The sequence below is a fragment of the Vipera ursinii genome, assembly GCF_947247035.1.
Source record: "Vipera ursinii genome assembly, chromosome: W".
Taxonomy (NCBI): Eukaryota; Metazoa; Chordata; class Lepidosauria; order Squamata; family Viperidae; genus Vipera; species Vipera ursinii.
Window position 1 is genome coordinate 4,130,377 of NC_139522.1, and position 72,089 is coordinate 4,202,465.

Genomic DNA, 72,089 nt, shown 5'->3' on the forward strand with positions numbered 1-72,089 from the left:
TGGAAAAAATTACAATTATTTTTGTTGGGGGAAATCGCAGCTGTTAAAATGAATGTTTTACCAAAGTTTCTCTTTTTGTTTCAAATGATACCTATTTTGAAAAAGGACGCTAATTTGGATGATTGGCAGAAGGGTATTAATAAATTTATTTGGGCGGGGAAAAAACCGAGAGTTAAACTTAAGATTTTACAAGACGCACAGGAAAGAGGAGGACTTAAGGTGCCTAATTTGAAATTATATTATGATGCAGTGTTTTTGACATTGGTTAGTGATTGGCTTAATTTCACAAATAAAAGAATACTCTATCTTGAGGGATGGGACTTATTACATGGGTGGCATGCATATTTGATTTATGATAAAAAAAGTTGACAAGGCTTTTAAATCTCATATTTTAAGAAGTGCTTTATTGCGTGTTTGGAAAAAGTATTATTATAAGTTGAATTATAAAATACCAATTTGGGGGATTCCTGGACACGTAATAGAAGGTGTATCTATGGGTATTAATTTGGATATGATTTCTTATAAGGAATTACTTAGATTGGTAGGGAATGATTGGCAATTAAGGTCGTTAGCTGAGTTAAAACAAGAAAATATTGTACAGTCCTGGTTCCAGTATACTCAACTGCAAGCTAGGTGGAAGTTAGATCAGAAGGTTGGTTTGACACTGATGGATGAAAATTTGGTAAAACAGATTAAAGATCAAACTCGGGTGCTTATAAAGAGAATTTATAATGCTTTAATAGAATTGGATTCGGAAATGGAATTAGTGAAAGATTGCATGGTAAAGTGGGCTCAAAATATTCAAGAACCGATCCCATTGGATGTATGGGAGGTAATTTGGGTTAGAAATGTAAAATTTACTCAAGCCCAAAATTTAAGAGAAAATTTCTATAAAATGTTTTATAGATGGCATTTGGATCCTAAAAAGCTGTCTTGTATGTATTCTATTTTCAGCCCAAATGTTGGAGATGTGGTAGTTTGGACGCTACATATTTTCATATTTGGTGGACTTGTAAAAATATAAAAGCTTTTTGGATTAAAATTTGGTGGAACATTCAAAAGATTTTTAAGAAAAAGATAAAGTTTACCCCACAATTATTTTTATTGGGTGTTATCACAGATTGTGATACTAAAGAAATTAACTTGATGTTGAATTTGATAACAGCTGCAAGGTTATTGGTAGGGCAATATTGGAAGAAGGATTGCCTGCCTACTATAGAGGAATGGACGCTTAAAGTGTCAAATTTAGCAGAAATGGCTAAGATTTCTGCTTATTTGAAGGATCATTCACAAGAAAGATACATTTGGGTTTGGAGAAGATGGATAGATTATATTCAGAAAAAATATGGGACTAAAAAGTTCCATTTAGCTTATGAGTAAATTTTAGATTGTTATAATTTATTATAATAGAAATTTTTCCTTTTTTCTTTTTTTATTAGTTTTAATTATATGGTATTATTATTGTATTAGTATAATTTGGATACTTTTAGATTGTTTGTAATTATGTTATAGGTGGGTTAAAGTGCATTAGGTAGCAGAGTGAGCGCCTGTTACTCGTCCCAGCTTCTGCCCACCTAGCAGTTCTAAAGCACGTAAAAATGCAAGTAGAAAAATAGGGACCACTACGGTGGGAAGGTAACAGCGTTCCGTGCTAGTCATGCCGGCCACATGACCACGGAGACGTCCTCGGACAAGCGCTGGCTCTTCGGCTTTGAAACGGAGATGAGCACCGGCCCCTAGAGTCGGAAATGACTAGCATGCATGTGTGGGGGAACCTTTACCTTTACCTTTATAGTTGGTTAATGTTAGTTGGATTATGATTATTATATATTTGTAACCCTGTAATCAGCTTTGGGAAGTGGGGAAGGGGGAGGGGGGGTTAGGGGTGGGTTGGGGATGGGATAATACTGTAACTTTTGTAAAACTTTTCAATAAAAAAAATCTTAAAAGACCATGCAGTAAAAGTGCTACACTCAATTTGCCAGCAAATTTGGAAAACTCAACAGTGGCCACAGGATTGGAAAAGATCAGTTTACATTCCAATTCCAAACAAAGGCAGTGCCAAAGAATGTTCAAACTATCGCACCATTCCACTCATTTCACATGTTAGTAAAGTTATGCTTAAAATCCTACAAGCTAGACTCCAGCAGTATGTGGATCAAGAACTACCAGAAGTACAGGCAGGATTTTGAAGAGGGAGAGGAACTAGAGATCGAATTGCCAACATACGCTGGATCATGGAGAAAGCTAGGGAGTTCCAGAAAATCACCAGGACCAGATGGATTACACCCCAAAGTTCTCAAGGAACTGGCAGACGTGATCTCACAACCACTGAACTATATTTTTCAAAGATCCTGGAGCACTGCGGAACTACCAGAGGACTGGAAGAGAGCTGATGTAGTTCCCATCTTCAAAAAAGAGGAAAAAAAATAGATCCTGGAAACTGCAGACCTATCAGCCTGACCTCAATACCTGGGAGGATTCTGGAAAAGATAATCAAACAACAAGTCAGTGAACACCTAGATGCAAACAAAGTCATCACTAAAAGTCAACATGGGTTTGTCAAAAACAGATCATGCCAGACAAATCTTATTGCATTCTTTGACCAAGTGACAAAATTAGTGGATCAGAGGAATGCTGTGGATATAATTTACTTGGACTTCAGTAAGAGATTTGATAAAGTAGATCACAACCTTCTACTTGATAAGATAGAAAAATGTGGATTAGACAGCATCACCACCAGATGGATTCATAGCTGGCTGACAGGCCATACTCAGCATGTGGTCCTCAATGGAACTGCATCTACATGGAAGGAAGTGTGTAGTGAGGTGCTCCAGGGCTCTGTTCTGGGCCCAGTGCTCTTCAATATCTTCATCAACGATTTGGATGAGGGGATAGATGGGGAACTCATTAAATTTGCAGACGACACCAAGCTGGCAGGAATAGCCAATACTCCAGAAGATAGGCTTAAAATACAGGAGGATCTGGACAGACTTGAACACTGGGTGCTATCTAACAAAATGAAATTCAATGGTGAAAAAAGTAAGGTTCTACATTTAGGCAGGAAAAATCAAATGCACAGGTATAGTATAGGTGCTACCTTGCTCAATAGTAGTAATTGTGAGAGGGATCTCGGAGTCCTAGTAGACCAGGGGTGTCAAACTCAATTTCATTGAGGGCCACATCAGCATTGCAGTTGCCCTTGGGGGACCGGGTGGGTGTGGCCAGGCTGGGCACGGCCTACTGGGTGGGCATGGCTGGAGTGGGTGTGGCCTACTGGGTGGGCATGGCCAGCTCTACATCGTTCATTTCAAGGGTGCCTGTGGGGGCCTGGGCAGGAGTGGGACAGATCTGAGGGTCTCTGGCAGATGGAGATAGGACCGGGGCAAGTGCCAAGGCATGGTCCACTGGAGGAGCCTCACTGTTCCTCTCAGGCCATGGTGGTGGTGGTGGGGGCTAGATGGTGGCACAGAGGTCAAATGCCAAGCCCAGCCCTCAACCACCAGTGGCACTAAGCCCAGCCCCACTTTCCCAAAGGGGGTGCCCAGCTGCACTTACCTCCTCCTCAAGGCTGCTGCTGCTGTGCTTGCTCTCCTTAGCCAGGTTGCTCATGATGGGTATGAGGGCAAAATTAAAAGGGAAGCCCATTCCCTCTCCATGTGAGGAGACCTGGCTTTGTATCCAAAGCTTCCTTAGCAATAGGATGGGAGACCCCCCAAGATAGGCCAGGAGGAGGGGGCAAGGTGATGGTGAAAGGGGAGCAGGGAAGGTCTAAGGCAGGACTTCCCTCAGACCCTCCCTCTCCTTCCTTCCTTCCTTCCTTCCTTCCTTCCTTCCTTCCTTCCTTCCTTCCTTCCTTCCTTCCTTCCTTCCTTCCAAGAGTGGTGGGAAAATATTTGAGATGAGGGAGGGAGAAAAACAGGCAAGAAACGCAGCTGGGGAAGTGTCATCCTTCGTGAGGAATGAAGAAATGCACCATCGCCTGGAAGTGGCCAGCATATGGCCCTCGCCTACTTCACATATCCGGCTTGGTGGGCTCTTGGGGAGGGGATGCCATGAACAGCATTAGAGTCGATGTTACCTGCGTAATGCTGCCCAGCCCCCAGCCTGCCCAATTTTGGCAGGCAGCGGGGTGCTCACAGTGCCGAGAGGCTGAGCCAGGTGGCATGATTCTGAAGAGAAGCGCAACGCTGCCCAGGCCCTAGCCTGCCCAAAGTAGGCAGGGCCATGTGCTGGCTACTTCCAGGCAATGGTGCATTTCTTTTTTTTTATTGAAAAGTTTTAAAATACATTTTATCTTTAAGAATCCCCCCTTCCGCCCCTCCCCCCCTTTCCCCCCTCCCCCCCGACTTCCCAGAGCTAAGTACAGGGTATAAAAACAAAGAACAATCATAAACATCCATATGCTACCAACAATAAATTCTTAAATCTATCACTCTCTAGCTCATATAAGGTAACTACAAACAATACTAATATTTCATATAGAAAAAAAAAAGAAAATAGAAAGGAAGACTTATTCAAATGCTAAATGAAACTTTTTAGTCCCATATTTGTTCTGGATATATTCAATCCATTTTTTCCACTCCATAATATAGCGTTCTTGCGAATGATCTTTCAAATAAGCCGAGATCTTTGCCATTTCTGCCAGGTCAGAAACCTTTAAAGTCCATTCTTCTATAGTCGGCAGTTCCTCCTTCTTCCAATACTGACCTATTAAAAGTCTTGCTGCTGTAATTAAATTCAACATCAACTTAGTGTCCACAAAAGTAGCATCTGTAATTATACCCAACAAAAAGAATTGCGGACAAAACTTTATCTTTTGCTTGAAGATCTTCTGCATATTCCACCAAATTTTTATCCAAAAAGCCTTGACCTTTTTACAAGTCCACCATGTGTGAAAATATGTTGCATCTTCACCACCACACCTCCAGCATTTTGGCTGATAGCTCGGATACATACTTGCAAGCTTTTTAGGATCTAAATGCCATCTATAAAACATTTTATAAAAGTTCTCTCTTAGGTTTTGAGCTTGTGTAAATTTTACGTTCCTCACCCAGATCTTTTCCCACATGTCCATTGTAATAACTTCTTGGATGTTCTGGGCCCATTTTATCATACAATCTTTAACAAGTTCTGTTTCTGAATCAATTTCTATCAATGCAAGATATATCCGTTTGATATGTGCTGGACCCTGATTTCTAATTTGCTTTATCAAATTTTCATCGGTCATTGCAAAACCAGTTTTCTGATCTTCTTTCCACCTGGCCCGTAACTGAGTATATTGAAACCAGGTTTGAACAATCTTCTCATCTCGCAAGTGGTTATACGATTTTAAACTCCATACACTTCTTTCCAAGCTTAAAATCTCCTTATACGTAGTCACATCATGTTTGAAACCAACATTTATGTTTTCTATTGCGTGTTTTGGAATTGCCCACAATGGTATCTTACAGTCTAACTTATGTCTATACTTCTTCCAGACTCGCAACAATGCCTGTCTTAAAATATGCACTTTAAACACATTATCTACCTTCTTATCATACAACAAATATGCATGCCAGCCAAATAACAAGTCATGGCCCTCAAGATTTAATAATCTCTCTTGTGTCAAATTAATCCAATCGCTTATTCCTGCTAACGCAGCAGCTTCATAATATAATTTAAGATTGGGCATTTTAAGACCACCTCTTTCACGAGTATCCTGCATAATCTTAAATTTAACTCGTGGCCTTTTCCCTGCCCAAACAAATTTATTGATACCCCGTTGCCATTCTTCCAAATTAGAATCTTTCTTAAGAACCGGTATCATTTGAAATAAGAATAAGAATTTAGGCAGGACATTCATTTTCAGTGCTGCGATTCTTCCCAGCAAAGACAATTGCAATTTTTCCCAACTCTCCATTTCTTTTTGAATTTTTCCCCATAATTTTTCATAGTTATTTTTATATAACTTTGTATTAGAGGGTGACAAAAACACCCCCAAATATTTGACCCTTTTAGCATTCTCAAATCCAGTTAATCCTTCTAAAAGAGCCTTTTGCGATACTGTCATATTTTTGGCCAGAATTTTAGTTTTTTGTGTATTAACTTTAAATCCAGAAACCTTCCCATATTGCATTATTATCTCCATCAGGTCCACAACAGAGTTCTCCGGCTGGGTCACCGTAACAACCAGATCGTCTGCGAACGCTCTCAATCTATAATCCTGATCTCTAATTTGTATACCCTTAATTCTTTCCGAATTCCGTATTTTTACCAGTAATATCTCCAATGTTAACACAAATAATAAAGGCGATAACGGACACCCTTGCCTTGTGCCCTTCTCAATATTACATGCTTCAGTCAAACTATTGTTAACTATTATTCGGGCAGTTTGTTTTTGATATAATGCCCTAATTGGTTGCAAAAATTTATCCCCAAAATTCATTTTATCTAAAACTTTCATCAAAAATTGCCAATTCAATTGATCAAAAGCTTTTTCAGCATCTAAAAAAATTAGCGCCGCAGGGATCTGGTTGTTCCTTTCCAAAAACTCTAACACATCAACTATATGCCTCACATTATTTTTCATTTGCCTACCACTAATAAACCCAGTTTGATCCCCATGAATCACCTGTTGCAGAACCCTCATCAATCTGTTGGCCAACACCTGAGCAAATATCTTGTAATCTGTATTTAAAAGTGATATCGGTCTATAATTTTTTACTTGGGTAGCATCTTGATCTTCCTTCGGAATCAAAGAGATAAAAGCAGTTCTCCAAGACGGAGGCACCTTTCCCCCTCTCTGAATTGTCTGAAACAGTTCCTTTAACGGCTTTATCAACTCCAATTGTAAGTTTTTGTAATAAACCGCAGTCAAACCATCTGTACCTGGCGCTTTATCCACCTTCAGTTCCTTAATTGCTATAAGAATTTTTTCTTCTGTTATCAATTGGTTAATCCCCTCTTTTTGTGCCTGCGTAAGAACCGGGATGCTAGCATTCTCCAAATATACATCAATGTCTTTTTCATTAATCTTCTCCTTAGCATATAATTTAGAATAAAAATCCACAAAGGCTTCCTTAATAAGATCCTGTTGAAACACAACCTTTCCCTTATGTTCAATTTTGTCTATATTAGAAGCCCTTTGCTTTTTCCTTAGTCTGTAAGCTAGCCATCTACCTGGCTTATTAGCATTGCAAAAAGTATTATGCCTGGCAAACCGCAAATTGGTTGCCACTTGATCAGCCATCAATTTGTCAAATTGTCCTCTTAATAGCTTAATAACCTCCTTAGTCTTCACATCCAATGGGTTCAAAATTAAGGCCTTTTCTTTTTCCCTAATTTCATTCTCCAATTCTTTCCTTCTGGCTTCCAAAGTACGTCTGTATTTATTATTCATATATATCAACACCCCTCTGATGTAGGCCTTGCTAGCATCCCAAACCATGTCCATAGAGGTATCCTTATTCATATTAATTTCAAAAAAATCCTTCATTCTTCCACATTTCTCTGATTTCTAAACAAATTCTCATTTACGTGCCACGAGCGCCTATCCCTATTGTCCTTATTGATCTCTAACCAAACTGGACTATGATCCGAAATGGTTCTTGCACAGATCTTTACCTTCTTAATCCTAGAAAAAAAATCATTAGTCAGCAAAATAAAATCAATCCTGGAAAAAGATTGATGTCTGTCAGAAAAAAAAGTATAATCCTTTTCATGTAGGTGTGTGTCACGCCAGATATCTCGCAGTTCCAAATCGTCCTTCATTTCAAAAAAAGATTTAGGCAATCTGGCATGACTCGGAACACGCTTAAAAGAACCAGCCTTATCCATCTGTACGTCCAAAACACCATTCCAGTCCCCCATAAAAATAAACGATTTGTAATCCAATTGAGTAAGCTTTGTATGAAGTAAACTAAAAAAATCAGCTTGTTGTTGATTAGGAGCATACAGTCCAACTAGAAGCGTTTTTTTACCTTCTAACAGCAAATCTATCATAACATATCTTCCTTGCTTATCTGCTTCAATTAATTCCGCTGTTAAAGTACTTTTAACGTAGACAACCACTCCATTTTTCTTATTCATCGCAGAAGCAACAAATTGCGTGCCCAACCTTGAGTTCGATAAATACTTTTGGTCCATAACCCTAATATGCGTTTCTTGCAAACATATAACATCAATCTTAAATTGTTTTAAATATTGAAAAACTTTCTTTCTCTTCTGTGGTGAGTTTAATCCATTAACATTCCAAGTTAAAAATTTAGTCACCATGCGTGGCGCCCCGAAGCTTTTGGAGCACATCTTCAATAGCCCCTATATTTTCTTTGGGCCGCGCTCCTCCCACAGCTTCACTGTAAGTACGCTTTGAGAGTTCCATAAACTTCTGCTGGTCTTGCTCTTGTACTTGTCTTGCTCGTTTTAAAGCAGCACGCGTCAGCCTCTGCTCTCCAGCAGCAGCCGATGAAGCTATGATTTGATCCCCTCCAGCACCATTCTCTTCTGCCTGTCCACCATCAGCTTCTTGAGATTTTCCCTCTCCAAATCCCTTTGCAGCTTCCAGGAGTGATAGAGGGGTTGCTTTTAAAACATTGTTGTAGAAATCACGCGCCTGAGTCACAGTGACCAATCGATATCTTTTACCTTCGTGCATCACCACCAATCCAACTGGAATCTCCCATCTGAACTTAATATCACATTGCTTAAGTTCCTGTACAAGAAATGCAAAATCTTTCCTTCTCCTTAAAATCTTTGGAGGAATCTCTTTTAGAACCAGGACTTCTTGCTCAGCAACCACAACTTTAGTATCATAAGCAGCTTGAATAACTTCATCTCTAGTTGCTCTCTTTGTAAAATAGACCACCACATCTCTAGGTAACTTCCTCTGCCTTGCAATCCATGAATTTACACGAAAAATTTTATCCATGCATCCCTCTATTTCAGATGCTGGCTGGCCCAATACTGCTTCCAAAGCCTCAGAAATCAGCTGCTTTAAGTCTTCTTTAGGATTCTCTTTTAAGCCCCTGATTCTAATAGCATACTGCATCTGATGATACTGGACAAGGCTCAATTCTCCGTCCATTTTATCCCTTAAATTTTCATTCTCCAGTACCTTGACTTCTAATATAGAGTTCTTTTGACTAAGATCCTCCACTTTTTCATCCAAACGTTGCACACATTCAGCCACGCTTTCAACTGTAGACAAAATGTCTACCCTCATTGCACTAAACTTCTCTTCCATCTTCTCCTCCATTACATTAAACTTCTCTTCCATACTCTCCTCCAATTTCTCCAGTTTCTCCTCCAGCTTTGCCATCTTATCACCCATCATTTCTGACATTACCTGGGATTGCTTTGCAAAGGCATCTTGTAAGTCCTTAAGCGTCAATGCCACCGGAGGTGCAGGAGGAAGCAAAGCTTGCAACGATGTCTGTTGCACCGGAGAAGTTCCCGCACTCCGAAGAACTTTAGAGGAAGATTTAGCCGCCATCTTTCCCCACTTTCACTTGTTGCGTACTTTCACTTTAAAGCTATAAAGTCCATTGAGCTAGGGAGTAAAAATAAAAATCCTCTTCACCTTGACCTCCTGTACCGCTCTGCCTGCTCCTTGTTACTCCAAAGTCATTCCTTCTGGCAGGGGTGGTCGCAAACGCCTGGCTCTGCTCCAAAAAATCCCGGAGCAGAGACGCTCAGCAGCTCGGAGCAACCCAGGCTGCGGGGGGGGCTCAATCCTTCAGCCGCCCAAGCTTTCAGCTCAGGCGGCCCCGGAGAGCTCAACCCCTACCTGGGGCCTCACCCCCTCCTCTTCTCCCGAGGAGGGGGCTTCAAATCCACCGAAACAGCTGATCGGCGCTGTTTTCGGTGGAAAAACTCAGCTGTGAAGCGGATAGCCCGAAACGGCTATCTTCGGCGCCGCGCCGCCACCGGAAGTCGCGATGGTGCATTTCTTCATTCCTCAAAAAGGGTGGTACCTCCCCAGCATGCGCCCAGGGGAAAGTGCCGATGCGGCAGGGGCTGGTCCCTTGCTGTTTCCAGACGGCCTTGTGGAGCTAAGACTGAATGTATTTCAGCATAGATGGCCACCACGAAATTGTACATTGGGCCCCGGCCGGCCTGGGCCGGGGTCAAGGCAGCAGGGGCCGTTCCCTCACTGTTTCCAGGATGGGTTTGTGGGCCACATGAAACCTCTTTGCTGGCCGGATCCGGCCCCTGGGCCTTGTGTTTGACATGTCTGTAGTAGACAATCACTTCAATGTGAGCCAGCAGTGTGCTGCAGCTGCCAAAAAAGCCAACACAGTGCTAGGCTGCATTAACAGAGGGATAGAATCAAGATCATGTGAAGTACTAATACCACTTTACAATGCCTTGGTAAGGCCACACCTGGAATACTGCATCCAGTTTTGGTCACCACAATGTAAAAAAGATGTTGAGACTCTAGAAAGAGTACAGAGAAGAGCAACAAAGATGATTGGGGGACTGGAGGCTAAAACATATAGGGAACGGTTGCTGGAATTGGGTATTTGTAGTTTAACGAAGAGAAGGGTGACGGGTGACATGAGAGCAGTGTTCCAATATCTCAGGGGCTGCCACAAAGAAGAGGGAGTCAAGCTATTCTCCAAAGCACCTGAAAGCAGGACAAGAAGCAATGGATGGAAACTAGTCAAGGAGAGAAGCAACCTAGAACTAAAGAGAAACTTCCTGACAGTTAGAACAATTAACCAGTGGAACAACCTGCCTCCAGAGGTGGTGAATGCTCCAACACTGGAAGTTTTTAAGAAGAGACTGGACAGCCATTTGCCTGAAATGGTATAGGGTTTCCTGCCTGAGCAGGGGGTTGGACTAGATGACCTCCAAGGTCCCTTCCAACTTCTTCTTCTTCTTCTTCTTCTTCTTCTTCTTCTTCTTCTTCTTCTTCTTCTTCTTCTTATTATTATTATTATTATTATTATTATTATTATTATTATTATTATTATTATCATCATCATCATCATCATCATCATCATCATCATCATCATCTACTTCTGCTTCATTGACTATTCTAAAGCATTTGATTGTGTGGATCACAACAAACTGTGGCAAGTTCTTAAAGAGATGGGAGTACCAGAACATCTTATTTGTCTCTTGAGAAACCTATATGCGGGTCAAGAAGCAACAGTGAGAACTGGACACAGAACCACTGATTGGTTCAAAATTGGGAAAGGAGTCTGCAAAGGCTTTATACTGTCGCCCTGCCTATTTAACTTATATGCAGAGCACATCATGAGAAAGGCAGGGCTAGATGAATCAAAAGTTGGAATTAAGATTGCCGGGAGAAATACCAACAACCTAAGATATGCAGATGATACCACTCTTGTTAGATGTTTTTGTGCCAGCCATGGCAGTTCCCCAAAAGGTCATCAGATGGGAGCAAAGAGGCACCTTTGCTCCCACTGGTGGGTCAGGGGTCTCCAGCCCCTGCAGCCCCATTGGAGAGAGTTAATGGCCCTCTGGCCCCCTCACTCTCATTGGTAAGTGAGGGGCTGGGGACCCCCATAAAAACCTCTGCACAGGGGCTGCTCTTTAGCTCTTGTTCTAGCTCCCTTTGGGACTGATCCATGGGCTCAATCCAGGCATGGGTGCCTCCATGCCAGGGAACTCTTTCTCTCTGCTTTATATATAAATAAAGCTTCACCTGATTGCATCCCTGCATGCTGCCTTTTTCTTGGAAGCACCTCAACGAGCCATTGGTCTCGTGAGGGCTCACACAAATTGGTAGCAGAGGATCGTTTGAGGCAACGCTTCCAAGCCAGCAGCAGAAGCAAGATGCCTGGAGGTTCCAGCAAGAACCCTTTTGAGATGGATGGCAGGAGATCCTCGATTGTGACCAGGAGTCTTCAGTCAAGGATGGCAGCCCTGCATCCAGCCCCTGACGCAAGCTTTGATCCAGGTGAGGGCACAGATGACCTCTATTCCCCCAGAGGACCCAGCGAAGCGCCAGGGACCCCTTCGCATGCCTCCCTACAACTGCAAGCCACAGAGGGAAGCATGGAAGGCCTGCAGTCCAGCCAAGACTGCCCAGAAACTGGAGAAGCAGCCTGGGACCAGGCCAACCCCAGCATGGACCAGCTGACTGAACGGGAATGCAGGGAACAGCTCCGAACGCTCCTTGCAGCATGAAGGACGCCACAAGCCTCTCCACAAGGGATACCAGCGCAGGGGGCCTCTGGACACCGGGTAAGTCCTTCCCAAGCACCCAGGAGGCCCCCTAACATGGCACCAGCCACCCTGGGGGACTCCGGAGCTTTTGGTGGGAAATTTCCTGCCAAACTGTGACCTGCAGCTTCCGGGCCAACCGGAAGCAACATAGCGGTCCCCAGGCCACCAGCGTGGCTTGGTAGGCCTCAGCTAGGCCTCGAGGCCCAGCAACCGGTGGCAGCCAGCCGAAGCGGCACGCAAACCGCCTGGCCTTCCTCACCGGAAAGCCTCGAGGCGTATGATGGCCTCGAAGCCTGCCCAGCCGCGCCTGCTACAGCAGGGTTTAAAACAGCCATCCAGGTCCTGGTTGTGGCCCTGGAGGCCACAACGGCCATGGCCTCGACATCAGGGGTAGCCAGCCTCCCTCGCTACCCCCAGGAGCCTGACTATGGGGGGGCCTCCAGTCCGGAGCCCCCCAGCTGTGCCCCGCATCTCCAGAGGGCCTCCAAAGGAGCTCCGGGGCCTCCAACCCTCTCCCCGGGGCCTAACTGCCAGGAGGCATCCAGCCTGGAGCCTCCCAGCTACGTCTTGCAATACCAGAGGGCCTCTGGGGAACCCCCGGGCCCTCTGGCCTACCCTAGGCCGCTGCCCAGATGCCCTGCTTACCAGATGGTCTTCGGGGGGTCTCCGGACGAGGCCCCCTCCTCCAGCGCTGTCTTCAGCCGCCTCCAGGGTCTTCAGGACCAGTGATGGGCTCCTCCGGGCGATCCTTGGCATCTCTGGGCCATCCCGGCCCCATCCTGCAGTCTTCACTGAGTGTTCCAGTGCTGGGGGGGCTTCCGGAGGAATCTTCGGGGCTTCTGCAGCCTTCAGCCTTTCTTCGGGCCCAGATCCTGGCCTGCAGGCCTATGCCTGGGCCTGGCCCAGAGGCAGAGAGAGAGACATCCGCTTCCTCCGCCTCGTGGGCTCAAATGAGTTCTGAGCATGCTCAGTCGGGACCATCTAAAAAAGAGAGAAAAATACCAACACTTGCCAGCAGAGGGATCCCTCTTCCATTCACCTCAATGGAAAGCTCACAGATGTATAGAAATGGACAAAGAGCTGGGGAAAATTTCCTTTATTCCCAGAACCCTACATCTGCTTCTGCCCTCTCAAATAATTTTGAAAAATTGCATCTTGGGGGGGAAAATTTTAGCAGCTGGAATAAAGAAGTGCAGGTGTGTCTATTAAAGGAAGGGACTCTAGAGATGGTTCTGGACCCCCCCACCTCTTCCTTGGGGACCCCAAGAAGAGTGGTATCATAGAAAAGCATATACCACTCTACTGAGCTCACTGGATGCTAACTTGTACCCCAGCATTCCAGATGGGCTCACAGCTGGCGATGTTTGGGGGCTGTTATATGATTTATTCAACAGCGACAGCCTGGGTTCGACCACCAGGCTCACATCTGAGTTTTATAACACCAAGCTGAGGTTTGGGGCTACCATGGATGAGCACCTGGGAAAATTGAAGGCGCTCAGGGCAGAGCTGATGCTCAGGGACTACCCTGTAACTGAGGCGAACATGATCGCTGTCATTCTGGCTTCCCTGGACAAAAATTGGAGCAATTTCATTGTTTCGCTGGAGGGGACCAGGAAGGAAGCCATGACTCTGTCCTACCTCACAGGGAGGCTCAATGAGGAGGACAGGAGGCGTAGAGATGCAGGAGAATACACCAGAGCCACCACTCAGCGCGCCAGCAGGAGGCACCACAACTCAGAGCAGGTCAATGCTCTACTCAGGTGTTTCATCTGTGGCTCTGAAGAGCATCTGAAGAAGGACTGCCCCCATCACCAGCAAGGCCCCAAGCATGGTTCCAATCAAGGAAGGGGCAAGGGGCAGAGAAGGGGGTGTGGCGGGGGCAAAGGTGGTGCCAAGGGCAATTTTGTATGTACTTGTGCTCTCACCCCCACCACAAAGGCTGGTAGCCCCACTGGCCTATGGTTACTGGACTCTGGAGCTTCATCTCATATTACCAACATGAAACAAGGTTTTAAAAGGTTGAGGAGGATTAATTCCTCTGTCAAGGTTGCCAATGGTGATAAGGCTTTGGTTCTTGGGGAGGGCACTGTCTCTGTACCAGGGCTGGGAAATGTTGAAGGGGTATTGCATGCTCCCTCCATTTCCCAACAATCTGTTGAGCATTATCAAGTTATGTGATGATGACAGGGTGGAGGTTTTATTTCGTAAGGGAGTGTCGCGACCCATGGGCGTGACATTCAGCGGGGCCCCTCTTTTCAGCACGGCGCACGGGCCGCACCCATCACACCGCGGACGCGCCTCCCTCGCTACGGGAGCCACCCTCACCCTCCGTGCTCGTTACAGGCACGGACCCATCCCGACGAGTCACGAGCACACCTTCCGCGCATCGGCTGCCACCTTCAACTGGAGCGGCCACGAAGCTTCCCCGTCAGCTGGCCGGCGCTCGCATATGCGGGATGACTCTGCCAGGCCCCGCCTGGTGCCAGCCGGCCCCATAGCGTCTTCGTTTGGTGCCGGGCCCATCCGTGCCGCAACGAGCCTGGACGTGGTGTGGACTGGGGAACACGGCAGTGACAGACTGGCTGGGAGGTGGTTTCGGAGCGCGTTGCTGGGGGCTACGTCCAACGGCCCCGCCAGCATGGCTGGAGACGTGGTGGTGCCAGGGTCCATGGGCGATGAAGAGGGGGCCAAGGACTGGGGCTGGGTGGGGGCCATGCACGGGTGGGAGATGGGCATGGTGAAGGGAGGTGACGAGCCGCGAGGTGGTGGTCCCAGGGTCCAATGGAAGCTTACCTGGCGGGCGGAAAGTGTCGGGAGGCAGGGGCCGAGGCAGAAGACATTGTCAGGGAAGGGTGGGGTGAAATCAGGGAGTGGCCGGGTGTAGGGTGGAGTGAAATCAGGGAGTGGCTGGGTGTAGGGTGGGGTTGGGCGTTGGCGTTGGGAGGGTATTTAGCAGCGTTGGTTGTGGGTAGCAGCCAACGCTGACTTCGTTTTCTTTGGGATCATTTTTTGGCTGTTTGCTTCGCAATAAACACGTTCCTGTGGACTCAGCTCTCGTTCCGGCTGTGTTTTTTTCGTCACACTTCCGGACGGGCTGAGAGGGAGGAGGTCATGTCACTCAGGACCAGAAGGTCATTGGGAGTGTTACCATCATAAATGGTTTACCATACTGCTCCCCTGAGGGCCCAGCCACAGAGGACAGTCCACCGGGTGCCTCGTCAGAAGGGGCCTGTGCACGGAAAGAGAGAAAGGCCCCACAGCCAGCCCCAAGGCTGTCTAAGGAGCGCAAGGCCGAAGTGATTGCACCCAAGCCATCTCAGCCAGCCCCACGGCTTTCCAAGGGCAGTGTGGGCAAGAAACCCGAGCCTCAGCAGGCACCTAAAGCAGGTAAGCCCAAAAAGGAGCCTAAGGTGCCGTCACCACTCAAGGCAACCAGAGCCAAGAGGGTGTCAGTGGGGAAGCCGCTCCATGATAAGTGTGCCCATCTCTTACACCGAAGATTAGGTCATGCGAGCTTCCCTGTGGTTAAAAAGATGGGAGAGTTTGCTGAGGGGGTCCACCTCAAGGATTGTGAGGTGTTCCTGGACTGTGCCATCTGTAAGAGGGCAAAGAGGAAGGCTGCCCCCATCCCTAAGGTGTCACTGTGTAAGACTCAATACCTGTACCAACTAGTACATATTGATTTGGTTGGGCCATTCACACCGTCCCTAGGGAAAAGGCAGTATTTCCTCACTGCCATTGATGATTTCTCACGGTACGGCCATTTGTATACCCTCACAGAAAAATCCGAAGCCTTTGACACCATAAGATCACTATACAACTTTGTAGAGACTCAGCACAAGACCAAGATCGCACAGCTGCAGAGCGACCGCGGGGCTGAGTTCATGTCCCAAAAATTCCAGGACTGGGTAAGGCGTAAGGGCATCCGCCATTTTCTTACAGCGCCCTTCACTCCTGCTCAGAACGGCATGGCAGAGAAAAGAAATGGAATCCTGCAGACTATGGTGCGTAGTCTGATTGCAGATGCTGGGGTCACGGAATCATACTGGGCGGAGGCGCTACATTACGCCAAGTACACCTTAAACCACATCTGGAGCAGTGTTGTGGACCAGACCCCATATTTCCTGGTCCACGGTAGGAAGCCAAGTCTGGGACACTTGCGTGTGTTTGGCTCCTACGCTTGGGTGCACATCCCCAAGCAGCTGCGGAAGAAGGGGAGATCTGTCTCCCAGAGACTAAGGTTCTTGGGCTATGCTCCTGGCTCCAAGGCCTACCGGTTCCTGGGAGAGGGGGGCAGGACTGTAACTTCCCAATCTGCCTCCTTTGAAGAGGACTCCAATTGGACCCAGATCCATTCAAATGATCTGGGCCCATATGTCAACCGACCCAGCAAGGATGCACCGACCACGACACCACCTGAGACGACCACATACCCTACCACCGACAAGAGCGAGGAGCAAGACAAAGAGGTCATCCTACCTGGTCCAGATGGGGAGGATGAGCCGTACTCGCCTGACTCTTCACCTCCAGCGAGGCCTCAGAGGCCCGCGATACCCAGCACCTGGGACCGAGGGCCTTCACATCCCAGTTGTGAATGGCCGGCTGATGAGGAACCCACAGAAGAAAAGGGCAGTGAGTGGCAGGAGGTCAGGAGGTCAAAGCGGTCCAACAAAGGGGTCCTGCCAAAGAGAATCGACATTGGGCACATCGCGTCCGTCAACAGCATCATGGTCACCCCAAAATCCTTCTCTGACATCCAGGAGCTGCCCATCGAAGAACAGGAGAAATGGCAACTCGCGATGGAGCAGGAGATGGCGAGCCTGAAAAAGCTCAAGGTCTTCACCCCCCAGCAACCACCGAAGGAGAGGAAAGTCATTGGCACAAGGTGGGTTTTCAAGGCCAAACCACTTGCCAATGGCCGCTACCTGTATAAGGCCCGCTTGGTAGCACAGGGGTTCGCCCAGCGCTACATGGAAGACTACGGGGAGACCTACTCTCCAACCATCCGGGCAGAGAGCGTCAAGGCCACCCTCGTAACTGCAGCTGCTCTGGGGGAGGAAGTCTACCAATTCGACATCCAGACGGCTTACCTCCATGCCAACTTGGACCGTCAGATCTACGTGAGGGCCCCTCCTGGCTACCAGCAGGAGGGGGGAAACACATGGCTGCTCCGAAAAGGGTTATATGGCCTCAAACAGTCGGGGAAACTATGGTACGACTGCCTTAGAAAAAGTTTAGAACGAGTTGGTTTCAGGGCATCCCATGCAGATGAGTGCGTTTTCACATGCAACTCCAAGGGTATCACAGAACGGGTGTTAGTTTATGTGGACGACCTCCTATATGTAGGGCCTAGCAAGGAAAGGTGTGATGAATTTGCCAAGGCCCTGGGGGAACTATTTACCCTGAAGTCCTTGTGGCGGGTTGACAGATACTTGGGTGTGCACATCTTGGCCACTAAGAAGGGGTTCGCCCTATCTCAGAAAGAAAAGATTGAGGAGTTGTTGGCCAAATGCAAAATGGCAGAATCTAACCCAATGCGTAGCCCGATACAAAGTGACTATTACAGTCACACTCACGAGGACAGTCCTGAGTTCACAGATAATAAGCTTTAAAGATCTGTGATTGGCTCCTTGCTATATATCAGGAATTGGAGCAGGCCTGACATAGCTTTAGCTGTGAATCTATTGTCCAGGCATGTGGAACACCCAAAGGAATTCCACTGGACTGCTGTTAAGAGGGTACTTAGGTACCTCAGGGGCACAGCTGATGCTCTCCTTGTGCTGGAGCCAGAGAAGGGGAAGCCGGCCCAGCTCTCTGCTTACTCAGACACAGACTGGGCTGGTGACACCAAGAGTAGACGGAGCACCTCTGGTTTCCACATATTCCTGAATGGCTGTCCTATCCATTGGCATGTTAGGCAGCAAAAATTTGTTTCTTGCTCCACGGCCGAGGCGGAATATGCCAGTCTGTCGGACACGGCCAATGATTTGATTTGGTTCAATGCTCTGGTAATGAGCATCTGGGCACCTCCTCCTCTGCCCATCCAGATTCAAGAAGACAATACAGCCGCAATTGGGATCTCGGGGGCATACGTGGTGGGCTCTAGGTCCCGCCACATAGACATCCGCTATAAAAATGTCAGGCAGCTTGCCAGAATGGGGTTTATACATGTCAGACATTGTAATACAACTGACCAGATAGCTGACCTGTTCACCAAACCTGTACCCATTGACCGGCACAACCTTCTGTGTAAGCGTTTGTGTTTGGTCTTCTGAACGTGTATCTGTATGTCTATGACACCTGCTCGCCCCCTCACATACACTCACTGGTCCCTGTCATTGGCTGGCAAGAAGGGGAATTGTTAGATGTTTTTGTGCCAGCCATGGCAGTTCCCCAAAAGGTCATCAGATGGGAGCAAAGAGGCACCTTTGCTCCCACTGGTGGGTCAGGGGTCTCCGGCCCCTGCAGCCCCATTGGAGAGAGTTAATGGCCCTCCGGCCCCCTCACTCTCATTGGTAAGGGAGGGGCTGGGGACCCCCATAAAAACCTCTGCACAGGGGCTGCTCTTTAGCTCTTGTTCTAGCTCCCTTTGGGACTGATCCATGGGCTCAATCCAGGCATGGGTGCCTCCATGCCAGGGAACTCTTTCTCTCTGCTTTATATCTAAATAAAGCTTCACCTGATTGCATCCCTGCGTGCTGCCTTTTTCTTGGAAGCACCTCAACGAGCCATCGGTCTCATGAGGCCTCTCACAACTCTAATGGCAGAAAGTGAAGAGGAACTAAAGAGCCTCTTGTTGTGGGTGAAGAAGGAGAGTGCAAAACTTGGGTTGAAACTTAACATTAAGAAAACCAAGATCATGGCATCCGGCCCTCTCAATTCCTGGCAAATAGATGGGGAAGAAATGGAGGTAGTGACAGATTTTATTTTCCTGGGCTCCAAGATCACCGCAGATGGAGACTGCAGCCAAGAAATTAAAAGACGCTTGCTCCTGGGGAGGAAAGCCATGGCAAATCTAGACAGCACACTAAAAAGCAGAGACATCACCCTGTCAACAAATTTGCATATAGTCAAGGCTATGGTCTTCCCAGTTGCAATGTATGGCTGTGAAAGTTGGACCATAAGAAAGGCTGAGCAGGAAAGAATTGAGGCCTTTGAACTATGGTGCTGGGGAAGACTCCTGCGAGTCCCTTGGACTGCAAGGCGATCAAACCGGTCAGTCCTAGAGGAGATCAACCCTGACTGCTCTTTAGAAGGCCAGATCCTGAAGTTGAAACTCAAATACTTTGGCCACCTAATGAGAAAGGACTCACTGGAGAAGAGCCTAATGCTGGGAAAGATTGTGGGCAAGAGAAGAAGGGGACAACAGAGAATAAGGTGGCTGGATGGAGTCACTGAAGCAGTAGGCATCAGCTTAAATGAACTCCAGAAGATGGTAGAGGACAGGAAGGCCTGGAGGAACGTTGTCCATGCGGTCGCGATGGATCGGACATGACTTTGCAACTAACAACAACATGTGTGGGGTGGGTGGGACTTAATGAGGTCATGTGACCTGTTTTTGACCAATCAGAGCTTGTGTGCAGAATGGGTAAAAAGAGGGGGGGGGGTCAACTGAACCAGACCCTCTTCCCCATACTACTTGTGCCAATCCAGTCATTGTAGTTTGTAAATTGTGGTTGATGGCTTAATGCATCAAGTGAACCCACAAATAAGCCATTGAGACAGCTGATTTCAACAAAAGTAGAGCTTGAGAAGGATTCCATGAATGAAAAAGTTAAAGGGGAAAACAACTCAAGAAGCTTGGGAAACTCTGAAAAATGAGATTATAAGCCCACCACAATACCACTAAAAAAGAAAATTAAGAGATCCAAGAAGAAAGCAGCATGGTTGCATAAAGAACTCTGTGTTAAACTGAAAGACAAAAAAAACAAGTATAAAAAAATGGACACATAACTAAGGCAGAATACCAGCATATAGCCTGACTCTGCAAAGATGACGTCAAGAGAGCTAAGGCTCTGAATGAAAGAAGACTTGCAACAAAAGTCAAAAATAATAAAGAAAATAATAATAAATAAAAATTCTTTCAACATGTAAAAAACAAGAAAAAAGTCAAAAAGTCAAGGAAACAATGGGTCCATTAAAAGGAGAAGATGGCAAGGAAGTGAAGGGCAGCAGGGAGAAAGTTGAACTGCTTAATTCATTCTTTGCATCTGTCTTCACACAAAAGGAAAAAATAGCCCAACCTACTAAAAGCAGAACCATAAAAGACAGACAAGAAATACAAGTTAAAATAGGCACAAAAATGGTAAAACAACACCTGTCCACCCTAAAAAAGTATAAATAACCAGGACCAGATGGATTACATCCAAGAGTTCTGAAGGAGCTAGTAGACATGATCTCAGAACCACTGAACTATATCTTTCAAAGTTCCTGGATCACTGGGGAACCACCAGAGGACTGAAAAAGAGCTGATGTGGTTCCTACAGGTGAAACTCGAAAAATTAGAATATCGTGCAAAAGTTCATTTATTTCAGTAATGCAACTTAAAAGGGGAAACTAATATATGAGATAGACTCATTACATGCAAAGCAAGATAGTTCAAGCCATGATTTGTCATAATTGTGATGATTATGGCGTACAGCTCATGAAAACCCCAAATCCACAATCTCAGAAAATTAGAATATTGCATGCAATCAATAAAACAAGGAGTGTACAAGGAACAATATCGGACCTCTGAAAAGTATAAGCATGCATATGTACTCAGTACTTGGTCTGGGCCCCTTTTGCAGCAATTACTGCCTCAATGAAGTGTGGCATGGAAGCTATCAGCCTGTGGCACTGCTGAGGTGTTATGGAAGACCAGGATGCTTCAATAGCGGCCTTCAGCTCTTCTGCATTGTTCAGTTTCATGTCTCTCATCTTTCTCTTGGCAATGCCCCATAGATTCTCTATGGGGTTCAGGTCAGGCGAGTTTGCTGGCCAATCAAGCACAGTAATCCCACGGTCATTGAACCAGGTTTTGGTGCTTTTGGCAGTGTGGGCAGGTGCCAAGTCCTGCTGGAAAATGAAGTCAGCATCCCCATAAAGCTCATCTGCGGAAGGAAGCATGAAGTGCTCCAAAATCTCCTGGTTGACAGCTGTGTTGACCCTGGACTTAATGAAGCACAGTGGACCAACACCAGCAGATGATATGGCTCCCCAAATCAACACAGACTGTGGAAACTTCACACTGGACTTCAAGCATCTTGCAGTGTGTGCCTCTCCATTCTTCCTCCAGACTCTGGGTCCTTGGTTTCCAAATGAGATGCAAAAGTTGCTCTCATCAGAAAAGAGGACTTTGGACCACTGAGCAACAGACCAGGTCTTTTTTTCTTTAGCCCAGGTAAGACGCTTCTGACGTTGTTTGTTGTTCAGGAGCGGCTTGACAAGAGGAATATGACATTTGAAGCCCATGTCCAGGATCCGTCTGTGTGTGGTGGCTCTTGATGCACTGACTCCAGCCTCAGTCCACTCCTTGTGAAAGTCCTCAACACTTTTTAATGGCCTTTTCCTGACAATCCTCTCCAGGCTGCGGTCATCCCTGCTGCTTGTGCACCTTTTTCTTCCACACTTTTCCCTTCCACATAACTTTCTATTAATGTGCTTTGATACAGCACTTTGGGAACATCCAACTTCTTTTGCAATTACCTTTTGAGGCTTTCCCTCCTTATGGAGGGTGTCAATTATGGTTTTCTGCACAACTGTCAGGTCAGCAGTCTTCCCCATGATTGTGATTCCTACTGAACCAGACTGAGAGACCATTTAAAGGATCAGCAACCCTTTGCAGGTGTTATGGCTTAATTAGCTGATTAGAGTGGGACACTTTAGCCTAGAATATTGCACCTTTTCACAATATTCTAATTTTCTGAGATTGTGGATTTGGGGTTTTCATGAGCTGTAAGCCATAATCGTCACAATTATGACAAATCACAGCTTGAACTACCTTGCTTTGCATGTAATGAGTCTATCTCATATATTAGTTTCCCCTTTTAAGTTGCATTACTGAAATAAATGAACTGTTGCACGCTATTCTAATTTTTTGAGTTTCACCTGTATGCGCACATCCCTAAAAGAGCATTCATCAATAGTTTCTTTAAAAAAGAGGTACAACCCAGCATTCCTGCAATAGGAAGAAAAGTATCCCAGACTTCACTCAGAAAAAAAAGACAAATATTGGTGATAGGAGATTCAATTCTTAGGGGAACAGAAATTATAGTCTGCAGACCAGGCAGTCAATCTAGGGAGGTATATTGTCTCCCTGGAGCAAAAATCAAAGATGTAACTGAGTACCTTACTAAAATAACCAACCCCACGGATTACTACCCCTTTCTTTTCCTACCCTTGGGGACCAATGACACAACAATGAATCTGAAGACGATAACAAGAGATTACAAACAGCTAGTGAAGAAAGTTAAAGAATTAGGATCACAAGTGCTGTTTTCATCTATACTTCAAACAAAATGCCAACATCCAATGAGGGAGCAAAGGATTTTAGAAATGAACCACTAGCTTAAAAATTGGTGTTGTCAACAGAACTTCGGCTTCCTAGACCATGGTCTGCATTACCCACATGAAGGGCTACTGGCAAGGGATGGTTTGCACCTCACCAGAACTGGAAAGAATATATTCGAAAAACAACTGGCTCACCTTATAAAAATGGCTTTAAACTAAAATTGAGGGGGGGAGGAGGGGGAATCTTCACAACCTTTAGAACTAAATTCCAAGCAAAACACAGTAGATAACCAATCACATAAGGAGGTAGGAAGTAAAGATAAAGAAGAAAAAAAGAAAAACATAATGAAGTAGAGAGTGATGGAAAGAATAGAAATCCCAGTTACAAAGTAGGAGACATAGGAAACATACCCAAGTATCATAAAGGACTCAAATGCCTATACACTAACACTCAAAGTTTAGGGAACAAACAGGGTGAACTTGAAGTATTAGTACATGAAGTCACATAAAATTTAGCTGCCATTACTGAAACATGGTGGGATGAAACTCATGACTGGAATATACTGTACTGATGGAAGGATACAAACTATTTGAAAGAAACAGACCCAACAAAAGAGGTGGAGTTGCATTATATATAAAAGATCACTACAGCTCTACAGAAATACACAAAACCAAGGATGAAAACCACCTAGAATACATATGGGTCAATATAAAAGGGAAAATATGTTAGATGTTTTGTGCCAGCCATGGCAGTTCCCCAAAAAGGTCATCAGATGGGAGCAAAGAGGCTTCTTTGCTTCCACTGATGAGCCAAGGGTCTCAGACCCCATTGGCAGAGTGTTTTATGGTCAGGGAGGGACCAAGACCCCCCATAAATACCTCTGCACGAGGGGCTGCTCTTTGTTCTAGTTCTAGTCTCTCTTAAGATTTTCTCCTAGCTTAGTTCTTGTTCTGTTCCAGTTATGCTACGCTAGCTTGCTTTCTTTTATTTTGTTTCTCTCTCACATGCAGGCATGAATGCTTTCATGCCAAGTATTTCTTTCTCTTTGATCTATCATTGAATAAAGCTAATATGATTGCATCTCTGTGTGATGCTTTTTACTTGGAAGCACCTTAACGATCCATTGTCCTCGTGAGATCATCTCACAAGTTGGTAGCAAGAGCATGGTTTAAAGGAACGCTTCCAAGCCAGCCAACAAGATCCAGCACAAATCCATTTATAACAGATGGCAGGACCTCTCCCATCGTGACCAGGAGTCATCGATCAAAGACGGCATCCCTGCCTTCAGCCAAGCCTTCAGCCCCTGAAGCAATCTCCGCTGCAGGTGAGAGCACAGATGACCTCCATCCCATCAGAGGATCCAGCAGAGCATCTAGGACCCCTTCGCATGCCTCTCTACCCCTGAACGCCACAGAGGAAAGCATAGAAGGCTTGCAGACTGCCCAAGACTGCTCAGATGCTGCAGAGACGGACCTGGCTGAAGCCAAACATCATGTGAGCAAGATGACTGAACAAGAACGTGAAGAGCTGCTTGTAAAGCTATTTGCAACGAAAAAGAGGAGGACACAAGCGCAGAAAGCCTCTGAACCCCTGGTGAGTCTTTCCCTAGCGACCACGAGGCCTCCAAATATGGCGCCCGCCACCCTTAGTGACCCCGGGACCCCAGGGCTTTTGGCGCGAACCCCCCCGCCCAGCTGTGAGCTACAGCTTCCTGGGGCAAGCGGAAACAAGATGGCTCCGCCCACAGCGCCCACATGGTCTGGCACAGGAAACAAGATGGCGGCCCCTAGTAACCCCACACGGTCTAACAAAGACAAGCCTCAATTAAGCCTGGAAAGCCAGCAATCCCTGGCATCCAGCCAAAATAGCATGCAATCCCTGGCATCCAGCCGAAATAGCATGCAGTCCCTGGCATCCAGCCAAAGTAGCATGCAAATTCCTGGGTCCTCCCCACCACAAAGCCTAAAGTCCTATGATGGCAATGAGGTCTGTCCAGCCGAAACTGTTACAATAGCACTTGAGACAGCCATACAAGCCCTGACTACAGCCCTAGAGGCCAGCAGGACAGCGGCCCTAGCATCGGGAGTGACCAGCCTCCCTCCAAGGGCTCCTACCCTCTCCCCAATGCCCAACTGCCAGGGGGAGTCCAGCCTGGAGCCTCCCAACAATCAACCCCCGTGGCCTCCCACCTTCTCTTCAGGTCTTCAGGACCAGCGATGGGCTTCTCAAGGGAAATCAGGCAATCCTGGAAATCCAGTGCCCAGGGGATCTCAGGAGGAATCATTGCAGCATACAACAAAGAACCAAATGCAAGCCGGCAAATCTGGGCTCCGCCCCCCCCAATGCCTCATGGGAAGAAGGGAAAAATCCTGAACAACGCCCTCCCCCGGATCACATGGTTTCCGGGCACGCCCATTTAGATTTAACAAATAATCAAGAAAAAATTCCCTCCTCTACCACTAGAGGGATCCCTTTCCCTTTACCTTTTATGTCGATGGACACTTCTGAGATGTATGCTAATGGAGCTGAGAGGGATTTTTTCCCAACAACCAATCTTCCGAGTGACTTTAAAAAGCTGCAACTTGGGGGAGGAGAATTACAACAGTTGGAGTAGGGATATACAGGTATATCTCTTAAAGAATGGGACTCTAGAAATGGTTCAGAAACCTCCTTCTCTCCCATGGGGACCTCGAGAAGAGTGGCGACACCTGCAGGCTTACTCGACTCTGCTCAGTTCACTGGATAATAACTTGTTCTCCAGCATTCCAGCAGGACTCAAAGCTGGTGAAGTTTGGCAGTTATTATACAATTTATTCAACAGCGATACCATTGGTTCCATCACCAGACATACAACTGAGTTTTATACAACCAGACTGAGGTTTGGTGCCAGCATGCCTGAACATCTTGCAAAATTAAAGGCACTCAGGGCAGAATTGATGTCCAGAAATTACCCAGTAACTGATGCGAACATGGTCGCGGTCATTTTTGCTTCCCTGGACAGGAGTTGGAGCAATTTCATTGTTTCACTCGAAGCGGCCAGGAGGGACGACATAAATCTGTCCTACCTCACAGGGAGACTCATCGAGGAAGATAGAAGGAGACGAGATGCAGGAGAATACACCAGAGTCACCACTCAGCAAGCCAGAAGGGGGCGCCACAACTCAGAGCAAATTAATGCTCTACTTAAGTGTTTCATCTGTGGCTCTGAGGAGCACCTCAAGAAAGACTGCCCCCATCAACAACAAGCCCCTAAACGTGGTCCCAATCAAGTAAGGGGCAAGGGGCAAGGAAGGGGGCGTGGCAGGGGCAAAGGAAATTTTCTGCATACTTGTTCCCTCATCCCCACAACAAAGGCTGATAGCTCCACTGACTTATGGTTACTGGACTCTGGAGCTTCTTCTCACATTACTAATATGAGTCAAGGTTTTAAAAGGTTAAAGAAAATTAACTCATCTGTCAAAGTGGCAAATGGTGATAATGCTCTAGTTGTTGGGGAGGGGATTGTTTCTGTACCTGGACTTGGAAAAGTTGAAGGTGTTTTACACGCCCCCTCCATCTCCCACAACCTATTAAGCATTATCAAATTATGTGACGATGACAAGGTGGAAGTTTTATTTCGCAAGGGGGGAGGTCATGTCACCCGGAACCAGAGGGTCATTGGAAATATAGCCATCATAAATGGCCTACCATATTTTTCTCCTGAGAGCCCACCCACCTCAGAAGGGGCCCCAAGGCTTTCCAAGGGCAATGTGGGCAAGGAACCTGAATCTCAGCAGGCACCTACAGCACCACTCAAAGCAACTAGAGCCAAGAGGGTGTCAGTGGGGAAGCCGCTCCACGATAAGTGTGCCCACCTATTACACAGAAGATTAGGTCATGCGAGCTTCCCTGTAGTTAAAAAGATGGGAGAATTTGCTGAGGGAGTCCAGCTCAAGGATTGTGACGTGTTTCTGGACTGTGCCATTTGCAAGAAGACAAAGAGGAAGGCTGCCCCTACCCCAAAGGTGTCATTGCGTAAAGCTCAGAACCCGTACCAACTAGTACATGTTGATCTGGTTGGGCCTTTCACACCATCCCTAGGAAAGAAAAAGTATTTTCTCACTGCCGTTGATGATTTTTCACGATACGGCCACGTGTATACCCTCACAGAAAAATCTGAAGCCTTTGACGCCATAAAGTCACTGTACAACTTTATAGAGACCCAGTATAAGACCAAGATCGCACAATTGCAGAGCGATCGCGGGGCTGAGTTCATGTCCCGAAAGTTCCAGGACTGGGTAAGGCGTAAGGGCATCCGCCATTTTCTTACTGCACCATTCACCCCCTCGCAAAATGGTGTAGCTGAGAAAAGAAATGGAATTCTGCAAACCATGATGCGTAGTCTGATTGCAGACGCTGGTGTCGCAGAATCATACTGGGGGGAAGCAGTCCACTACGCCAATTACACTTTAAACCGCACCTGGAGCAGTGTTGTGAACCAGACCCCATATTTCCTGGTTCACGGTAGGAAACCAAATCTCGGACATTTGTGTGTGTTTGGTTCCTACGCATGGGTGCACATCCCCAAGCAGCTGCGGAAGAAGGGGAGATCTGTTTCCCAGAGACTAAGGTTCTTGGACTATGCTCCTGGCTCCAAGGCCTATCGTTTCCTGGGAGAAGGGGGCAGGCCTGTGACCTCCCAATCTGCCTCTTTCGAAGAGGACTCCAATTGGACCCAGATCCACTCGAATGATCTGAATCCATATGCCAACCGACCAAGCAAGGACACACCGACCTCGACATCACCTGAGACGACCACATACCCTGCCACCGACGAAAGTGAGGAACAAGACGAAGATGCGTCCAGTCCCACGGAGGAAGACACGCCGTTTTCACCCCCAGTGACGCCTCAGAGACCCACGGAAGAAAAGGGCGGTGAGTGGTAGAAGGTAAGGAGGTCAAAGTGGTCCAACAAAGGGGTCCCGCCAAAGAGAATTGACATTGTCCACATCGCGTCTGTCAACAGCGTTGTGGTCACCCCAAAATCCTTCTCTGACATCCAGGAGCTGCCCATCGAAGAGCAGGAGAAATGGCAGCTCGCGATGGAGAAGGAGATGCAGAGCTTAAAGAAACTCAAAGTCTTCACCCCCCAGCAACCACCAAAGGAGAGGAAAGTCATTGGCACAAGGTGGGTTTACAAAGCCAAACCACTTGCCAATGGCCTCTACCTATATAAGGCCCGTTTGGTAGCCCAGGGCTTCGCTCAGCGCTATATGGAGGACTACGCCGAGACGTACTCTCCAACCGTCCGGGCAGAGAGCGTCAAGGCCGCCCTCGTGAGTGCAGCCGCTCTGGGAGAAGAAGTCTTCCAATTCGACATCCAGACGGCTTATCTCCACGCCAACTTGGACCGGCAGATCTACGTGAGGGCTCCTCCTGGCTACCAGCAAGAAGGGGGAAATACATGGTTGCTCCACAAAGGGTTATATGGTCTCAAGCATTCAGGGAAATTATGGTATGACTGTCTTAGAAAGAGTTTAGAACGAGTTGGTTTCACTGCGTCCCATGCAGATGAATGTGTCTTCACATGCAACTCCAAGGGTACCACAGAACGGGTGTTAGTTTATGTGGACGACATGTTATATGTGGGGCCTGACAAGGAAGGGTGTGATGAATTTGCCAAGGCCCTGGAAGAAAAGTTTACTCTGAAGTCTTTGGGGCGGGTTGACAAGTACTTGGGTGTGCATATTTTGGCCACTAAGGGGGGGTTCGCTCTATCTCAAAAAGAAAAGATAGAGGAATTACTGGCCAAATGCAAAATGACAGAATCTAATCCTACGCATAGCCCAATGCAAAGCGACTTTTACAACCACACTCATGAGGACGGTCCTGAGTTCACAGATAACACGCTTTACAGATCTGTGATTGGCTCCTTGCTATACATCAGCAATTGGAGCAGACCTGACATAGCTTTAGCTGTGAATCTATTGTCCAGGCACGTGGAACACCCAAAGGAATTCCACTGGACTGCTGTTAAAAGGGTACTTAGATACCTTAAGGGCACAGCTGATGCCCTCCTTATGCTAGAACCAGAGAAGGGGAAGACGGCCCAGCTCTCCGCTTACTCAGACGCAGACTGGGCTGGCGACACCAAAAGTAGACGGAGCACCTCTGGTTTCCTCATATTGCTAAATGGCTGTCCAATACATTGGCATGTTAGGCAGCAAAAATTTATTTCTTGCTCCACGGCCGAGGCTGAATATGCCAGCCTGTCAGACACGGCCAATGATTTGACTTGGTTCAATGAGCTGATAACAAGCATCTGGGCATCTCCTCCTCTGCCCATCCAAATTCTAGAGGACAACACGGCCGCAATTGCAATCTCGGGCGCTTATGCAGTATGATCTAGGTCTCGCCACATAGACATACACTATAAAAATGTCAGGCAGCTTACCAAAAAGGGTTTCATTCATGTTGAACACTGTCACACAACTGACCAGATAGCTGATCTGTTCACCAAACCTGTTCCCATTGACCGGCACAACCTTCTGTGTAAGCGTTTGTGTTTGGCCTTCTGAATGTTTTTATGCATGTCCATGACACCTGCTCGCCCCTCACACACATTCACTGGTCCCTGTCATTGGCTGGCAAGAAGGGGAATTGTTAGATGTTTTGTGCCAGCCATGGCAGTTCCCCAAAAAGGTCATCAGATGGGAGCAAAGAGGCTTCTTTGCTTCCACTGATGAGCCAAGGGTCTCAGACCCGACAGCCCCATTGGCGAGAGAGTTTTATGGTCAGGGAGGGACCAAGACCCCCCATAAATACCTCTGCACGAGGGGCTGCTCTTTGTTCTAGTTCTAGTCTCTCTTAAGATTTTCTCCTAGCTTAGTTCTTGTTCTGTTCCAGTTATGCTATGCTAGCTTGCTTTCTTTTATTTTGTTTCTCTCTCACATGCAGGCATGAATGCTTTCATGCCAAGTATTTCTTTCTCTTTGATCTATCATTGAATAAAGCTAATATGATTGCATCTCTGCGTGATGCTTTTTACTTGGAAGCACCTTAACGATCCATTGTCCTCGTGAGATCATCTCACAAAATATGACATTGCTATAGGAGTATACTATAGGCCACCCAACCAAGCAGAAGAAATACATGTAGGAAACATACCACTGTAGTAATGGGAGACTTTAACTACCCTGATATCAACTGGGAGACAAACTTTGCAGCAAGTGGGAGATCGAACACATTCCTAACCAACTTAGCTGACAATGTTGTCATTCAAAAGGTAGAGGAGGGAACTAGAGCAAAATCTATACTGGACCTAATTCTTACTAATAGAGAAGAAGTGATAGAGGAAGTTGAAGTTGCTGAAACCTGGGGCGAGAGTGACCACATCATATTGGAATTCAATATAATGCAAACACAACCAATAGAACATAATCTAACCAGCATCTTAAACTTTAAAAGAGCTGATTTTAAGAAACTCAGAGAGAGCCTAGGAATGATTCCATAGATGAAAATCCTAAAGGGGAAAACAACTCAAGAAGCACGGGAAACTGAAAAATACAATCATAAAAGCCCAGTCAATCACAATACCACTGAAAAAGAAAAATAAAAAAATCCAAGAAGAAACCAGCATGGTTGCACAAAGATCTCTCTGATAAACTGAAAGACAAAAAGGATAAGTACAAAAAATGGAAACAGGGACACATAACTAAGGCAGAATATCAGCAGATAGTCAGAATCTGCAAAGATGAAGTCAGGAAAGCAAAGGCTCAACATGAACAAAGACTTGCAACAAAAGTCAAAGATAATTTTAAAAGTTTCTTTCAACATATAAATAACAAGAAAAAAGTCAAGGAAATGGTCCACTTAAGAGAGAAGGTGGCAAGGAAGTAACAGGCAGTAGAGAGAAAGCAGAGCTGCTTAACTCATTCTTTGCATCAGTCTCCACACAAAAAGAAACTATAGCCGACCCTACCAAAACATAACTGTAAAAGACAGACTAGAAATAAAAATTAAAATAAGCAAGAAAATGATAAGAGAACACCTGTCTGATCTTGACAAATATAAATCACTGGGACCTGACAGATTACATCCCAGAGTTCTGAAGGATCTGGGAGATATTATCTCAGAACCATTGTATCATATCTTTAAAAAATCTTGGAGCACTGGGGAACTAGCAGACGATTGGAAAAGAGCTGATTGTGGTTCCCATCTTCAAAAAAGTAAAAAAAACAGACCCAGGAAATTACAGACCAATCAGCTTAACATCAATACCTGGGACAATCCTGGAAAAGATAATAAAAAAATAGATCTGTGAACATCTAGAAACAAATAAAGTTATAACTAGAAGTCAGCATGGGTTTGTTAAAAACAGATCCTGCCAAACCACTCTTATTATATTCTTTGACAGTGAGGTACCACAAGGTTCCGTCTTAGGCTCAGTACTCATCAATATCTTCATAAATGACTTAGATGAGGGAATAGAAGGAGAACTCATCAAATTTGCAGATGGCACTAAGCTGGCAGTAATAGCCAACACCCCAGAAGACAAGCTCAGTATCCAAAAAGATCTTGACAGACTTGAACAATGGGCCCTATCCAACAACATGAAATTTAATGTGGTGAAAAGTAAGGTTTTACATCTAGGCAGGAAAAACCAAAGGCACAAGTACAGAGTAGACGAAACCTGGCTCAAAAACAGTAACTGTGAGAGGGACCTTGGAGTACTAGTGGACGATCACTTAAAAATGAGTCAGCAGTGTGCAGCAGCAGCCAGAAACGCTATTACAAACCTTGGTTGTATAAACAGAGTCACAGAATCAAAATCATGTGAAGTATTAGTATTAGCTTTATAAAGCCTTAGTAAGGCCACACCTAGAATAGTGCATCGAATTTTGGTCACCACATTACAAAAAAGATGTTGAGACTTTGGAAAAAGTGCAATGAAGAGCAACTAAAATGACTAAAAGTCTGGAGACAAATAAGAAGATTAAATGCCTGGAGACTAAAACATATGAAGAACAGTTGCAGGAATAGGGTATGGCCAGTCTTAGAGAAAAGAAGGACTAGTGGGTGACATGATAGCAGTATTCCAGTATTTGAAGGGCTGCTACAAAGAAGAGGGGGTCAACTTATTTTCCAAAGTACCAGATGGCAAAACAAGAAATAATGGATTGAGACACTTCCTGTTTTGGCAGCGTCGGGACAAGTTGGGAAAGTCAGTGCTCGGCTTTCCAGCTTGGTTTTTCTTCGTCTAGCAATCCTTAAAGGGTCTGAAAGTTGCCCTGGAGGGGCAATGAAGGAGGAGGGATGCTTCAGGAGCTCAGATCAGGGGGCACCTGATCAGAGTGAACTGTAGGAACCTCTGGAAAATGAAACGAAGGGAAATATCTTCGGCCATAGAAGTCTCCGGCAGGGAGCAAAGGATTTTTTTTAAAAAACAGCGGAATTTCAACTGTGTATTGAAGCTGGGTGAGCAAGATGTTTACTTTTCTTCTCTTAGAGGACTATAAATGTTGAGCCCCTGATTGGAAAGAGCTGGAATATAAAGAACCCCCAGAAGATTTACGAGCAGCGAGTAATTACATAGGGGAAGAGACTCTTTGTTAAAAATACTGGACATTGATAAATAAGCCAAGGAGGACATCTAGTGGTGAAAAAAAGAACGAAATTTTTGCAATATTCTTTGTTGACTGAAATTTAACCTTGAGAAAACAGCTGCAGGTGATAAGGCTACTTTGTTATGAGACTGGAACTTAAACTTACTTTTATTGAATTTGACCAAATTTAAACAGACGTTGTTTTGGCTATAAGACTGTAAACTTCAAAATGACTTCATCGAATATTACCAGATTTATGAAAAAAACTGCTTCTGCACCCTCAGTAGGACAATCCAGTCCTACAACACAGGGATCTATTGAAGCTATGTTGCAAAGGGAAAAGATAAATACAGCTCAAAGTGAAACACAGACTTCTTTAAAATTTCTTCAGGATCTTATGTTAAAGAACCAAGAGACTTTGGAACGGAAACATTTAGAAATGCAAGAAAACCATAGGAGCACACAAGCAACATTGGAGAAGTTAAATGAAGAAATTGTGGATATAAAGGGAAAATTTGAAACTCAAAATCAAGTGATAATAAAAAATCAACAGAAGATACACAAGATTGAAGAAAAAACAGATGATAATGACAAAAAGATAGAAATGTTATTACGAGAAAATGAAAAATTAGATAACGAAATTAAGATTTTAGAGATGGCAAATGCAGAACACTATTTAAGGTTCCAAAATATCCCTGAAGATAGAGAGGAAAATATAGAAGAGGTGATTATTGACATCCTGGAGGAGGCTCTGAAAGCGGATCGAGGGAAAATCCAACTCGAATTAGATGGGATATTCCGCTTCAATTCAAGCTATGCAAGAAGAAATAAGTTACCAAGAGAAGTACTGTACATGTAAGGTTTACAAGGAAGTCAACAAGAGACTACCAAGTTGATGGCTAATGGCATAAACTTTAGATGGCTGATGCCAGAAGGCATTTTAATAAACTGGAACAATACAAGATATAGACTTGATTCAATTTGGAAGACTTTGAAGAGAAGAATAGGTTAATCTTGGATGAAGGAGCAAAAAGAGGTCAAGGGGAGTGTAAAGAGCAGAAACCAACAGAAGAGAAGACTCAAGGAGCAACTGCACAAACAAAAGAACAGAAAGAGGAAGACCCCCAAAAGGGGGAGGATGAAAGACTTGTTAGAGAACAAAGGACTACTAGATCTGTTAGACTGAAATATAGACTGAAATGGATAAAGAAAGTGGAATTTTCTCGGTAAACATAAATGGACTGAACTCTCTAATAAAAAGAAATAAGATTTTTAGGAAATTACAGAAATTGAATTTGGATATAATTTGTTTGCAAGAAACACATATAAAAGTACAGCATTATAAATTATTGGAATATCCAATAATTGGAAAACTTTATTATGCATCAGCACAACAACAAAAAAAGAGGAGTAGCTCTATATATTAAAGAGACAATAAATTTGAAAATGGTATATTCAGATGAAGAAGGAAAGATCTTAATGGTAGAAATCTATCTGCATCAAAAGCAAATATTATTAGTGGCAATCTATGCACCAAATAACAATCAAGAAAAAATTTATAAAAACTTACATAGAAAAATAATAGAAATGGAGTATCAAAATATTTGTTTATTAGGAGATTTCAACGCAATAACAGATGGAAAAATTGATTATAAAAGTAATAAAACAAGGAAAAACAGTAGAGGAAGATTACCTAAGACATTTTTTGATATGGCGGAGGAAATTGGAATCCAACATATTTGGAGGGAAGTGAATCCACAAAAATGACAATATACAGGTGAAACTCAAAAAATTAGAATATTGTGCAAAAGTTCATTTATTTCAGTAATGCAACTTAAAAGGGGAAACTAATATATGAGATAGACTCATTACATGCAAAGCAAGATAGTGCAAGCCATGATTTGTCATAATTGTGATAATTATGCCATACAGCTCATGAAAACCCCAAATCCACAATCTCAGAAAATTAGAATATTGTGAAAAGGTGCAATATTCTAGGCTAAAGTGTCCCATTCTAATCAGCTAATTAAGCCATAACACCTGCAAAGGGTTCCTGAGCCTTTAAATGGTCTCTCAGTCTGGTTCAGTAGGAATCACAATCATGGGGAAGACTGCTGACCTGACAGTTGTGCAGAAAACCATCATTGACACCCTCCATAAGGAGGGAAAGCCTCAAAAGGTAATTGCAAAAGAGGTTGGATGTTCCTAAAGTGCTGTATCAAAGCACATTAATAGAAAGGTATGTAGAAGGGAAAAGTGTGGAAGAAAGAGGTGCACAAGCAGCAGGGATGACCACAGCCTGGAGAGGATTATCAGGAAAAGGCGTTGAGGACTTTCACAAGGAGTGGACTGAGGCTGGAGTCAGTGCATCAAGAGCCACCACACACAGACGGATCCTGGACATGGGCTTCAAATGTCGTATTCCTCTTGTCAAGCCGCTCCTGAACGACAAACAACGTCAGAAGCACTTCCGGGTGGCAAGGCGTCGCCGCAGGCAGCCATTCTGGCTGTCAACCCCGCCGGCTCCGTAGAGCCGCCGAAAACAGCACTGATCAGCTGTTTTGGTGGCTCGGAAGCCCCCTCCTTGGGAGAAGAGGAGGGGGTGAGCGCTCAGGTAGGGGTAGAGCTCTCCGGGGCCGCCAGAGCTAAAAGTTTTGGCGGCTGAAGGATTGAGCCCCCCCGAAGCCTGAGATTGCTCCAGACTGCGGGGCGCCTTTGCTCCGGGTTATTTGGAGCAGAGCAGGGCGTCAGCAACCATCCCTGCCAGCAAGAGAGAACCTTTGAGAACCTGGATGCAGGCAGAGCGATACAGGAGATCCAGGTGAAAGTGAATTTATGATCTTTAACTCAATGGACTTTGTGGAGTTTGAAAGTAAAAGTGCGTAGCAGGCAATAGTGGGTGAAAATGGCTGCCAAATCCTCTAAAGTTCCTAGAAGCGCGGGGGCTTCTCCGGTGCAGCAGTCTTTGTTACAAGCTTTAATGCCCCCTCCCTCTGCACCTGCACCTGCACCTGTACCAACTCTTACAGTTAAAGACTTGCAGGATGTGTTGCAAGAGGCTATGAAAAAACAATCGCAACAGTTAGCTGAGCTTATGGATGAAAAGCGTACAGAGCTTCTGGATGAGAAGTTAACAGAAATAAGGGCAGACATCTTACTTGCATTTCAAGGCATGGCTATATGCATAGAGCGCTTGGACGAGAGAGTGGAAGATCTCAGCCAAAATAATATTAGATTAGATGCAAAAATGACAGAGACTGAAAATGTGGTGGAGAAAATTGATAGTGATTTGACCTTGGTACAGTACCATGAGATGGAGTTTGCTGTGAGAATCAGAGGCTTAAAAGAGGATCCTAAAGAAAATTTGAAGAAAATAGTTTCTGAGGCTTTGGAAGGTGTGCTGGGGCGACCAGCAGATGCTATTATGGAAGATATAAACAAAATTTTCCGTGTTAATTCATGGATTGCAAGACAAAGGAAATTACCCAGAGATGTGGTGGCTTATTTTACAAAGAGAGCAATTAGAAATGAGGTTATTCAAGCCTCAAGCCAATACTAAATTTGCAATTGCTGAGCAAGAAGTTTTGATTTTAAAAGAGATCCCTCCAAGAATCCTAAGGAGAAGGAAGGAATTTGCCTTTTTGGCACAAGAATTAAGACGATGTGATATTAAGTTCAGATGGGAGATACCAGTGGGTATGGTGGTGATGCATGAAGGCATGAGACATCGTCTTACTACAGTGTTGCAGGCACGTGATTTTTATAGTAATGTTTTAAAAGCAGTCCCCATACCACTTTTGGAATCTACAAAGAATGGTGAGGGAGAGCCTCAACTACGCAGTGAGAATTTACAAGGTGGTGAAGGAACAACGCAGATAGATGAGAAAGCTTCAGGAGTGGATCAAATTTCAGTATCATCGGAGGAGGCCAGACACCAGAGGATGACGCGTGCTGCTTCGAGATGAATGAGACGAGAGCAAGAACAAGAACAGCAGAAAGTCATGATGGCACCTCCAAAACTTACTTATAGTGAAGCTGTGGGAGGAGCGTGACCTAAGAGAGTGCAGGTGATTTTGGAAGAAGCGCTCCAAAAGCTTCGGGTCGCGAAGGATGGCGACAAAGTTTCTAACCTGGAATGTTAATGGCTTAAATTCACCACAGAAGAGAAAGAAAGTTTTTCAATATTTAAAACAATTTAAGAATGATGTTATTTGTTTACAAGAAACACATATTAGAGTTACGGATCAAAAGTACTTATTAAATTCAAGACTGGGTACACAATTTATTGCCTCTGCAACGGATAAGAAAAATGGAGTGGTTGTTTATGTTAAGAATACCTTGACAGCGGAGTTAATTGAAGCAGATAAACAAGGAAGATATGTTATAATTGAACTGTTAATAGAAGGCAAGAAAACACTTCTGGTTGGATTATATGCTCCTAATCAACAACAAGCAGACTTTTATAGTTTACTACACAGCAAGATTACTCAGTGGGATTATAAATCTTTTATTTTTATGGGAGACTGGAACTGTGTTTTGGATGTACAAATGGACAAGAGTGGTTTTTTAAAAAGTATTCCAAGTCATGCTAAACTGCCTAAATCTTTTTTTGAAATGAAGGACAATTTGGAACTGCGAGATATTTGGAGAGAAAGAAATTTGCAAGAGAAGGACAATACTTTTTTTTCTGATAGACATCAATCTTTTTCTAGGATTGACTTTATACTAATTACTAATGATTTCTTTTCCAGGATTAAGAAGATTAAGATTTGTCCAAGAACTATGTCTGATCATAGTCCAGTCTTGTTAGAGATAGAAAAAGATAATAGAGATAGGCGCTCCTGGCGTCTAAATGAGAATTTGTTTAGAAATCAGGAAAATGTGGAAGAATGTAAAAAACAGATGAAGGATTTTTTTAAAATTAATATGCATAAAGGTACTTCTATTGAAATGGTCTGGGATGCTAGTAAAGCTTATATGAGAGGTGTATTAATATATTTGAATAACAAATATAGACGCAATCTGGAATTCAGGAGGAAGGAATTAGAGAATGAAATTAGGGAAAAAGAAAAGGCTTTAATTTTGAATCCATCGGATGTGAAGATTAAAGAGGTAATTAATTTATTAAGGGGACAGTTCGACAAGTTGATGGCTGATCAAGTGGCAACTAACTTACGGTATGTTAGACATAATACTTTTTGCAATGCCAATAAACCAGGTAGATGGTTAGCTTATTTGTTAAGGAAGAAGCAAAGGGCTTCTAATATAGATAGAATAGAACATAAGGGTAAGGTAGTGTATCAGCAGAGTCTTATTAAGAAGACTTTTGTTGATTTTTACTCTAAGTTACATGCTAGAGATAAGATTAGTGAGGCAGATATTGATGTATATTTGATGAATGCTAATATTCCTGTTCTTATACAAGAACAAAAGGAAGAGATGAATCAATTGATAACTGAGGAAGAAATTTTTTCAGCAATTAAACATTTCAGGCCCCGTCCGACGAGTCACCAAAAAGAATGAATCCGGAACGGGAACTGGTTCTCCTAAGCCACGTTTATTAGCCTCATAAACAGTTGCTCGAAGACAGACGAAGTCAGCGTTGATTCTACAGCATCATCAACGCTGTTAAATAGCCAGCCAAGCCGACACCCTCCACCACACCCCTATTCGTTCCACCACGCCCACACCCTACTTAACCACCGCCCCCCATAGTTCCCGCCCTTTGGCACCCGCCCCACCACCATTGCAGCCGGTAAGCCACCCCCCAGCCCAAACCACCCTCTCTTCCCCCAGAGCTCCGCACGCTTCCATCTTCCCCCTCAGCTCCCCAGTCCGCCGCGAGCCGCGCCCTGAGCCCCTCCCCAACCCGCCAGCAGTCCCCACCACCCCCTGAGTCACTCTGGCGCCCATCCATGTTCTGCCTCCAGTCTCTGAAAGCCGGTAGGTTGCTCCCCGGCCGAATACGGCAGCCGCGCTCCCCCCCGGCTCGTTGGCCGCTTCCGGGAGCCGCCGGGCTGGTCCGCGGCCTCCTCAGCTGACGGACGGGCCGCCGCTGCGCTGACACTCCGGCCGCCCGTCTTCCTGGACTTCCAGGACGGCGTGGATGCTGGCGGCCGTTTCCGGAGCGCCGCAGCTCGTCGGGAAGAGGAGGAGGCTGGCGGGAGTCCCTGGAGGCAGGTAGGCCGCTCCGTGGCTTCCTCGGGTGCTGGGCAGGTGGGTGCTGGGGCGTGGCAACGGCCGAGCACCGTCCCGGCCCTCCAGAAATCCGCGGGTGCCGGCAGTCGGTCTCGGGGCCTGGCGGGGCATTCCGTGGGCGACGGTGGTGGGTTTCGGGGCCTGGCGGGGCGCACCGCAGGTGCTGGCGGTCTGGCGGGTCGCTCCGCGGCCCGTCCGAATGTCGGGCGTGCCAGGCCCGACATGCCGCCCCCTCTACCAAGGGTCCTCCTGCAGACGTAGAGAACAAGGTCACAGAATCATTCACTCCGCATACACCTCCTTGTCCCCTACCCCCCGGCCTGCTAGGGTGGGCACGGTGGAATGCCCGGACCAAACGTGGAGCATGGACGTCTTCCCGCGACACCCACGTTGCCTCCTCCACCGGGTACCCCTTCCACCGAAGGAGATACTGTATGGCGCCCCTCCGCACCCTGGAGTCCAACACCTCCTGCACCTCATACTGGTCACCGTGAACCGGTCCGGGACCCCCCTCCCCTGCCGCTGCAGTAGCCGCTGGAGCAGGTTTCAGTACTATGGAACACCGGGTGGACCTTACCCAAGAACTTAGGCAACCGCAGTCGCACCGTCACTGGATTTACCACCTGCACCACCCGGAACGGCCCGAGGTATTTGGGTCCTAGCTTGCGGCACGGGACCTGTAACCGTAAGTACTTGGTGGACAAGTAAACCAGGTCCCCCACCCGCGGTGTAACAAAGGGTTTTCGTTTCTTGTCCGCCTGTGCTTTGGTCGCCACGGCGGACTGGTCCAATGCTTCCTTCGCCGCCCCCCAGGCGGCCGTGATTTGACGCATCCAGTCCTGCGGTGAGCACGGAGACCCCTCCTCCTGGAGGCATTCAGCGAAGGGAACAAATTCGTGACCGGTGACCACCCGATATGGAGAGAAGCCAGTACTACTATGAACCGCATTATTGTACGCCACTTCAGCAAGCGCTAACAGGTCTACCCAGTCCGTCTGCCGAAAAGAAACGTAGCTCCGTAGATAGCGTTCAACGGCAGCGTTGGCTCGTTCTGCGGCCCCATTGGTGCTGGGGTGATAGGCCGTACTCAGCCCCTGCGACGAGCCGATATGACGCAGGAACTCTCTCCAAAACCGAGCCGTGAACTGCACCCCTCTGTCTGAGATCACACGCACTCCATGCAGTCGGTATACTTGTGTGAGAAACAGCCAAGCTAGCCGACGAGCTGATGGTAACCCCTTACACGGAACAAAGTGTGCCTGTTTGGAAAACAAGTCGACCACTGTCCAAATAACGGTGTGACCCTTACTCTCTGGGAGGTCCACAACGAAGTCCATGGCGATGTCTTACCATGGCCGAGTCGGGTCAGCTACCTGCTGCAACAGCCCCAAAGGCTTCCCAACTTGGGGTTTTGTAGTAGCACAGACGTGGCAACGCCGTACATACTCCTCGATGTCACTCTTCATGCGGGGCCACCAGAATTGACGACGTGCCAGATGTAAGGTTTTCACAAACCCGAAATGTCCCGCCTGTTTGGTGTCGTGACACCCATGCAGAACGCGTGGCCGCACAGTTTCAGGTACATACAATCGTGTTCCATGCCACGCTAGGCCGTCCCGCATAGTTAATAGTCCCGGATTACTCCGTAACCAGGCGTCCTCCTGCAAGGCCCTTTGGATGGCCTGGTTCAAATTCTCCTCCGTCACCTGTCCAGCACTCTCTGAACCAACCCCCTCCTTCACCAGTGTCGGGATGAGTGCCTGCACCACCTCCTCCCTCTTGCTGTCAAATTGTGGCATGCGGGATAGAGCATCCGCCAGAAAGTTCCGACCCCCTGGCACATACTTCAGCACAAACCGGAAGCGACGGAAGTATAAGGCCCACCGGACATGCTTAGGCGACAGGCGGCGAGGGGTTTGTAGGGCCTCCAGGTTTTTATGGTCCGTCCACAGTTCAAATGGACGGGAAATTTAACAGCGTTGATGATGCTGTAGAATCAACGCTGACTTACTTTCAGGCCCCGTCCGACGAGTCACCAAAAAGAATGAATCCGGAACGGGAACTGGTTCTCCTAAGCCACGTTTATTAGCCTCATAAACAGTTGCTCGAAGACAGACGAAGTCAGCGTTGATTCTACAGCATCATCAACGCTGTTAAATAGCCAGCCAAGCCGACACCCTCCACCACACCCCTATTCGTTCCACCATGCCCACACCCTACTTAACCACCGCCCCCCATAGTTCCCGCCCTTTGGCACCCGCCCCACCACCATTGCAGCCGGTAAGCCACCCCCCAGCCCAAACCACCCTCTCGTTGGCCGCTTCCGGGAGCTGCCAGGCTGGTCCGCGGCCTCCTCAGCTGACGGATGGGCCGCCGCTGCGCTGACACTCCGGCCGCCCCTCTTCCTGGACTTCCAGGACGGCGTGGATGCTGGCGGCCGTTTCCGGAGCGCCGCAGCTCGTCGGGAAGAGGAGGAGGCTGGCGGGAGTCCCTGGAGGCAGGTAGGCCGCTCCGTGGCTTCCTCGGGTGCTGGGCGGGCGGGTGCTGGGGCGTGGCAACGGCCGAGCACCGTCCCGGCCCTCCAGAAATCCGCGGGCACCGGCAGTCGGTCTCGGGGCCTGGCGGGGCATTCCGTGGGCGACGGTGGTGGGTTTCGAGGCCTGGCGGGGCGCACCGTGGGTGCCGGCGGTCTGGCGGGTCGCTCCGCGGCCCGTCCGAACGTCGGGCGTGCCAGGCCCGACAAAACAATTGAAAGTGGGTAAGGCGCCAGGTACGGATGGATTGACTGCTGTGTATTATAAAAATTTACAGTTAGAGATGGTAAAGCCATTAAGGGAATTGTTTCAGACAATTCAAATGGGAGGAGGGGTGCCCCCGTCCTGGAAAACTGCTTTTATTTCTCTGATTCCGAAGGAAGACCAGGATGTCACCCAAGCAAAATATTATAGGCCAATATCACTTTTGAATACGGACTACAAGATATTTGCTAAGGTTTTAGCTAACAGATTAATGAGGGTATTGCAACAAGTAATTCATGGTGACCAAACTGGGTTTATCAGTGGTAGACAAATGAAGAACAATGTGAGGCATATAGTTGATTTGTTGGAATTTTTGGAAAGAAACAATCAGATCCCTGCAGCGTTGATCTTCTTGGATGCTGAAAAAGCCTTTGATCAATTGGATTGGCAATTTTTGTTGAAAGTATTAGATAAAATGAACTTTGGGGATAAATTTTTACAACCAATTAGGGCACTATATCAAAAGCAAACAGCCCGTATAATAGTTAATAATAGTTTGACGGAAGTATGTAACATTGAAAAGGGCACAAGGCAGGGGTGCCCGTTGTCACCTTTACTATTTGTTTTAACATTGGAGATATTATTGATTAAAATACGGGACTCGGAAAAAATTAAGGGAAATTCAAATAAGAGATCAGGATTATAGACTGAGGGCGTTTGCACACGATCTGGTTGTTACGGTAACTCAGCCTGAAGATTCAGTTGTAGATCTGATGGAGATAATAATGCAATATGGGAAAGTTTCTGGATTCAAGGTTAACATACAAAAAACTAAAATGTTGTCTAAGAATATGACAGTATCACAAAAGGCTGTTATAGAAGAGCTAACGGGATTTGAAATTGTTAAAAGGGTTAAATATTTGGGGATATATTTGTCACCCTCAAATGTAAAGCTATATAAAAATAATTATGAAAAGTTATGGGGAAAAGTTCAAAAAGAATTGGATAGCTGGAAAAAACTACAATTATCTTTATTGGGAAGAATTGCAGCAGTGAAAATGAACGTTTTGCCGAAATTTTTATTTTTATTTCAAATGATACCTATTCTTAAAAAGGATTCAAACTTGGAGGAATGGCAAAAGGGTATTAATAAATTTGTCTGGGCAGGGAAAAGGCCGCGAGTTAAATTTAAGATTATGCAGGATACGCATGAGAGAGGTGGTCTTAAAATGCCTAATCTTAAACTATACTATGAAGCTGCTGCTTTGTCAGCGATAAGTGATTGGATTAATTTAACACAAGTGAGATTATTAAATCTTGAAGGCCATGATTTGTTATTTGGTTGGCATGCATATTTATTGTATGATAAGAAGGTGGATAATGTGTTCAAGGTACATATTTTAAGACATGCTCTGTTGCGAGTTTGGAAAAAGTATAGACATAAGTTAAATTATAAGATACCTATATGGGCAATACCGAAACACGCAATAGAAAATATAAGTGTTGGGTTTAAACATGATGTGACTACATATAAGGAAATTTTAAGTTTGGAAAGGAATGTATGGCATTTGAAGCCGTATAATATCTTAAGAGAAGAAAAGATCGTACAAACTTGGTTTCAGTATGGGCAATTACAGGCCAGGTGGAAAGAAGACCAGATAATTGGTTTTTCAATGACTGATGAAAATATGGTAAAGCAAATTACAGATCAAGGTCAAGCACATATTAAAAGGATATATCTTGCATTGATAGAAATTGATTCAGAGACAGAACTTGTTAAAGACTGTATGATAAAGTGGGCTCAGAATTTTCAAAAAGTCATTATAATGGATACTTGGGAAAAGATTTGGGTGAGAAATGTAAAATTTACGCAAGCTCAAAACTTAAGAGAGAACTTTTATAAAATGTTTTATAGGTGGCACTTAGATCCTAAAAAAATAGCAAGTATGTATCCGAACTGCCAGCCTAAATGTTGGAGGTGTGGTGGTGAAGATGCAACGTATTTTCATATATGGCGGACCTGTAAAAAGGTTAAAGCTTTTTGGATTAAAATCTGGTGGAACATGCAAAAGATATTTAAGAAAAGGATAAAGTTTTGTCCGCAATTGTTTTTACTGGGCATTATTACTGATAGTACTGTTGTGGACACTAAGTTGATGTTGAATTTAATTACGGCAGCAAGACTTTTAGTAGGGCAATATTGGAAGAAGGAAGAACTGCCGACTATAGAAGAATGGACTTTAAAAGTTTCCAACCTGGCGGAAATGGCAAAGATCTCAGCGTACTTGAAAGACCATTCGCAACAGAGATATATTGTGGAGTGGAAAAAATGGATTGATTATATCCAGAATAAATATGGGACTAAAAAGTTTCATCTAGCATTTGAATAAGTATTGATGTGATATTTATATTGCTTGTAGTTATTTTATAAGACTTAAAGTGTGATAGATTTAATAGCTTATTGTTGTTTGCATAAGGTAGATTATGATTGTTTGTATTTTTATACCCTGTATTTAGCTCTGGGAAGTCGGGGAGGGGGGAGGGGGAAGGGAGGGAGGTGTTGGGGAGGGTTGGGGAGAGGGGAGGGGGTTGGGAGGGGTTTTGTTTTGTTAAAAAAATGTATTGTAAAACTTTTCAATAAAAAAACAAACAACATCAGAAGCGTCTTACCTGGGCTAAAGAAAAACAGACCTGGTTGCTCAGTGGTCCAAAGTCCTCTTTTCTGATGAGAGCAACTTTTGCATCTCATTTGGAAACCAAGGACCCAGAGTCTGGAGGAAGAATGGAGAGGCACACACTGCAAGATGCTTGAAGTCCAGTGTGAAGTTTCCACAGTCTGTGTTGATTTGGGGAGCTATGTCATCTGCTGGTGTTGGTCCACTGCGCTTCATTAAGTCCAGGGTCAACGCAGCCGTCTACCAGGGGATTTTGGAGCACTTCATGCTTCCTTCCGCAGACGAGCTTTATGGGGATGCTGACTTCATTTTCCAGCAGGACCTGGCACCTGCCCACACTGCCAAAAGCACCAAAACCTGGTTTAATGACCATGGGATTACTGTGCTTGATTGGCCAGCAAACTCGCCTGACCTGAACCTCATAGAGAATCTATGGGGCATTGCCAAGAGAAAGATGAGAGACATGAGACCGAACAATGCAGAAGAGCTGAAGGACGCTATTGAAGCATCCTGGTCTTCCATAACACCTCAGCAGTGCCACAGGCTGATAGCTTCCATGCCACGCCGCATTGAGGCAGTAATTGCTGCAAAAGGGGCCCAAACCAAGTACTGAGTACATATGCATGCTTATACTTTTCAGAGGTCCGATATTGTTCTATGTACACTCCTTGTTTTATTGATTGCATGTAATATTCTAATTTTCTGAGATTGTGGATTTGGGGTTTTCTTGAGCTTGAACTATCTTGCTTTGCATGTAATGAGTCTATCTCATATATTAGTTTCCCCTTTTAAGTTGCATTACTGAAATAAATGAACTTTTGCATGATATTCTAATTTTTTGAGTTTTACCTGTTCTTTCTACTCAAATAGTTAGAAATCTTGGTCAAGAATTGATATGATTTGGATGACTGTTGACTTGAGAATGAATGTACAGGATATTGATATTGAAATAGAAATAGGCACATGGGCAGATCATAATCCTTTGAAAATGACTTGGAAAGGAACACAAAAAAAGCTAAAATGGACTTTAAATTGTTCCATATTAAAGGAAAAAGAATTTATAGAGTTAACAAAAAAAGAAATGGAACTCTTTTTTAAAGAAAATAAGAAAGAAGATACTACGATACAAAATTTATGGGATACAGCTAAAGCATACTCCAGAGGTATAGCTACATCGTATATGACAAGGAAAAATAAATAGAGAAAACAGCAATATATATTATTAAAAAAAGAATTTGGAAAGTTAGAATCAGAATTGCAAAGGAATCCACAAAAAAAGACTTTAACAAGAGATATGAATGTGATAAAATATAAATTAAATTTGTTAGATTCAGAAAAAATGGCAGAACAGATAAAAAGAGCGAAGCAGAACTTTTTTGAAAATGCCAACAAGCCGGGAAGATGGTTAGCCTATAAACTTAAAAAGCAGAAAGAAAAAAAAAGATACATAATTTACTGGATGGGAAAGGTTATTTACAATATAAAAATGAAGAAATAAAAAAGATAGTTAAAGAATTTTATAAGGAATTGTATGATAAAAAGGAGACTTCAAGAGAGAAAACTGTAAAATACTTGAAGGATAGTAATCTTCATTTTATTCATTTTCACTTTGGAAGTTTTAAATCGAAATATAAGGCAAGATACAGAAATTAGAGGTTTGGAGACAAAGGGTGAAACATATAAATTACAAGCATTTGCTGATGATTTGGTATTTATTTTGGAAGATTCCTTCGAGATGATTCCAAAATTGTGGGGGAAATTAGAACAATATGGTGAAGTAGCGGGATTAAAAATTAATAAAGAAAAAACTAAAATAATAGTGAAAAATGTTACGGATAAGCAAAAAAGTCGAATGTCAGAAGTGACAGAGGTACAGATAGTGAAAAAGGTAAAATATTTGGGTATATATCTATCAGCTAAGTGCTCAACATTAAAAGAAGATAACTATATAAGGTTATTGAAACAAATAAAGTTAGACTTGGGAAAATGGAAGAATTTAAAATTGTCACTTTTAGGAAGAATAAAGGTAAAGGTAAATGTAAAGGTTCCCCCGCACATGCGTGCTAGTCGTTTCCGACTCTAGGGGCCGGTGCTCATCTCCATTTCAAAGCCAAAGAGCCAGAGCTTGTCCGAGGACGTCTCCGTGGTCATGTGGCCGGCATGACTAGACGCCAAAGGCGCACGGAACGCTGTTACCTTCCCACCGGAGTGGTCCCTATTTTTCTACTCGCATTTTTATGTGCTTTCGAACTGCTAGATTGGCAGAAGCTGGGACGAGTAACAGGCGCTCACTCTGTTACACAGCACTCAGGATTCGACCCGCCAAACTGCCGACCTTCTGATCAACAAGCTCAGCGTCCTAACCCACTGAGCCACCGCGTCCCTTTTAGGAAGAATAGCTACAGTCAAAATGAATATATTGCCTAAGATTTTATTTTTGTTTCAGACAATTCCTATAAAACTTGGGGGAATTTTTTTTCAAGAGTTGAATTCTTTAGTTTTGAAGTTTATATGGCAAGGGAAAAAAAGCTAGAATAAAGATAAAAACTTTGCAAGATATTAAGGAAAATGGAGGCTTTGGGTTACCTGAGTGGGTTTTGTACTACCAAGCATTGGTATTAACATGGGTGAAAGAATGGATAATGCTTAGGAATAAAATGTTGCTATATTTGGAGGGACATGATTTACAGTTGGGATGGCACACATTTTTGTGGTATGGGAAAAACAAAATTCATGGATACTTTCAAAATCACTGTATTAGAAATGCTTTGATAACAGTATGGGGAAAAAATTAAAATGAAAATATATGTAAAAATTCCAGGGTGGTTATCAACAATTGAAGCTTTTTCACACGTAAACTTGTTAGATTTTGGGAAAACCTGGATGTATAGAGACATTTTAAATATTGATGGGACATTAAAATCAAAACAAGAGCTGGAACATCAGGGCATCAACATGTCATGGTGGGTACGCTTACAAATACAAAATAGATATGAAAAAGATATGAAAATGTATGGATTTTATAAAGAACAAAACGTGTTTGATAAGATATTATTAACTTCTGATGAGAAATTAATTAAAAAATTGTATAACTTTTTGTTAACCTTAGAGGTGGAAAGTGAACAAATTAAAGGGACAATGACAAGGTGGGCGGAAAACATTGGTTATAATATAGAATTAGAAGAATGGCAAAAATTGTGGGAGAGAAATTATAAATTGACAATGTCAACTGCGTATAAAGAAAATTTGTATAAAATGTTTTATAGATGGCATTTACCTCCAGCTAGATTAGCAAAAATGTTTAAAAATGTATCAGGCAAATGTTGGAAATGCAAACATAACTTAGGTACATACTATCATAATTGGTGGACATGTGATAAGGTAAAGGCTTATTGGAAAAAAATACATGCCTGGCTAGAAAAAATATTAGGAGAACATGTAGCATTTAATCCTGAATTTTTTTATTAGGTATAGTACCAGAAAAGACTAACAAACAAAATATATACTTGGTTTTACATATTGTAACTGCAGCAAGAATAAGCTATGTGCAATGCTGGAAAAATGAACAAATACCGTCAGAAGAAGAGGTAATAAAGAAGATATTGGAATGTGCAGAGATGGATAGATTGACTATGAGACTAAAAGACAAAGAAGAATCAGAATATTATCAAAGCTGGAATTTATTTTATAAATGGTTAGAAGACAGAAACAGACAGTAGGACCTGACTATGTATTAACGTGTTATGAAACCAGTTCGCATGTTGTTTGAAAAACTGAAGGGAAAAGAATTGAGACCCGGGTCGATAGAGATGCTCTGAACCAGCCAGGCAGCCTCGTCTCCCAAAAAACCCTCCTGAGCAACTGCCCGCTGAACCTTTATTCACCTCCCTCTTCTGAATACCAACATTACAAAAACTCCATCAATCTCATACAAAATAGGATACATAGAGATAATTGGATACATAGTGAGAACTTCTCAGGTGCCTATGAGATCATTGCAAAAACAAGATACTAAAAGATATATGTGAAAGCTCTATCATAGCATTTCCCAAACCTCCCACATGCCAGCCTGTGTGAGCCAGGAGAGTATGCTCATCACTGCAGATCACGTGGAGGCCAATAAGGGGCTTTGGGAAAGCTGAAGGCTGAGAGGCCAAATTCTTGGGAGGCCAAATTCTGGCCGTTCCCACATTTCCCCTTTTTTTGTTTAATGACAGAAGCAGAATGTTCGAGATAAGCTTGCATAACGTGTAAATCTTTGGCGTTGAAGGCAGAGGTGTGGGATCGTCTAAGTGAGCAGCACAATGCTAGCAAAGAGGGAATACATTGGATACAGCAACACAAACTAATCAATATAATTATAGTTAAAATACCATAAACAAATAAATGTTTGTTGTTGTTGTTAGTTGCGAAGTCGTGTCCGACCCATCGCAACCCTATGGACAATGTTCCTCCAGGCCTTCCTGTCCTCTACCATCTTCTGGACTCCATTTAAGCTCACGCCTACTGCTTCAGTGACTCCATCCAGCCACCTCATTCTCTGTCGTCCCCTTCTTCTATTGCCCTCAATCTTTCCCAGCATTAGGCTCTTCTCCAGTGAGTTTCTTCCTTCTCATTAGGTGGCCAAAGTATTTGAGTTTTAGCTTCAGGATCTGGCCTTCTAAAGAGCAGTCAGGGTTGATCTCCTCTAGGACTGACCGGTTTGATCGCCTTGCAGTCCAAGGGACTCGCAGGAGTCTTCTCCAGCACCAGAGTTCAAAGGCTTCAATTCTTTGGCGCTCAGCCTTTCTTATGGTCCAGTTTTCACTGCCATACATTGCAACTGGGAAGACCATAGCCTTGACTATATGCACTTTTGTTGGCAGGGTGATGTCTCTGCTTTTTAGTGTGCTGTCTAGATTTGCCATGGCTTTCCTCCCCAGGAGCAAGCGTCTTTTAATTTCTTGGCTACAGTCCCCATCTGCAGTGATCTTGGAGCCCAGGAAAATAAAATATGTCACTACCTCCATTTCTTCCCCATCTATTTGCCAGGAATTGAGAGGGCCAGATGCCATGATCTTGATTTTCTTAATGTTTAGTTTCAACCCACATTTTGCACTCTCCTTCTTCACTCGCAACAAGAGGCTCTTTAGTTCCTCTTCACTTTCTGCCATTAGATTATAGTTAATTATACCATAAACAAATAAATGTTTAAACCAAGCTAGATCTGGTAGATATATTAAAATTGGCAAAAAGAGTATAATTTTGAATAGCAGTAGCTGGAGCACAGACAGGAACAATGCAAGAGCTAGTAACTTCATGAGCAGAGGCAGACATTTTTAAGCAAAAATTACTCTGACCAGAAATATTGGCCAGTTGTAGCCACAAATTGAATTGTCCTCTATTTGCTAAATCTTCATGAATTCCTACAGCTGAAAGAATAAAAACCAAAAAAACACAGCAACAGTCCAAGTGCTCATCACTGCAGCTCACGTGGAGGCCAATAAGGGGGTTTGGGAAAGCTGAAGGCTGAGAGGCCAAATTCTTGGGAGGCCAAATTCTGGCCGTTCACACAAAAAACTAACATATGTATGTAGAGATTAAAAAATAATAATAAAAAAATTTAAAAAAAGAAACAATGGATAGAAACTAACCAAGGAGAGAGGCTATTGTGTAGTGGGTTCTGGAAGGCAGGAAAGACACCAGGCCCATGAGTACAGCATAGCGGCTCTTTATTGGTGGTAGAAACTGTACTGAGAAAATAGGGATTACCTGTACCTTTATATACCTGGCCAGGTACGCCCTTGTTCTGTACCAGCCTGCTACCGGCCTTGCAGAAAAGGCAACCCCTTTACAGACGGCAAAAGGCTGGAATACGTCTGCCAAATTTATTACAAAAACAAACAAAACATGAAACAAGATACCGGAGCTTTGAAACACTATCGGAGTGGTTGCTTTCAGCAAACCAGCCCTCCCCCAAACATTCCCTTTATAAAGAGTTCAGGGCGTGGCCTCTCTTTGCCTCCTTCCGAGAAGTCCCACAGCCTTCCTCTGCTTGCTCCTACTTGACTGCCTCCTGCGTCGGGAGTCCTTGAACAGGGCCAGCTGTGGGTCATCTTCATCCACACTGTCAGGCTCAAACAACTGGGTCTCCACCAGGTAGGAGGGGCCTGGCTGGGGGCTCTGCGGAGCCTCAAAGCCATCATCAGCAAGTTCTTCAACACCCCCCTCCTCCCCCTCATCTGAGTCATCCGACCCAACTGCCGAACCCACAGGCTGACCCTGAATCACAACAGCCCTCAGCCAATCAGTTTAAACCTTAGTTTCCCGCCGAAACTAACCGGCCACAGCAGTTTCGGTACAGCGCACACCTGGTGGTATCGGCTATGCCGCGGCTTACTGTATCTCTTAAACCCCCATACATAACACCCCTTCCCCCTTTAAGAACTAACAATAGTTTCGATAGAGTGAACAGCCAATAAGGTAGGTCCTGGATGGCCAGTATTTGGGCTGCCGGCGCCAGATTGGGTTCTGAGTTTGCTAGGGGTAACCTACTTTACCCATCTGCATGGCCCATTTCTTTGCCTGGTTTGTGAACCAGTTAATAGGTGTATGCAGATAGGAATATGGACCACCTGAGCATCCTTGGGGATAGAATTTGGGGGGTTTGTTTGTCTGTAGTGAACAACCCCAATAGAGGCTTATGATCAGTGAATATGGTGAACTCCCTGCCATAGAGGTAGTCATGGAATTTTTTGACCCCAGCCACTATTGCCAGGGCTTCCTTGTCAATCTGGGCGTAATTCCTTTCTGCCCCTAACAATGTTCTGGAGTAGTATGCGATGGGCACCTGTTCCCCGTTTCCTTTTAGATGACTCAGCACTGCGCCCACTCCATAGAGGGAGGCATCGCAAGTGATGCAGATGGGCTTTGACTCAATGAAATGTGTGACGGTAGATTTGCTGGACAGTAATTTTTTTAAACTTTGAAAACTTTATTCGTGGACCTTGGTCCAGTTCCAGGCAGCCTTCTTGTCTAGGAGCCTGTGCAAGGGCTCAGCTATCGCTGCCTTGTGGGGGAGGAAAGAGTGGTAGAAGTTTAGGAGCCCAAGGAAGGCTTGCAGTTCCGCCTTGTTCTTGGGGGTGGGGGCCATTTTGATTGCCCTCACCTTGGATTCTGCAGGGTGAATCCCTTTGGCATCAATTTTAAAACCTAAAAATTCTGTGGCTTTAACGCCAATGCAGCACTTGTCTCTTTTTAATTTGAGACCTGCAGAGCGAAACCTACCTAAAACTGCCTGCAATCTCTCAGCCAACACCTCTTCTGTGTCCCCTGCGATGAGGACATCATCAAAGTAAGGGTATACCCCTGGAATGCCCTTTAGAGTCTGCTCCATTACCTCCTGGAATATTCCTGGAGCTACACTGACACCGAACTGCAAACGGTTAACTCTGAAGGCTCCTCTGTGCGTGACTATTGTTTGGGCGTCTGCCATTTCCTGGGTAACTGGCTGCTGGTGGTACGCTTGCACGAGATCCAGCTTTGCAAAGATGGCACCGCCTTGGAGGGAAGCAAGAATGTGGCTGACCGTTGAAACCAGGTAAGCATGCTGATTAAGGGCCTGATTTATCGTGCACTTATAATCAGCGCAGATTCTCACTTCCCCGTTGGATTTGAGGGGGGTAACTATGGGAGTCTCCAACTCTCTCCCTTCTACCAGCTGTAAAAACCCCTGTTCCACTAGCTTATCTAGTTCATATAGTCCTTATCCTTAGGACTATACAAATACATACTCACCCACAGTGCGGACTGAGAGCGTGAAAATTGCCTTAGCCACTGCAACTATCCTTGGTTTGAAGGTTTTCCAGTTCGACGTTGAGACGGCTTATCTACAAGCTGACCTAGATGAACACATCTATGTGAAAGCTCCTCCAGGTTTTTGACAGCAAGAAGGGGATACCTGGTTTCTACACAAAAGTCTTTATGGTCTGAAACAGTCTGGTTTAATGTGGTACTTATGTCTTTCTGACAAACTAAATTCAATGGGCTTTATTAAGTCTGCAACAGATGAATGCATGTTCATGAAAAGAACTGATAACGGGTATGAGATAATTCTTCTTTATGCTGATGATATTGTTTATATTGGGTCAAATAAGCAGATGAGTAAGATTTTTGCTAATGCTTTACAGCAGTTTTTCACATTGAAGTCTTTAGGACACATTAACACTTATTTGGGTGTTCAAGTTGCCAAAACCCAGAAGGGGTTTAGCCTCACACAAGAAGATAAGATTGAACAACTATTGCATCACTGCAACATGGAGGATGCTAAACCAGTGAGTACACCCATGCAAACCGATTTTCACAACTTGACACATGAACCAAGTCCTGAGTTCGAAGATCAAACACTTTATCGCTCAGTCATTGGGTCGCTGCTGTATATCAGTAGTTGGACTAGACCCGACATTGCACTTAGTGTTAATCTCCTATCACGACACATAGGCAAAGCAAAACAGTTTCATTGGACATGTGTTAAGAAATTATTGAGATACCTAAAACACACCAAAGACATGAAGTTATTGTTAGAACCTACACATACTGACTATGCAGAGTTATGTTGTTATGCAGATTCAGATTGGGCAAGTGATAAGAAATCACGGAAAAGCACTTCAGGTTATATGATGTTTCTAAATGGATGTCCTGTTTACTGGCATGTGCGTAAACAGAATTTTGTTTCTTGTTCCTCTACAGAAGCTGAGTATGCTTGTGTTTCTGATGCATGCAATTCCTTAACCTGGTTTGATGCTTTAGTCACAGATATCTGGACACCTCCGATTCAACCAATCAATGTGATGGAAGACAACGAATCTGTGGTTTACATATCCGAGAATCAATTTACAGGTTCCAGGTCCAGACACATTGACATCCATTATCAAAACATAAGACAAGTAGTTACACAAGGTTTTGTGAAACTGCAGTATGTGCCTACATGTGATAAAATTGCTGATATGTTAAACAAACCACTACCTGCAGCCCAACACGAGTATCTGCGTGAGAAGATGTGCCTTACCTGAATCTTTGCTTTGCTGATGAAAGAAGGGGATGTCACTGCACGTTTTTTTATTTTTTTAGTTCGTCCGTAAAGCTCAATTGTAATTGTACATTTCCTTCTGTTCTGCACCTGTGTTGATAACCTATCTGGTAACCATAGTGAATGTCATGTGGTCTAGCTATGTTATGAGTTAGATTTGCTGTGTGCGCAAGCGTAAAAAGTTTTCTAGTTTTTGTCTTTACATTTTTTTCCTTTACTGTCTGATGAGAGAGGATGTAGTCAGTTAGCTTTCTTTGTTTATATATATTTTTCTTTTCTGATTAAAGGTTTTTAATAGAATATGCGTCGGGCTTTATTTTCCTTCACCCACACACATTATGCATCATCTGAAGCACGGTCCATCGTCCTCTGATAGGAAGAATTATTCCTTGACAGGCGCAAACAGGCTGATGGCCAAATCGTAGGTTGCGGGGCCACTCATGCAGAGCAGGGCCGCCGCTTTCTGGCCGTCTTTTGTGGTCTGGTTGGCCCTGAGGAACCCCTCGACCTGCCCCAGGTGTGAGGCCCATCGTTCGGGGTGGCGGATGTCGAATTCACGGATTTGGCCGATCTGTGCCATTCTGCTGTGTCCGGTTCAGGAGTCCTGCTTCGGAGGTGACCGCTAGCGTGGTGACTAGCCGGTCGTTGATGGGCAGGGGGGGGGGAAGATGCCTCTTTCCTCCAGCAAGCGATGTCGTCCCCGAGTGAATTCAGCTCTTAGGTGAAGCAGCATCCCACCTTCATCGCCACTATTGTGTAGTGGGTTCTGGAACGCCGGAAAGACATCAGGCCCATGAGTACAGCATAGCGGCTCTTTATTGGTGATAGAAACTGTACTGAGAAAATAGGGGCTACCTGTACCTTTATATACCTAGCCAGGTATGCCCTCAGCCAATCAGTTTAAACCTTAGTTTCCCGCCGAAACTAACCGGCCACAGCAGTTTCGGTACAGCGCCACCTGGTGGTATTGGCTATGCCACGGCTTACTGTATCTCTTAAACCCCCATACATAACAGAGGCAACCTGGAATTAAGGAGAAACTCCCTAACAGTGAGGACAATTATCCAGTGGAACAGCTTGCCTTCTGAAGTTGTAGGGGCTTCATCACTGGAGGTTTTTAAGAAAAGACTGGACAGTCACCTATCTAAAATGGTATAGAGTCTCCTGCTTGAGCAAACAGTTGGACTAGAAGACCTCCAAGGTCCCTTCCAGCTATATTCTGATTGATTGATTGAACTGAATCCAATGTACAGGTACATGTTAGCCAAAAGAGTGGTCTTCTGTATGGCATGCATGCTAAGAAATCCCATGGGCTGTGTTCAAATGACCTAATCCAGTCAACAGTTGGATTAGGAAATGTATTTTGAATAAATGCCCTTCCTGGTCATCTATACTGTGTGAAGACTATAACAATAACTCAAGTGTAAGCCTTTCCCAGTCAAAAGTAGGACAGTTGCCCAGTTGCCCAGCCTACTCAGATTTCTAAGAAAATGTTTTCGGCTATGGAGAGACAGGAAAACCCACGTTTTCCACTATGGAACTTGCTACTGAACGTGACTCCATAACCTTGCTTGTCTGCAGAGGTACCCAAACCACAAACACCCAATCAGGCTGCTGTACTCACTCCTACAGGCCCTTGGGATCTGTGAGAACTCCAAACTAAAACCCAGGTGGAGCCTCTCAGACTTATACTCTGACAATAGTCAAATACAGTATGACAAATTGCCAAATGTATGTAAACCAGCACGTGCCCCAAATTATTTCTGTGAATTTCATCTTCTTTTCTGGTTCCTTTATGTCCCCATGGAGCTTCACTATGGTACAGGATGGCTGTTTCTTTCATGGTTGGTTTGGTCCCACACTGAAGGTTTTGTTTTCCTTGCACCGAGCAGGAAAATAGCTTTCTTCTCATGCACTATTCTGGAAGGGTTGGTTTGCCTGGTTAAAAGTGTTACTCTACACAACATCTGTAGCATCCTATGATTTATTCACCCCCCCCACCCCCAAAAGGTTAGGCCTACCTGACCTGAGCTACTCATTCCCTTTCTACTAACATTTGCATATCTTAAAATTTCTCCACCCATTTCCCCAAGTTCAGTAAACATTCTAACAAAATACTGTGCACAGATTCATTTACTTGGCATTTATTAATGCCTTGCAATTGTTCTTTCTACCATCCCTGTCAAACACATGAGGGAAGATTTTCTGTGGTTCGGGTTTCCAGCTTGGAAGCACACCTTTGGCTCCAATGGAAGAAATGACACAAAATGAAGCAAGCTGCCAGAAAGTAGGCTTTATTGCAGAAACTGGATGGAGTAGTGATACAGCGATGGTTTCTGGATTAGCTAGTACTTTTCCAAGGTGAGGGGTTCTGCTCTACTTGTGAGATGGTCTCACGAGGTCGATGGATCGTTAAGGTGCTTCCAAGTAAAAAGGCATCACGCAGGGATGCAATCATTCAAAGCTTTATTTAACGATAAAGTAAATAGAGAGAGTTTCCTGGCATGGAGGCCTCCATGCCTGGATTGTAAGCTAGCAGAAGAGAGAACAAAAAGAGAGCAAGCAAGCATAGACAAGCTGAGAGCAGCCCATTGAGCAGAGGTATTTATGGGGGGTCTCAGCCCCTCCCTTACCATAAAACTCTCTCGCCAATGGGGCTGCAGGGGCCGGGGACCCCTGACCCACCAGTGGGAGCAAAGAAGCCTCTTTGCCCCCATCTGATGACCTTTTTGGGGAACTGCCATGGCTGGTACAAAACATCTAACAATTCCCCTTCTTGCCAGCCAATGACAGGGACCAGTGAATGTGTGTGAGGGGGCGAGCAGGTGTCATAGACATGCATAAACACGTTCAGAAGACCAAACACAAACGCTTACACAGAAGGTTGTGCCGGTCAATGGGAACAGGTTTGGTGAACAGATCAGCTATCTGGTCAGTTGTGTTACAATGCTCAACATGTATAAAACCCTCTTTGGTAAGCTGCCTGACATTTTTATAGCGTATGTCTATGTGGCGGGACCTAGAGCCCACTGCATATGCCCCCGAGATTGCAATTGCGGCCGTATTATCCTCTTGAATTTGGATGGGCAGAGGGGGAGATGCCCAGATGCTCGTTATCAGAGCATTGAACCAAATCAAATCATTGGCCGTGTCTGACAGGCTGGCATATTCAGCCTCGGCCGTGGAGCAAGAAACAAATTTTTGCTGCCTAACATGCCAATGGATAGGACAGCCATTTAGCAATATGAGGAAACCAGAGGTGCTCCGTCTACTCTTGGTGTCGCCAGTCCAGTCTGTGTCTGAGTAAGCGGAGAGCTGGGCCGTCTTACCCTTCTCTGGTTCCAGCACAAGGAGAGCATCGGTCGTGCCCCTGAGGTACCTAAGTACCCTTTTAACAGCAGTCCAGTGGAATTCCTTTGGGTGTTCCACATGCCTGGACAGTAGATTCACAGCTAAAGCTATGTCAGGCCTGCTCCAATTGCTGATATATAGCAAGGAGCCGATCACAGATCTGTAAAGCGTATTATCTGTGAACTCAGGACCGTCCTTGTGAGTGTGATTGCAATAGTCACTTTGTATCGGGCTACGCGTTGGGTTAGATTCTGCCATTTTGCATTTGGCCAATAACTCCTCTATCTTTTCTTTCTGAGATAGGGCGAACCCCCCCTTAGTGGCCAAGATGTGCACACCCAAGTACTTGTCAACCCGCCCCAAAGACTTCAGGGTAAACTTTTCCTCCAGGGCCTTGGCAAATTCATCACACCCTTCCTTGTCAGGCCCTACATATAGTAGGTCGTCCACATAAACTAACACCCGTTCTGTGGTACCCTTGGAGTTGCGTGTGAAAACACATTCATCTGCATGGGATGCAGTGAAACCAACTCATTCTAAACTTTTTCTAAGGCAGTCGTACCATAGTTTCCCCGACTGCTTGAGGCCATATAACCCTTTGTGGAGCAACCATGTATTTCCCCCTTCCTGCTGGTAGCCAGGAGGGGCCCTCACGTAGATCTGCCGGTCCAAGTTGGCGTGGAGGTAAGCCGTCTGGATGTCGAATTGGAAGACTTCCTCCCCCAGAGCGGCTGCAGTTACAAGGGCGGTTTTGACGCTCTCTACCCGGATGGTTGGAGAGTAGGTCTCCCTGTAGTCCTCCATGTAGCGCTGAGCGAACCCCTGAGCTACCAAACGGGCCTTATACAGGTAGAGGCCATTGGCAAGTGGTTTGGCCTTGTAAACCCACCTTGTGCCAATGACTTTCCTCTCCTTTGGTGGTTGGTGGGGGGTGAAGACCTTGAGTTTTCTTAGGCTCTGCATTTCCTTCTCCATCGTGAGCTGCCATTTCTCCTGTTCTTCGATGGGCAGCTCCTGGATGTCAGAGAAGGATTTTGGGGTGACCACAACGCTGTTGACAGACGCGATGTGCCCAATGTCGATTCTCTTTGGCGGGATCCCTTTGTTGGACCGCTTTGATCTCCTGACCTTCTGCCACTCACCGCCCTTTTCTTCCGCGGGTCTCTGAGGCGTCGCTGGGGGACTGGACGGCTCATCCTCCCCATCTGATCCAGGTAGGATGACATCTTCGTCTTGTTCCTCACTTTCGTCGGTGGCAGGGTATGTGGTCGTCTCAGGTGATGTCGTGGTCGGTGTGTCCTTGCTGGGTCGGTTGATATATGGGCTCAGATCATTTGAGTGGATCTGGGTCCAATTGGAGTCCTCTTCGAAGGAGGCAGATTGGGAAGTCACAGTCCTGCCCCCTTCTCCCAGGAAACGGTAGGCCTTGGAGCCAGGAGCATAGCCCAAGAACCTCAGTCTCTGGGAGACAGATCTCCCCTTCTTCCGCAGCTGCTTGGGGATGTGCACCCAAGCGTAGGAGCCAAACACACGCAAGTGTCCCAGACTTGGTTTCCTACCGTGGACCAGGAAATATGGGGTCTAGTTCACAACACTGCTCCAGGTGCGGTTTAAGGTGTAATTGGCGTATTTCACTGCCTCTGCCCAGTATGATTCTGCGACCCCAGCGTCCGCAATTAGACTATGCACCATAGTTTGCAGGATTCCATTTCTTTTCTCTGCTACGCCATTTTGAGCAGGGGTGAATGGCGCAGTAAGAAAATGGCGGATGCCCTTACGCCTTACCCAGTTTTGGAATTTTCAGGACATGAACTCAGCCCCGCGGTCGCTCTGCAGTTGTGCGATCTTGGTCTTATACTGGGTCTCTACAAAGTTGTACAGTGATTTTATAGCATCAAAGGCTTTGGATTTTTCTGTGAGGGTATACACGTGGCCGTACCATGAAAAATCGTCAATGGCAGTGAGAAAATACTGACTTTTCCTTAGGGATGGTGTGAAAGGCCCAACCAAATCAACATGTACTAGTTGGTACGGGTATTGGGTCTTACGCAGTGACATTTTAGGGATGGGGGCAGCCTTCCTCTTTGCCCTCTTACAGATAGCACAGTCCAGGAATACCTCACAATCCTTGAGCTGGACTCCCTCAGCAAACTCTTCCATCTTTTTAACCACAGGGAAGCTTGCATTACCTAATCTTCGGTGTAAGAGATGGGCACACTTATCGTGGAGCGGCTTCCCCACTGACACCCTCTTGGCTCTGGTTGCCTTGAGCGGTGCTGTAGGTGCCTGCTGAGATTCGGGTTTCTTGTCCACACTGCACTTGGAAAGCCGTGGGGCTGGCTGAGGTGGCTTGGGTGCAACTGCTTTGGCCTTGCGCTCCTTAGACAGCCTTGGGGCTGGCTGTGGGGGCTCTCTCTCTTCCCGTGCGCAGGCCCCTTCTGAGGGGGCACCCGGTGGACTGTCCTCTGTGGGTGGTTTTTTAGGGGAGAAGTATGGCAAACCATTTATGATGGCAATATTTCCAATGACCCTCTGGTTCCGGGTGACATGACCTCCCCCTTTGCGAAATAAAACTTCCACCCTGTCATCGTCACATAATTTGATAATGCTTAATAGGTTGTTGGCAATGGAGGGAGCATGCAATACCCCTTCAACTTTTCCCAGCCCGGGTACAGAAACAGTGCCCTCCCCAACCACCAAAGCCTTATCACCATTGGCCACCTTGACAGATGAGTTAATTTTCTTTAACCTTTGAAACCCTTGTTTCATATTGGTAATGTGAGATGAAGCTCCAGAGTCCAGTAACCATAAGTCAGTGGGGTTATCAGCCTTTGTGTTGGGGGTGAGAGCACAAGTACACACAAAATTGCCCTTGGCACTAACTTTGCCCCCGCCACGTCCCCTTCCTTGCCCCTTGCCCCTTCCTTGATTGGGACCGGGCATGGGGCCTTGTTGGTGATGGGGGCAGTCTTTCTTCAGATGTCCCTCAAAGCCACAGATGAAGCACTTAAGTAGAGCATTAACCTGCTCTGAGCTGTGGTGCCTCCTGCTGGCTCGCTGGGTGGTAACTCTGGCGTATTCTCCTGCATCTCTTCGTCTCTTATCTTCCTCAATGAGTCTCCCTGTGAGGTAGGACAGAGTCATGGCTTCCTTCGTTGTCCCCTCCAGTGAAACAATGAAGCTGCTCCAACTTCTGTCCAGGGAAGCCAGAATGACAGCGACCATGTTAGCCTCAGGTACAAGGTAGTCTCTGGACATCAGTTCTGCCCTGAGCGCCTTTAATCTTCCCAGGTGCTCAGGCATGCTAGATCCAAATCTCAGTCTGGAGGTGTAAAACTCAGTTGTAAGTCTGGTGATCGAACCGATGCTGTCGCTGTTGAATAAATTGCATAATAACCGCCAAACTTCACCAGCTGTGAGCCCATCTGGAATGCTGGAGTACAAGTTAGTATCCAGTGAACTCAGTAGAGTGGTGTATGCTTTCCTATGGTACCACTCTTGTTGGGGTCCCCAGGGAAAAGGTGGGGGGTTCAGCACCATCTCTAGAGTCCCTTGCTCTAATAGATACATCTGCACTTCTTTACTCCATCTGCTGAAATTTTCCCCTCCAAGTTGCAGTTTTTCAAAATTATTTAAGAATGCAGGAACAGATAAAAAAAGGAAGATTTTCCTTGGCTCTAAATCCATTGATAAAAATCTGTGAATTTTCCATTGATGTGAATGGAAGAGGGACCCCTCTGCTGGTAGATGGTGGTATTTTTATCTGATTTTTGGATGGCCCCAACTGGGCATGCTCAGAGCTCATTTGGGCCTGGGAGGCGGAGAGAGTGGGTGTCTGTCTCTCTGCCTCTGGAGTAGGCCCAGGCCTGGGCTTGTAGGCCGGATTTGAAGGCCGCAGAAGCCCCGAAGATTCCTCCTGAAACCCCCCTCGGCACTGGAACACTCACCAGGGGGCGAAGATCGCAGGATGGAGGCTGGATGGCACATGGATTGCCCGGATTGCCTGAAGCCCATCGCTGGTCCTGAAGACCCTGGCTGAAGACAGTGCTGGAGGAGGGGGCCTCATCCGGAGCCCCCCCAAAGACCATCTGGCAAGCAGGGCGTCTGGGCGGCGGCAAAAAGTAGGCTGGGGGCCCCGGGGGTTCACTGGGGGCCCTCTGGGGTTGCAGGACATAGTTGGGAGGCTCCACGCCAGATGCCTCCCGGTAGTTAGGCCCCGGGGAGAGGGTTGGAGGCCTGTGGGGGTAGCGAGGGAGGCTGGCTACCCCCAATGTCGAGGCTGCGGTCCTGTTGGCTTCCAGGGCTACAATCAGGGCCTGGATGGCTGCTTCAAGCCCTGCTGTAGCAGTCTTGGCTGGGCAGGCTTTGAGGCTATCATAGGCCTTGAGGCTTTTCTGGTGGGGAGGACCAGGGGGTTTCCATGCTGCTTCGGCTGGATGCTCCCGATTGCTGGGCCTCGAGGCTTGGCTGGGGCCTACCAATATCGGGCCATGTGGGTGTCCTGGGGGCCGCCATCTTGCTTCCGGTATAGGGCCATGTGGGTGTCCTGGGGGCTGCCATGTTGCTTCCGGTTGCCCCAGGAAGCTGTAGGTCACAGTTTGGCGGGAAATTTCACGCCAAAAGCTCATGGTGGCCGGCGCCATGTTAGGGGGCCTCATGGGCGTTGGGGAAGGACTTACCCGGCGTCCAGAGGCCCTCTGCACTGGTATCCCTCGTGGAGGGGCTTGTGGCATCCTTTGTGTTGCAAGGAACTTTAGAAGCACCTCCTTGCGTTCCTGGTCAGTCATTTGGTCCATGCGGTACCTGTCTTGGGCCCGGGCCGTTTCCGCTGCGTCTGGGCAGTCGTGGGTGGACTGTAAGCCTTCCATGTTTCCTTCTGTGGCTTGCAGCTGTAGGGAGGCATGCGAAGGGGTCCCTGGTGCTCCGCTGGGTCCTGTGCTCTCACCTGGAGCGGAGCTTGCATCAGGGGGTGGATGCAGGGCTGTCGATCTTGATTGAAGACTCCTTGTCACAATCGGGGATCTCCTGCCATCCGTCTCAAATGGATTCTTGCTCATCTTGCAGTAGCTGCTGGCTTGGAAGCGTTGCCTTAAACCATCCTCTTGCTTCCAACTTGTGAGGTGGTCTCACGAGGTCGATGGATCATTAAGGTGCTTCCAAGTAAAAAGGCATCACGCAGGGATGCAATCATTCAAAGCTTTATTTAACGATAAAGTAAATAGAGAGAGTTTCCTGGCATGGAGACCTCCATGCCTGGATTGTAAGCTAGCAGAAGAGAGAACAAAAAGAGAGCAAGCAAGCATAGACAAGCTGAGAGCAGCCCCTTGAGCAGAGGTATTTATGGGGGGTCTCAGCCCCTCCCTTACCATAAAACTCTCTCGCCAATGGGGCTGCAGGGGCCGGGGACCCCTGACCCACCAGTGGGAGTAAAGAAGCCTCTTTGCTCCCATCTGATGACCTTTTTGGGGAACTGCCATGGCTGGCACAAAACATCTAACAGAAACTGGATGGAGTAGTGATACAGCGATGGTTTCTGGACTAGCTAGCACTTTTCCAAGGTGAGGGGTTCTGCTCTTATACCCCTCGAGTTATTGAGATTATGATTTAGATTTTGTAAAGGTATTTGTTCCTCTGATTCTTCTTAGTTTGTGTTTTGTTTAGACCGGAAGTGATCAATATTGTTCTTAGATGTTTCCTTGTTCATGCAAATGGGATTCTACAGTATATGTGTCAAGCCCTACGGGCTCGACACTTCAGAGGGAGCCAGGGGAGCACGAATGCAGCCGCCCGCGCAACACCGAGAGCCCAGCCGCGCCCACACTCACCAGCTGTCCAGCGGGCGAGCGCCGGACCCGCGGCCGTGCTACGAGCTGTGCGGCGGCCGAAGGCAATTGTGAGCGGCCACAGGGAGGCCACGCCGGTGCAGACAGCCGGGAGGCAGTCCGCATCGGCACAGTCAGCTGGAAGGCAGACGGAAGCTGTTACCGGGGCCCGTATAACTCGATCAGCTGGGAGGCGGCCGGGGACAACCACTGACGGTCGCGCAGCTCGGCCAGCTGAGCGGCGGCCCAGAACGGCTACGGACGACCGCGGAAGCTGCACAAGACATTGTGGGGCTGACGACGGCCTGGCGGTTGTGGCTATGGGCGCTTGTCTTGCGGACCCAGTGGCTGTTACTGCGTGCACCCCGGCAGCGATGCGGGGCACTGAACAGCTGCGCCCGGACTTTGGGGGCTACCAGGGGGCCATGGGTGTGGCGCTGGGAGTTGCAGTGGTGGCGGGGAGCACGCTCGGGACTTTAGGAGGGAGGTGGGCTTGTACTTTTCTTCACGCTGGGAATCACGGTGCCGGTGGAGTGAGCTGGGCGTGGGTTGATGGAGTAGGGGGGTGGAGTATTTACGCAGGCCAGGCGGATGCTGGTCTGCGCGGGGGAGGGGTGGGGCCTAAGGGTGGGGCTGCTACCTAGTTACAGGCATGGAATAAAAGGCGCGTTGGGGCGTGTGGCTCTCAACGCTGACTTTGCAATTGCTTGGATATCCTGCTAGTAAAGGTACTCTCGCAGTCAACCGTACTACGTCGTCATTCTTGCTTGTGTTTCCCGGCGTAGACGAGGACTTGACAGTAAGTCAGCGTTCAATCAGCACAGCGCTCCTTGTTGTTGTGCTCTTGCTTTCAGCTTGCCACCATGGCTGAGGGGACTCAGGGTGGTGTGCCCGTGGCAGGGGGGGAAGAGCCAGCTGGGGTTGCTGTGCCCCTTGAGGTGGGGGAATTGGGAGAGGCCCCACCAGTGGTCCGGCCCAAGGTCCGGGACCTTGGTCCAGCACCAAAGGGTGCCGAGGCTCTGGAAACGGCTGTCCAGGAGAAGCCTGGGGAATGGTGGCTCAGCCCTGTCTTGAGTCAGTCGGTGGCTGGACGAAATCAACCATCAAGGTAGAAGGGGTCCCTCTGGGAATGGAGAGAGCGTCGTGCCACTGACGAGGGCGGAGAGGAGTGGAGTTACACCACGGCACCTGGCAGTTACACTATGGACGTCCTGAGGGACCATTTTGGAGAGCCTCGGCCATGGACCCCTACTGATACCGACCTGGAGACCGGCAGATGGACACAAACCAGGACCGACCCGGAGCGCAGGAGCCAGACCCGGTTCCGTTTGGCGAGTCCCCGCTTCCGGGCCCCACAGGCCCCTGGTACCCCGCAGGCCCCAGGTCCTCCACCGCCGGGACCGGTGGCTGCTCCCGACCTGGGCCTCGCAGGGCCTGGTGGAACAAGGCCGGGGGGTGCTGTACCGGCAGGGGTGTTGGGGTGGCAACAACCAGGGGTTGCACAGGGACCGGGATGCCCGGTGGGTCCATGGGGAGGGCCCGTGGCTTGGGGCCCACCACCGCTGTCCGTGACCTTTGACGGCAATCCTGATCATTTGGCCCTGTTCCTCGGACAAGCCATCCATCATCTGGACCAGTACGGTCCTTTGTATACATCCCAGTGGGCGATGGTGATGGCTGTCACTACGGCATTACAAGGGGAGGCAGCAGCTTGGGTGGCGAACCTCTATGGCGACCGTGCCCGTGAGCTGGGGGACGTCGGCCTTTTCCTCGAAGCTCTGCGCATACGATTCGAGGACGTGACACGCACGCACCGGGCGGAGGCTGAGATTATAGGCCTGCGGCAGAACGGCCGTCCAGCTACGGCATACGTGCAGGACTTTCGAGGAGTGGCTGGCAGGCTCAGTTCATGGCCGGAGAGGATGCTAGTCCACCATTTCCGGGCCGGGTTGGATGACTATCTCCTACGGGCTTGTATCGTCCGCGGAATCCCTCCTAGGCTTCAAGAGTGGCTGCGGGTCGCGGTCGAGCTGGACGTGGGCTTATGGGTTTGTCAACGCCGCGTGCGGGCCACAGGAGACTCCCGTCAGGTCCCGCCGAGGTCGCAGGACCAGGTGCAGAAGCCGTCGCCACCGTCGTTGGGACCCGCCGTTCAACCACCACGGTTCGCTCTGCGTTGCTTCTGGTGCGATCAGCCAGGGCACCGCGTGGCCGCCTGCCCTATACCCGCATCCCGGGTGGTCGCAGCAGCAACCCCAGCAAGGGGCGCAACCCCTGGGCGCTTTGCAGAGCATTCCCGGGCTTCTCGGCATGCTGTGGAGTCAACACCAGGGGGAAGCGGCCAGACGGAGGAGGACAGTGCCATCGGTGTGGACGTGGAGTTTTACGAGCATGGTGATAGGCCAGAGGTGGACCCCATGGTAAGTGCTCTGGTTAGCCCATTTTCAGTCCCGGTTACGTTAACAAACCCCACCACAGGGGAGGTGATGGGGTTTAGGGCTTTAATCAACTCTGGTAGCATGAGGTGTCTCATTAGCCGGACGGTGGTAGCCAAACTGGGTGTTGGGGTGGTACGGCTGAGGAATCCGATACGTTTCCAGCAGGTGGATGGGTCTCTTCTGGGGGGGGTGCCCATCACCCACGTCACAGAACTCATACGGCTGGATATGGGGGAGCACTGGGAACGGTTGCGGTTCATCGTGGTGCCCTCCATGACAGAGGAGGTGATTCTGGGGCTAACGTGGCTGGACAGGTGGGGGCCGACAATCTGGTGGGAGGGGGGTTGTCGACACCTGCGCCTAGGGATTGGGCCACAGCCCCCTGATCATGAACAGCCGAGCACGCCCGACCCGCCAGGGAGGCCGGAGGAGAGTTGCAGGGCTGGGGCAGAGGTACAAGTGCCGCCAGAGTACACCGAATTCCTTGAAGTTTTCAGTGAGCAGGAATGCGATCTCCTGCCTCCCCATCGACTGACAGACTGCGCGATCGAGCTGGAGCCGGGGGTCAAACTTCCTAAGCCCCGGATGTATTCCATGACCCCGCGGGAGATGTCGGAACTCCGGAGTTACATTGACAAGAACCTTGCACGAGGGTTCATACAACTTGCTCGTTCGCGGATGGCAGCACCAGTTCTCTTTAGGGAGAAAAAAGACGGTGGGCTGCGTCTTTGTGTGGACTACCGGGGGGTCAACGCAGTGTGTGTTGAACATTTGTATCCATTGCCCTTGATGAAGGACATGTTGTCCCACCTGGCTAAAGGGAGGGTGTTTACCCGTTTGGACTTACGCGAAGCCTATTATCGGGTGCGTATTAAGAGCGGAGACGAGTGGAAAACGGCGTTTAACTGCCCACTGGGCAGCTACCAATTTAGTGTGATGCCATTCGGACTCCAGGGGGCCCCCGCCGTGTTCATGCAACTGATATATCAAGTTCTGCATGAACACCTGTATAGGGGGGTGCTCGTGTACCTTGACGACATCCTGATTTATACGGAGACAATGGACCAGCACGTTGCCCTTGTACGGCAGGTTTTGCGAAAGCTCCTTGACGCACGGCTGTATGTGAAACTGTCAAAATGTGAGTTCCACGCTTCTCGTCTAGATTACTTGGGCTATCGGGTCTCGGCGGCTGGGATTGCGATGGACCCAAAGAAGGTGGAGGCCATACTGCAGTGGCAAGCCCCAGGGACCAGACGACAGCTACAGAGCTTCCTGGGGTTTGCCAACTTTTACCGCCAATTTATACCATCATTTGCTGCAGTAGCTCTTCCACTAACAGACCTACTTAAAACCAAGAAGTTAGCGGTGAAACCACGACCGGGGTTGCGTGTAGCGTGGACCATAGAATGTCAGCGGGCCTTCAAGACCCTGAAAGGTTTGTTCACCCGAGAACCCATACTTTTGCATCCCGACCCAGCGGCGCCATACGGCGTGCAAGCAGATGCTAGCGACGTGGCAGTCGGAGCTGTTCTTTTGCAACGCAACAGTAAAGGCGCATTGCAACCTTGTGCTTACGCGTCAAAAAAGCTATCAGCCACCGAACGCACCTGGGCTATCTGGGAAAAGGAGGACTACGCCGTTCGGTGGGCATTGGAAACGTGGCGGCACCTCCTGGAGGGGGCAGAGAAGCCCTTCGAAGTGTGGACGGACCACAGGAACTTAGAAGCCCTACAATCCCCACGTAAGTTGGCCCCTAAACACGTACGGTGGGCCCTGTATTTCAGGCGGTTCAGGTTTACCCTGAAATACGTTCCAGGGGGGAAGAATTTCCTGGCGGATGCCCTCTCACGGCTTCCGCAGTATGACAACCAGCGGGAGGAGGTGGTACAAGCTCTTATCCCTCCTCTTGGCCCAGAGGTGGTACGAGCTGTACAGAACAAGGTTGTGGATGACCTTGTACAGCGGCTGAAAGAGGCTCTTGTGGGGGACAGCTGGTTACAGCAGCACCCGCGGCTCCTAACTCGACGGGATGACTTGGCATGGTACGGGAGTAAGATGTACGTGCCGCAGACCCTGCGTGAGACTGTACTTTATAGGTGTCATGATGCCAAGCAGGCCGGACACCTCAGGTTCCTAAAAACCCTGCACCTCACCAGGCGTCAGTTCTAGTGGCCCGGAATGAGGCGGCAGGTCAAGGATTATGTTCGGCGTTGCCACATGTGTGCTATGGCCAAACCCCAGCCCGGGAAACCAGCAGGGCTTTTACAGACAGTGGCGGACCCTAGCCGGCCATGGCAGGACATCGGGATGGATTTCATCGTGGACCTACCAGAGATCCGGGGGTACACTGTCATCTGGACCGTGATTGACCTGTTTTCCAAACAGGCCCATTTTGTCCCGTTGAAAGGCTTGCCTTCAGCCCGGCGTTTGGCCTGGCTGTTTATAACCCACGTGTATCGCTTACATGGGGTGCCTAGATGCATTATCTCAGACCGGGGAGTGCAGTTTACCGCCAGGTTTTGGCGTGAATTCCTCCGGTTTATAGGGTCGTCCCAGGGACTAAGCTCGGGGTACCATCCCTGCACAAATGGTGCTGCGGAACGGGCCAATGCCGCAGTGGAACAATATCTACGCAGCTACGTTTCGTACCAGCAGGAGGATTGGGCAGACCTACTGGCGTTTGCAGAAATCGCCCACAACAATGCTGTACATAGCAGCACTGGCCTCCCACTGTATACAGTGGTGTCCGGCTACGATTTCCCTCCCGTTCCCGAGTGCGACCAGGGATCGCCCTCCCCCTGTGAACCCCAGGAGTGGATGCTGCAGATCAGGAAGGCATGGGCAGCAACCAAGGAGGCACTGAACAAGCAAGCGAGCATTGTGAAGGGCCAAGCAGACAAGAAGCGCCAACCGTTCTACACCCCAGGGGTTGGGGACTGGGTGTACTTGTCCACGAAATATTTGCGACTGCAAATACCCAGCAGGAAGCTAGGCCCTAAGTATATAGGCCCCTTCCAGGTCACCCACATCATCAACCCGGTCACGGTGCGCCTCCGGCTGCCCAAGTTCCTGGGCAGAGTGCACCCCGTGTTCCACGGGAGCCTGCTAAAACCAGCTCCCGTTCCTGTCTGGGGGGAGACAGTGGGCCCAGGGCCTGTGGGGGATGGGCAGTATGAAATACAGGAGATTCTGGATTCCAGGGGGCGGAGGGGGCGGCTGCAATACCTAGTACTATGGAAGGGGTATCCAGCTACAGAGGCGTCGTGGGTGGCAGAGCCAAACGTTCAGGCCCCTCGGTTGGTTAGGGCTTTTCATCGATCGCACCCCAGTAAACCTTCGGGAGGGGGTCGGGGGGACTCTGCTGCTTTTCTTGGTGCATGTACAAATTCTGTGTCTTGCCTTCCAGGAGGAGCCTTGGTGAGGGGGGCCGACTGTCAAGCCCTATGGGCTCGACACTTCAGAGGGAGCCAGGGGAGCACGAATGCAGCCGCCCGCGCAACACCGAGAGCCCAGCCGCGCCCACACTCACCAGCTGTCCGGCGGGCGAGCACCGGACCCGCGGCCGTGCTACGAGCTGTGCGGCGGCCGAAGGCAATTGTGAGCGGCCACAGGGAGGCCACGCCGGTGCAGACAGCCGGGAGGCAGTCCGCATCGGCACAGTCAGCTGGAAGGCAGACGGAAGCTGTTACCGGGGCCCGTATAACTCGATCAGCTGGGAGGCGGCCAGGGACAACCACTTACGGTCGCGCAGCTCGGCCAGCTGAGCGGCGGCCCAGAACGGCTACGGACGACCGCGGAAGCTGCACGAGACATTGTGGGGCTGACGACGGCCTGGCGGTTGTGGCTATGGGCGCTTGTCTTGCGGACCCGGTGGCTGTTACTGCGTGCACCCCGGCAGCGATGCGGGGCGCTGAACAGCTGCGCCTGGACTTTGGGGGCTACCAGGGGGCCATGGGTGTGGCGCTGGGAGTTGCAGTGGTGGCGGGGAGCACGCTCGGGACTTTAGGAGGGAGGTGGGCTTGTACTTTTCTTCACGCTGGGAATCACGGTGCCGGTGGAGTGAGCTGGGCGTGGGTTGATGGAGTAGGGGGGTGGAGTATTTACGCAGGCCAGGCGGATGCTGGTCTGCGCGGGGGAGGGGTGGGGCCTAAGGGTGGGGCTGCTACCTAGTTACAGGCATGGAATAAAAGGCGCGTTGGGGCGTGTGGCTCTCAACGCTGACTTTGCAATTGCTTGGATATCCTGCTAGTAAAGGTACTCTCGCAGTCAACCGTACTACGTCGTCATTCTTGCTTGCGTTTCCCGGCGTAGACGAGGACTTGAGAATATGTGGTTTATGTCTGTTTTGTTAGCATTATATTGTTCCTATCTAGTGGGATTGATGGGTTTGATTGTCCAAGGCGTGTGTGTGCAGTTTCCTGTCCTCAGGATGTTTCTTTTAGCTAAACAATTCTTGCCCAGAATTGCTCAAGGGGGTGTGGGGGGGAAGAGAGGAAAAACCTTTCTTTGGTCTTTTAAATTTGGTTTGGCTTATCCCTTAAATGGTTTTTTTCTTGAGGTGTTCCCCACCCTTCCTGGGTTCATCTGCATCTGTGGTGGCTGGTTTATGGGACTGGATTTCCTTGGTAATTTTCCTTTTGAAAATATTTAATTGTCAGGTTTTCTTTTCCAAAGGAAATTGCCCTCCTGTTTTAGGTTTTTTTTTACTAATTCTGATTTCTTAATGTGTTTTATTTGGGGGCTATTGACTAGCAATCTATCAATACCCCATTTTGGGCAAAGGAGAGGAATTGGGTGCCATTTCTCTCCCTTCTTCCCAACCTTGTTCATTGTCACAGTAAAACTGGTAATCATGGTCAATTTTACTCATCATTACTGAAACATGCCTTCCTTTTGTGTCCCACTTCAGAATTAGTGAGAAACATGTCCTTTGACAGTTAAGACATGGTGGTATGATTTGAAAAAGACAACACAGAAGAACGCCTGCAATGGTAGCTGTGATTGCACCCAAAATGAGAATTTTTAGTCAATGTAAATTTGGTAGAAAACAATGATTGCATAATAACAATACAAATATCAATCAGTTCTTGCTAATACCAAAAGGGCAGAGCTGGTTTCATTCGTGATGATTTCCAAAACTGCTTGCAGTCTAATTAACCTGTTAAGCATATAAATTGGCATCTGGTATCCCCACTGTTGTGTTGTGGGTTCTGGAGAGCAGGAAGGACGCCGAGACGATGAGTACAGCATAACAGCTCTTTATTAGGTGAACGGACTGTACTGGGGAATAGGAGCTACCTGCACTCTTATATATAGGGGCTACTTGCACTCTTATATAACCAACGAATCGGTTTGATCCTGTTTCCCACCGAAATGCTTCCCGCCAAAACAGTTACAGTTCAACGCCTCCTGGTGGTGACTCTTATACACAGCTTTAGGTGTTGCAATAAAGCTGAATACATAACACCCCTTCCCCCTTAAGGATGGAACTGTATACACAAACAATGAACGTACATTCATGACAATCAACTTCCCAATGGACCCAGCCACCCGGCTTCCCTTATTTGCGCACATAGTCTGTGAGGTACACGGGTGGCCTTTGGGACCGAGAGGAACGTCTTAGGGTTTCTTCCCCCTTGTGAGCTGGTGCCTTACTCAGCGTATCCTGGACGTCCAAGTTCAGCAGGTAAGCTCTGGCTGGCCATTTCAGGTGGACCCACCCCAAAGTCAGACCCTGTGGCAGGGTTAGTCCCCCGGTCCTGTCCAGTTTTATTGGGGTTCTCCTGGTCCTCCTCGGCCTCGGACGTGGTTGTTTGTTGGTGGTGCTGGTGGGGGGAATGTGAACTAGTTTGTGTGCCAGCTTGGAAACTCCATGAGGAGTAATTTTCCCCATGGTCACTTGTTGACCGTTCTGGACCTCTTTTCCTTACTTGGTCTATGTGCCGTCTGACCTGATGACACCCCTCCACCCCTACTACATAAGATAAGGGCCCAGTTTTCTCAACCACCACCCCTGAAATCCACAAGTGTCCCGGACCGTAGTTCCTGGCCCAAACCAAGTCACCCAGGTGTAGTTCTCTTGGAGTTTTGGGTTGCGCAGCCTCAGAAGCCACTCTGTCGGGCTGAAGCCTGTCCAGTTTGGTGATGAGGTGTTTGCCCCAACGGAGCTCCGCAGGACTCTTCCCCGTGGCTGTGCATGGTGTGGTGTGCTGTGATAATAGGAATTCCGCCAACCTGTGGTGCCAATCACCGACGATAATTCGCCTGAGTGCATCTTTGGTTCTTCTCACCATCCTTTATGCTTGTCCATTAGTCGACAGGTGGAAGGGTGCGGATGTGATGTGTCTAATCAAGTTTGCTCTCATGAAGGCCTGAAATTCAGCAGCGGTAAATTGAGCCCCATTATCTGATACCACAACGTCAGGCAGACCATGTGTGGCAAAAAGTCTCCTGAGCACTTGGATTGTTCTGGCCGTGGTCATATTTGGGACTGGCACTACCTCCAGCCATTTTGAGTGGCTGTCTACCACTATTAGGAAAAGCTGTCCTTGAAATGGACCAGCGGAGTCTATATGGACCCTGGACCAGGGTGTATGTGTTGTCTCCTATTTGTGAACAGGCGCTTGGGGCATCTCAGGTCTGGACCTTTGGCAAGTGTAGCATCCCTGTACCTGCTCTTCCACTGCCTTATCCAACCCTGGCCACCACAGGTAGCTCCTTGCTAAAGCCTTCATGCGAACTATGCCAGGGTGCCCTTCATGTAGAGACTGCAGCACCCTATCTCTTAGTGTTGATGGTATAATAACCCTACTACCCCACAACAGGCATCCTTTGTGTGCGGACAATTCATGCCTCCTTACAAAATACGCTTGGAATTCTGGGCCTGGACTTTTATCCTGCCACCCTGTGAATACCCAAGACTGAACTCTGCTTAGAATTTTGTCTGAGGCTGTCTCCACTGCAACGTCCTTTGCATGGAGAGGGCATTCCGGTAGCTCTTGGATTGCCAGTATCTGTGTAGCTGGTGCCGGATCTGGTTCTATGTTTGCTAGGGGTAGCCTATTTAACCCATCTGCATGGCCCATTTCTTTCCCTGGCTTATGAATCAGTTTAAATTTATAAGCTGATAGGAATATAGACCATCTGAGCATCCTAGGGGAGAGTATTTGAGGGGTTTGTTTGTCTGTGGTGAATAAGCCTAATAGAGGCTTATGGTCCGTAAACACTGTGAACTCCCTACCATACAGATAGTCATGGAATTTTTTGACCCCAGCCACTATTGCCAGGGCTTCCTTGTCTATCTGTGAATAGTTCCTTTCTGCCCCTGACAAGGTTCTGGAGTAGTAAGCTATGGGAACCTGTGTACCATTTCCCTACAGATGGCTTAGCACTGTTCCCACTCCATATGGTGAAGCATCGCAAGCGATGCATATAGGCTTGGTTTCTATGAAATGGGTGACCGTGGACTTGTTGGACAGTAGAGCCTTTAGGTCCTGGAAGCTTTTGTCATGGACCTTGGTCCATTTCCATGCAGCTTTTTTATCTAG